The sequence below is a fragment of the Apodemus sylvaticus genome, chromosome 13 (assembly GCF_947179515.1).
Source record: "Apodemus sylvaticus chromosome 13, mApoSyl1.1, whole genome shotgun sequence".
Lineage (NCBI taxonomy): Eukaryota > Metazoa > Chordata > Mammalia > Rodentia > Muridae > Apodemus > Apodemus sylvaticus.
The window spans coordinates 81,494,210-81,566,298 of record NC_067484.1 but is presented as its reverse complement, the minus strand read 5'-3'; positions in this window follow the sequence as shown (position 1 = coordinate 81,566,298).

Sequence of the window (72,089 nt, the reverse complement as noted above, 5' to 3'; positions counted from 1 at the left end):
CAAGTAATATTCAATGATTCTGGAAAAGGAAAAATAGTAAGAGTAGACCACAGCTTGGGGTTGGGGGTGGAAAGGTCTACACAGGGGGCTCTCGACAGAGGTCAATGGTTAAGAGCACTGGCTACTCAAGAGAGCCCGGGTTCCAGGCAGCCATATAGTGGTATACAACCATCTACAATTCCAGTTCTGAGAGATAAAATGCCCTCTGCTGACCTTCACAGGCGCCAGGTACACCGGTGGTGCACACCCATGCAGGCGGGCAAAATACTCATACATTTAAAATAAAATAAATGAAGCTTAAGAAAAGAAAAAAGGAAACTTACAAAAAGTATGAGAGAGCTAAGCCGTGACAAACTCCCAAGATTCCCTGCAGCTGAGTGGACTTTCTGCAAACCTAAGGTGAAACTTGTGTTGCAGTGGAGGCCACAGGATGTTGGAGATATTAGAAGCATGCTCAGGAAAGCTGCAGGTATTGGGGCAGCCCAAAGGCAGAGCCCATGAGCATGACTTACAGAGGCACCTCACCAAGCTCACTGGAGCTCAGATGATGCCACCCTACAGCACCACAGCACCCTATGCCACCCTACAGCGCCCTATACCACCCTACAGCACCTATACCACCCCACACCACCCTACACCACCCTACAGCACCTACACCACCCTACAGCACCTACACCACCCTACAGCACCTACACCACCCTATACCACCCTACAGCACCTACACTACCCTACAGCACCTACACCACCCTATACCACCCTACAGCACCCTACACCACCCTATGTCACCCTATACCACCCTACAGCACCCTATACCACCCTACAGCACCTACACTACCCTACAGCACCTACACCACCCCCACACCACCCTATACCACCATACACCACCCTACAGCACCTACACCACCCTATACCACCCTACAGCACCCTACAGCACCCTACAGCACCCTATGCCACCTACAGTACCCTATAGTACCTACAGCACCCTACACTACCCTACAGCACCCTACATCAACCTACACCACCCTATGCCACCCTGCACTACCCTACACCACCCCATACCACCCTACACAACCCTACACCACCCTATACCACCTACAGCACCCTACACCACCCTACAGCACCTACACCACCCTACACCACCCTACACCACCCTACACCACCCTACACCACCCTATACCACCCTATACCACCCTACAGCACCTACACCACCCTACAGCACCCTACAGCACCCTATACCACCCTACAGCACCCTACACCACCTACAGCACCCTACACCAACCTACAGCACCCTATAAAAGGATAGAAAATAATACAGCCTAACTCTAATGACCCCAAGAAGTCAGAAGTTTAAAATGCTATCTCACTTTGTTAGAAACTAGGTAAAAGGTCACATTCCAGAGCCCGCCCTTTGTTTAGACCTAGCAGAAAGCCCTTGAATAGGTGATCCTGGCCCCATAAGGTAACTGGAAATGGGCTAAGCTTATCTTGCTTCTGTAAACTGCTTACACCATTACCCCTATGCAGGAGGAGTTCACGCAGCTATAGACATTCAAGAAAATAGGAAACTAATCGGAGCGCGGGCTCCGATAATTTAAACTGATTGGCTCACATTTCGCGGGCTCTCCATGCTAAGAAATGATTGGTTTGTGATTCGCGGGCTTTGTCGTAAACTTATAAAAGCTGTCGCAATTCGGCACTCGTGGTCCACAGTCCTCTAACCCTGCGCGGTGTACAGCTGTGGAACCCAGAATTCTGGAATAAAGAAACCCTCACGTTATTGCATCGAGACCATTTCTCGCAAATGATTTGGGTATTGCCTTCTGGGACGTGGGGTGCTGGGGCACCCTCGGTTTTGGGGGGTCTTACACCTACAGCACCCTACACCAACCTACAGCACCCTACACCACCCTACAGCACCCTATTGCACCCTACGCCACCCTACAGCACCCTATACCACCCTACACCACCCTACAGCACCCTACACCACCCCACAGCACCCTACACTACCTACAGCACCCTACACCACCCTATATCACCCTGCACTACCTACACCACCCTACACTATTCTATACCATCCTACAGCACCCTTCACCATCCTACAGTACCCTACACCATCCTACACAACCCTATACCCTGGATGCCAGATATGGAGCTCTCAGAGTTAATGTTTTTTTTCTGCTAGATTTTGGTTGTGCTTTGGTCCAGTCTTTTCTTGAGGAGGGGGGTGCTAGAGGAGGGGTGTGGACTGTGTGTCACTGTATTAGAAATGTGTAACTTGCTTTAGTATTTTACCAAGTGTGAGGGCTATTTTTGGTTGTCAACTTGACTACATCTAAAATGAACTACAATCCAGAAACAGAGGGTACACCTGTGAGAGATTATTTTTGCTTGGTTTGAAGTGGGTGAATCTATTTCTAGTCTGAACTTTTGAAGTAGGAGGACACAATCTTTTGATCCAGATCTTGAGACTGGAAGATACAACTTTAACTTGGGCTACGTCTTCTGCTGGAAGCCTATAGGAGGGTATGGAAGAAGGAGCCCTCCCAGCAAGTACCTCCCTCCACTGGCATTAGAGCCAACTTCCTTGGATTCCAGTGTCTACTGAAGACCACTGAGACATCCAGACTATGGACTGAAGAACTTGTGGATTGCTGGCCATTCTGTTCATAGTCCACCATTGTTGGATTAGTTGGACTTTAGCCTGTACATGATTCTATTAAGTTATGTATATTCATTCTATAAGTTCTGCTACTCTAGAGAACCCTGACTAATACACCAGAGCTCACAGTTAAGAATTTACTTGAGTCTCAGAGGAGAGTGGGGATTTTGAGCAGTGTTGGCACTGTTGACAGTCTTTGAGGAATCTTGAAGTTAGACTAATGTGTTTTGTATCACAAGAATGCCATGAGCCTTTGGTGTCCCGGAATGTTATGGCTCGAATCTGAACCACGACCCATTTCCCCAGCAGGTGGTGACTTTGGGAGGCTGTGGAACTGTCAGAAGTAGGTTACTAACACAGCTCTTCAAAGGCTGTTAGCCTAGCTCCTGCTTCTGATGACTCTCTGATGTGGCTCTGCTGGTCTGAGAGAAGTCTCCATTACCTTTCCAGCTCTGCTGGACAGAGCCACCTGACACTGATCTAAAGTGGCTCCCCTCCTTGAAAAAGGATCTTCTTCCAACCCGTCATCCATTCATCACAGGCCGTGTTCACTTATTCAGTCTTATTTTTTTTCCAGCAAGGTTTGCCAGTTTTAGTATCTAAGTCTTATATTTCTTTAAACTTATTCCTATTTCTTGTTATCGGGGAGCTAAGAAAACAGTGTGCCAATGTCTGTCCCTTTGTCACAGTGAGTACTATGTGCTTTAGAAGGGACTCTTCCTGACTCCCCCACCTTACACCTCTTCCTTATGTTTTCCTAAAGTGCAGCACGGAGCTTCCTCTGATGTTCCCTCATCTGCCTGAAGAGAGAGAGCCTCCAAAAATGAACACAATTGTCATGAGTCTCTTCTTAGGAATCAAATCACTCAGGAAAGATGAACTGCATAGGCTGTGCTATGAACCACATCGACACGGATTTTTTTCCCCACACCTTACCATTGCTTTTCCTTCCAACAGCCATGAGCGTTTTCTTCAAATAAGCTACTCCCATGTTGCCTCCATCCTGCCCCATTCTCCCAAATGGAGAAGTTATTTCACTTCTTGGTCCCAGGGAACTTTAGGGAAACACCTCATGGTCCCTCTTGCAGGTAATTAATTTGTGCATTTACCCTCTCAGACTACTATACATTTACTTCTGTCTTAATTCCTTTTCTTTTGCTGTGAAGAAACACTCTGACTAATGAAGCTTATAAAAGAAAGGATTTAATTGGGGCTTGTCCACAGTCTGGGGGGGGGGGGTGAGTCCATTGCCCTCTTGGGGAAGGAACACAGCAGTAGCAGATGTGGCACTGGGACAGGCACTGAGAACTTACACCTTCTTAAGTTAGAGGAAGGATGAGAGACAGGTTTTGGCATGGGATTTGAAACCTCAAAGTCCACCCCGTGACACACCTCCAATTTTTCCTTCAATAAGGTCACATACCCTAATCCTTTCCAAACGACTCCACCAACTACTGACAAGCATTCAAGTATGTAAGCCAATGCGGGCCATTCTCATTCAAACCACCACATTCCACTTCCTGGCCCCCACTTCTATGGCTTGAAGATATAAGGAAAAAGTCCACCTTCAGAAGCCCATAGTCCTTCAATCCCAGCTCTGTTTAAACGTCCAAAGTCTCTGAGACTCAACACAGTCTCATAATTCTTAACCCCCTATAAAGTCAAAAAGCAAATTACATACTTCCAACACAAAATGGCACAAATATACATTATTATTCCAAAAGGGGAAAAGGAGGCATAATGAGGAAATACTGAAGCAAAGCAAGACTAAACCCTAACAAGGCAAATTCTGAGGCCTGTATCTCTCTGGCAGATATGAAAGGACCTCTGCCCTTTTAGCTTTGCTGACTACAAAACAGTATTTTTTCTCGGGTTGGTTTCACCCTAACTTAGTGTTTCCCTTGCTGTAAAGAAAAACTCTAACTATGGCAATTGTTATAAAACAAAACATTTAACTGGGGCTGTCTTACAGTCACAGAAGTTTAGTTTATTATCATCATGATGGGAAGCACGGCAGCATGCAGGCAGATATGGTGCTGGAGAGGTCAAGGGTTCTTCTACATCTTGGTCTGAAGGTAGCAGAAGGAGACTGTTTTTTTTTCACACTGGGTCTAACACATAAGACCTCAAAGACCCGCCCCCACCTGACACACTTTCTCTATCGAGGCCACACCTCCTCCAGTGAGGCCACACCTCCTCCAATGAGGCCACACCTCCTAAGAGTGCCATTCACTGTGGCAAGCATTCAAACACATGAGTCTATGGGAGCCCTATTCAAACCACCACAGCCCCACCCATGGCTGGAGCTCCCTCAGCAGCTCTCCTGTGGCTCTGGAATCTCCAGCACCTTGTGGTCTTCAAGGCAAGCCAGGCTTCATTTTCACACAATGGTCTTTCCAGGACTCCATACCACACACATGGCTTTCCTCATCTGCAAAGGAAAATCCCATAATCCCTTGGTACCTACATCCTCTGGACTCTTGATTCCAGAGCCACAAGGAAAAAGCTGACAAGTTCTGTTTGCTAAGGATGGAGTCCGACCCCATCCTAGAATTATGTTTGCCTAAGACTTCCTTTGCTGTTGTTCTTTAGGAGCAAATAATGCCTTAGACTTGCTTTTCAATACATTGCAGGGTTAGCAGGGTGGGGCATCACTCTGAGGGCACCACTCCCTTTATTCCATTTCTCCTTATGGCTTTTGGCACAAACCAAGGAACCAACACTAAATTTCCTGATGCTCTTTTTCTCCTCAAACTGTACATTTTGCATGTCTTTTTTTTTTTTTTGCATCCTTTGCTTTTTAAACTGTAGACCTGCTCAAGAGTATAACTATGATAATAACTGTGAGGCTCAGCCAATGGCTGTTGTGAAATCTCTGCCAATGATGTTAGTCCAAAACACTTCAATTCAGCCTCCTGCAGATTCTTAGAACAAGAGCGACAAAAACCAGCCACATTCTTTGCCAAGATCGTCAAAATGGTCTCTAGGCCAATTGCTAATATTGTTCGCCTCTGAAACTTCTTGAGCTGGGCATCCATTGTCCATACTGCTCTCAGCATTACCGTCTTCTATGCTACTACTAGGATGGCCCACTAAGCACTGCATGAGTATTCAACGATTTTTCTAATCCAAAGTCCCACTGTCTTCACTTCTCCAATAAGGCATGGTTAGACCTGTTACAGCAATTCCCCAGTCCCTGGTACTACAGCTTCATAGAATCAATTGTTGAGCTTCCAAAGAGCATTCTCTCTCTTACAATATAAGTATAATTGCTTTCTTAATTTTATTTTTGGATTGCAAGCTGTGGTGGTTTGAATAGGTATGGCCTCCATAGATTCATGTGTTTCAATGTTTGGCTCATAATAGTGACACTATTAGGAAGAGTGGCCTTGTTGGAAGGAGTATGTCATTGTGGGGATGGGTGTTGAGGTCTCCTGTAGGCTTAGATTTTGTTTTTGTTTTTGTTTTTTTGTTGTTTTTTGGTTTTATTTTTTGGGTTTTTTTTTTTTTTGGTTGAGACAGGGTTTCTCTGTATAGCCCTGGCTGTCCTGGAACACACTCTGTAGACCAGGCTGGCCTTGAACTCAGAAATCTGTCTGCCTCTGCCTCCCAAGTGCTGGGATTAAAGGCATGCACCACTACCACACGGCCTTAGATTTTTTTAAAATCTACTTTAATAAGGGTTCAAAATGTTTCAACCTCCCTTCTAGCCCAACACCCACCAGAGGTGGAAAAGAAAGGTTAATAGGACAAAGGCTGGTGTAGACCTGTTTAGAAATAGTTCTTTGGGGTGATTTCAGTCTTCCTTGTCAGGATATCAGCAGTCCAATCCTCTAGCAAAATACCAACATGAATCAGGATCTGCAGTCCAGTCCACTTGGAAACCACTACTCACAAATCAGCAATGGCAGTTTGATCCAGAAGAAACTGTGAGGTTCTACCCAAGTCAGCAGAAGCAACAAGAAGCCTCCAGAATATCATGAGAAGTTCTTTGGCGAGTCATGAAAAGTGAAGATCAACAATGTAAGGTGAACCAATACAAAAAGGTCATCAGTGAAGACTCGTGAGGCAGAGCAGGAGCAGCCAGTGCCAGAGCCTGCCCCCACCGTTGTCTGTGGAATCATATTTAAATTCTTTCTAAGCATCGTGTATACTCTCACATGTCTGCTTCATCAAAACATCATATGACATAATTGAGTTTCTAAAGAAAACAGATTTCCATTTCAGTCTCCTATGCTCAAGCTGCACCTACTGTGGCACACAGTCTACTCCTGCTGCCTGCAGATCAAGACGTGGAACTCACAGCTTCCTCTCCAGCACCATGCCTGTCTGGATACTGCCAATGTTCCACCATGATACTGAACTAGACTATAGTGTGCACTTCTGCTCTACCAGCCTTTGCCCCAGGAAGTGACAATGCTACTGGCCCTGTCCCAGCTTCCCTTGAATCTGCAGATAAAAGACACAGACATATAGTTGTTCATTTTCAAATTGCTTTCTTGGCACAATTACTGGGCACTGCTGTCTTCCACCTGGAAGAATGTTCCCTTACCAATTTCTTTCTGTTTCTCCCACCTGCCCTAAACTTCAGTTGCTAAACTCCCCTGACCCCATAGGAGCAGCCTGCATGGCCACCCCATTTTGAGATCTCACATAGTTGCCTGGTTCCCCCCTCTCCAAAGCATGGTGAACTTCTCCTTCCTTGCATCTGCCTTTCTCCCCCAGGGACCCAGAAGTCCTGTCCATCCCTTCTACCCAGCAATTGGCCCCTGACTTTCTTTTCTGACAGATCAAGAACAAAATGGGGAACAGGACCTTAGCATCTGAACCACTCCCTACGTAAATCTCTGAAACTGTAAGCCAGCCTCAATAAATGTTTTCTTTTGTAAGTGTTACCATGGTTGTGGTGTCTCTTCACAGCAATAAAGCCCTAACTAAGGCAGAAGTATATAGGGGTGCAGTTGGTTTTTGTATGTCAGTCTTATATTCTGTAACCTTGTGGCACTTATTTACAAATTTTGGTGTTTAGGGAATTTCTGAGTATTTTCTCATTGGTTAAATAAAATTAACCTTTTATTAACATGGGTCTGTTGTGTGGGTTTCATTATGACATTTTCACATATAAAAAGTTAATCATATCCGCCAATGTTCTTGAGTATTTCTCTGTGCATATATCTGTGGCATATGAGCACATTTGTGTGAATGTGTGCATCTGTATACTTGTGTGCATGTAAAGGTCAGCATTTCGTGTCTTCTTTGAGAGTCTCTACATTATTATTTTTGGAGAAAGGGTCTCTAACTAAACCTGGAGCCCATAAATTCATTTAGGTTGGCCAGTCTATAGCTGTGGGAAACTGTCTTTCTCTCTCCACCACCCTATTGCTGAGGTTCAAGATGAGCAGCACCATGTCTGGCTTTTAAGTAGGTTGTTTTGGTCGTGAATCTATTGCTATGGAGAGACACCATGGCCAAGGCAATTCTTTTTTTTATTTATTTTTATTTTTATTTATTTATTTATTTATCTTTTTTAGCGTTAAGTTGGGGCTCGCTTACAGTTTCAAAGGTTTAGTTTTTATCATCATGGCAAGGAGCATGGCAGATGTTGGCAGGTGCTGGAGCAGTAGCTGAGAGCTCTACATCCTGATCCCAGGCAGAGAGGCAGAGAGACTGAGCCTGACATGTTTGTTTTTTTTCCTGATTTTTCGAGACAGGGTTTCTCTGTGTAGCCCTGGCTGTCATGGAATTCACTCTGACCAGGCTGGCCTTGAACTCAGAAATCTGCCTGCCTCTGCCTCCCAAGTGTTGGGATCAAAGGTGTATGCCACCACCGCCCCGGCCTGGCATGGGTTTTTAAAACCTCAAAGCCCACCCCCAGTGATATACTTCCTCCAACAAGGCCACACCTCCCAATCCTTCTAATCCCTTCAAACACCACTCCTTGTTGACTATACATTCGAATACATGAGATCTATTGGGACCATTCTTATTTGAACCAGCACATGGGTGCTAGGAATCAAAATTCATCTCCTCATGCCCTTGTAGCAGTATGGGGGTGGTTCTGATGATAAGGCCCTGTTCCTTACTTAGTTCTTGATCTGTCAGTAAAGATGCCATGGGCCAATTGCTGGGTGGAAGGAATAGGCAGGACTTCTCAGCTTCTGCAGGCAAGCTAACAGATGCAGGGGCTTTCGAGATGCTTTGGAGAGACAAAAGCATGTGATATCTCAGGAGAAGCAACTCCAGGCAGGAGAATGAGGATGTTGAGCTGGGTCTGAAGGTAACTGAACAACTAAAGTTGAGGACAGATTTACGATGCTCAGCTAAGAGTATTGGGGAGTGCACACAGCCATGGGAGATTAATAATGGCCAGCAATTGAACCAATAAGGCAAATTGAAATTAAATACTGTGTGCCTGTGTCTTCTTCCTTGAATCCACTATTCTCTGGGTGGGAGCTGGTAGTGTGGTCTGTTTCCTGAGTTTAGGCAGGATAGCAACGTAGCACAACATAGCAGAGTCTTTATTCACTGACTCATCTTTCTGGTCCAACAGGAATTTTCTGTATCCTAGTCATAAGGTAGTGTGTGTGTTTAGTGTGGAGAACTGCAAGTTGTTCTCTGACCTCCACCTGCTTGCCCCATGCAAATAAATAAAATACTTTAAAGAAGCATGCCAGTGCTAATGTATCTGAGAACCTCTACACTAATATTGACCACATACTGTTTTGTTGCATTTCTATTGCTATTACAAATCATCCCACATCCACCATAACTAGCAAAGAGAAAAGGTGGAGGATGGCTCACGGCACTGAAGGTCTTGGCATGTTCTTTGCTTTTGGTTCTGTGGTGAGGCAATATACACCATGAGGTGAAAGGACAATATAAAGCCAATTTGTCTCCATTTAACGACCAGGGTCTAATAAAACAAAACAAAACAAAACAAAACAAAACCAAAAAGCAAAACCAAAAACAAAATGTAAGTCACCATCTTCAGTAATAGACCATAAGTCCTGGAAACTAGGTCATAAGACACCAGCTCTAGGAACAGACAAGATCATAAATCCTCCTCGCAAAGAACAGACTGGGATAACCACAAAAATGGGAAAATACCTGAGAATGGGCCACTTGCGCTAGGCAGCTCTATTTCATCACGATTGAACGTTCATGACATAGGAATGTAGACCACTGATCACCTGTGATTCCCTAAAACCCACCAATGAAATTTTAGATTACCTAATCCTTCTGGAGTTCCCTCCCCCCCCCTTCCCTATAAGAAGGTCTATGTGCCTTTGTCTGGGGTCACCATTTTAGAGAGTGGTTGACTCCTGCATGCTGGATGTTACTGCAGAATAAATGCTCATTGTTTTTGCACACTACCTGAGTCTGGGGTCTGCCTTCACTGATTCTTGGATTCTTACAGAGGATGTATTGCATAATGGTACAAGCTGCTCTCCACACCCTAGGAGGAAAAAAAAACACGGTAGTGGGCCTCTGTTCTTTCCTTTAAGGACACAAGCCTTCCCATAAAGCCTTTTGTCCTAGCAATTCCATCCAAAGCCGACAATGCCCAGCTGGGATCAAGACTTTAACACACAGTCCTTTGGAGAACATTTCAGTCCAAGCTACAGCACACATGGAACAGATTCTAGAATCTCAAGCCATCACACTTGCTTGGGTCTGATGACCCCATCCAAGTGAGTGAACTGTTCTAGGTGGTTTCGCTCGTTTAGTGACACAATCCTCTTTGGATCAGTCAGATGTTTCTTTTGAGTTTTCTGTGGGTTCTCAGGGCTTTGCAATGCAATGTTCTCTTAATCTGGGGAACAGATTTGGGTAATCTGTAGCCTCGGAGTCAGAGGCTGTGGATGGATAAGTCTGTGAGGCCAGAGACTCTGATCCCCCACTGGTGGGAGTGCCTGTGCACATTTATTCTCTTCTGCCCTGTGACCAGAGAAGCAACTGGTTGCAGAGAAGCCTCCAGGAGTTCCTCCGCCCAAGTGCTCCCCGCTGGGTGCTAATTGCAAGCACAGGGCACTGATGCTAGCTCTGCCCCCCAGGAGCCCAAAACTTCCCTCAGATCCTCTTCAACCCCAGGTAAATCACCCCAACTGTACCCCAGTTAACAAAGGACTTTTCAGAGATTGGAAAAATAACAACTTATTATGAACAGAGGCTGCTGGAAGGTGGGCTGAGTAACATTGTCTGGAGATGTGTCACTTTCTCTGGGTTCTATGACACATTTGCATTTAAATAGCTTCCTGATCTCTTTGTCTGAACTTCACAAGAGCACTGCCTTCAAAGAGCTGACTAACTGGGTGGCCCTGCTCAGTTTTGACTTTGTCTGTTGTCTTAGTCTGGACATCCTAGTTCAGGAGACACGCAAAAATGCAAGGCTTAAATTAGCTTTCTTTTTGTTCTTTTTGGTTAAAACTCATGCAGCTCCTGGGACTGCTATTCTTCCTGTCCTACCTCTGAGCGTCTCTCCATGGGAACAGACCTTCCATGGGAACAGTCCTTGCCTTGTGGAATTCTTCTGCGGCAGGGCTGGAAACAGGTCACAGTCAGTCCTGGACCAGTTAAAGGTTGCTGGGATTGGTTCATGCCTCCCTCAACAGCTGGTTCTTACATTTTCAGACATTTTACAAGCCTCCTCCTCAACAGTCACTGTTACAAAGTAAATGATTGAGACTGTGAGTAACAAGTTACATTCAAAAGAACAATAATGTCCAAAGCTCACTATTGTCACTATGAGGTCATTCCCATTAATGTGTCTCTGATGTGATGGTGTTTGATGGTATTCAGTGAGCTTGTGCCTCAAATAAGTTACAGCAGCAGAGTTTATCTATAAGACAGTAACTGCCTTTTCACTGTAGGTAGTTAAGGAGAAAATAGAGTCATTTCTGCACGGCTAGTTTTACATTTATTTTTAGCTCAACATAATCAATTTGCTAAAGTGACATATTTGGAGATAACATGTTTTAACCCCTTCTGATAGTATCTGAAAAACTCTTCCTACAGAGGACTGCCCCACACTTGAAGTGGGCTGCTAGTCCCAAAGGACTTCAAGATGCTTTTATCAATGCCACCTGAAGAGCCAAACAAGACCATCTGAATGAAGAATCTTGTAAAAGGGTCCACTGTTGCCTTGAATCTTCTCTCTCTATGGCTCTAAGTAAAATTCTAAAGGGACCTTGCTATAGGTTAGACGCTGAAAGTTCCCAAAGATCCATACACCAAAGGCTCAGTTGCCGGGTGGTGCTCCGGGGAGCGGTGGGCTTTTAGAAGGTGGAATCTCAGGGGAGGTTTTCAGGTCACTGGAGGCGTGCCTTAAAGGGAAGTGGGGGGCATCCTGGCTATAACATAAATGATCTTCTAAGTTTGTTCCCACCACTGTGGGAGTTCTTCAAACTCTTGAGGCTCCATATGTGGGTCTACTTGACTTTAGACTCGAGATTTCAGAACTGTAAGCCAAAACCAAAGTTTTTCTCCACGTAGGTGAATTTCATTATATTGACCAAAGGCTGACCAACAGTGATTACCCCCCTCTCTTCTTTTGGTGTAAAAGAGAAAAAAAATACATTTAATAAATGTAGAAACATACTATATATTTTTATTTATGTATATTATATAAACATATTTATATATTTTATGTATATATATCATTTTATGTATATAAAATGTATTTATATATTTATTTTAAAATATATTTAAGTATTATATATACATACATACACACATATACACACACATACACACACATACACACACACACACATACACACATATACACAGACACACACACACACACACACACACACACACACACACACGCCCAGACATCCCCCTGCCAGGGTTCTACATCTCTGTTGTGACTACTTCACAGGTTTATCTCTACGAGGAAAGGAACGCAGTGCTGCTGCCGTGGGCCAGTCGAAGACTGACTGCCATCTTCCTCCTGGGGCCATGAAGCTGCCTTTGTCCAGACACATCATCTGACTGGAGGCTTTCAGACAAGCAGGGAATGACATCCACTGATGACAGCCTTGGGTCCCTCCATCAACAGATGACTCTCTTGCTAGAGTCTAATGACTGCTAAACTTGAGAGGACTTGCATAGTATTGAGAAAAAATGTTATGTGTATGGAAATGAATCAAATGTTGTTTGCGACCAATATTTATACCCCCAAAAAGCTCTGTACAGATTTGCTTTGAAGGTTGAACGACCTTTTCACAGGACTCAAATAACTTATATTTATATTTTGATTCACAACGATTGTGAAATTACAGTTATGAAGTAGCAACAGAAATAATTGTATGGTTGGGGATCGCCACACAGTAAAGGGTCACAGCATTAGGAAGGCTGAGAAGCACTGAAATCCTTACCGCGTCCGTACTGCCTGCTACGGGCACTGCCAACTCCCCCTCTGTCTCTCAGAGCCCTGTTGCTGTACCCGATGGACCATTTACTTCTTAGAATGAGCTTCCCAGATAGAGGGGAGAGTGTCTTTGCTCATGTTAGCTAGTTATGAAAACAAAAGGGAACATGTGGTTGTTCTGAGTTGGCCAAGATAAAGCATCCTTTCTGTCAGAAAGGCAGACATCAAAATAGTCAGATGCTAAGTACCCCCACTCTTCCATTCTGTGGTCTCCCATCCTTGTGTCCTGTAGAAGCTACCTGACCTGCTGGGCCCTCAATTGTTACTGGACTTAGTTTAGGGTCATAGTCTGTGCACAGCAAGCCAGGTTTGGTCACCTGTCCTCAATAAATCCTTTAAAACAACTGAAATGTAGTGAAAATCAGCAGCAGAAAAAAAAAAGATTTATTCAATGTGGCTGTGTTGAAAAGACAGACAAAGAGACCCTGCCCTGTCCTAGCAAAGGTTGCTATTGTGGTGATGAAGCACCGTGACCAAAGCGAGTCGGGGAGCAAACGGTTTGTTTGACCTATGCTCATTCGTCACAGTTCATCACTGAAGGATATCAGGACAGGAACTCACGCAGGGCAGGACCCTGGAGGCAGGAGCTGATGCAGAGACCATGGAGGGGTGCTGTTTCCTGACTTGTTCCCTATGACTTACTCAGCCTGCTTTCTTGTAGAACACAAAACCCTCCCCTTCAGGCATGGCATCACCCACAGCGGACTGGGCCTCCCCCATCAGTAACTAATTAAGAAAATGCCCTACAGGCCTGTCTACAGCCCAATCTTATGGAGACATTTTCTTAACTAAGGGTTCCTTCTCTCAGGTGACTCTAGCTTGTATAAAATTGACTAAAACCTATCCAGCACAGCCCCTTGTGTCCTGAAGTGAGGTTAGGATGTAAGGAGAGGGCCAGAGTGCAACATACCTAAGCATCCTGGGACAAGTTGTGGTTCCCACTACTAATCCCCATTGTCTCCCCTTCAGGAGATCTAGAAAGACAGCCTCCTCTCAGGAGAAAAGTTCCCCCTCTGGCTGATCCAGGCTTCAAGCTTTCATTTCTCTTCGTGTGAGATTCCTGCAGGAAATACCAGTTTCTTGAGGTCTGTCCCTTGTTTCAGTAGACTGATAGCCAGAGCAAGGGACACTGTCTCTCTGGAATGTCTCCATTGCTGCCAAGCCAGTAACACTCTGAGCCTGATCTTTTCCAGGATTCCCCTGAGGCCATCCTTTTCTCCAGTTTCTTCTTTCTTTAAAAATTAAATGTCATCTTTACATGCATGGCATCTGTGCACACACGCGTGTGCAGACACTCATGCAGACATACATAAATAAGAAAAGTGTGTCTTATAAAGAACCCAAGAGGGAAGGCTGAGATGGTTCACTGCGTAAAGGCCTTTGCTGCCAAGCCTGACAGACAATATAAGTTGGATCCCAGAACCCACAAGGTGGGAAGAGAAAACGAACTCATGAAGTTATTCTCTGACCTCCACACACATGAAAGTGCAACCCCCCACATACATACAAACATACATAATGCACATATAAATCAATGCTTAAGAAAAGATAATGTACATAGATACTCAAATACTGCAGGGAGAAAGCAGGCCTCCCAGGAGTGCTGACACGCCTGTGAGCACAGGTAAGACGACCACTTCTGCTCCAAGGGACACTCCCAGAGCCTTCAGCACACAGGAACTGAGGAGCAGCCTGGGACAGTATACTTCCGGTTTCCATCTGTGCTGGGAGCTGATCCTGTGCCACAGCTCTCCATACCCAAATACAGTTGTGAGAGAGCTGGTCTCCCAGGAGTGCTGACACACCTGTGAGCACAGGTAAGACCACCACTTCTGCTCAAATTCCTGGCAGGGAGACCCACCCAGAACCATCAGGACACAGGAACCAAGGAACAGCAGGGGACAGGATCCTTTCAGTTTCCATCTGCACCCCAGAGCTGACCCTGTGCCACAGCTCTCCATATCCAAATTCCTCCTGGAGAGAAATGGTCTCCCAGGAGTACCGACACACAGTCTTGCAGGAGGAACAAGCCACAATCACGGACAGCAAGACCAGCTAACCAGAGATAACCAGATGGCCAGAGGCAAGGGCAAGAACATAAGCAACAGAAACCAAGGTTACTTGGCATCATCGGAACCCAGTTCTCCCACCACAGTGAGTCCTGGTTACTCCAACACACCAGAAATGCAAGACTTTGATTTAAAATCACATCTCATGATGATGATAGAGGACTTTAAGAAGGGTGCAAATAACTCCCTTAAAGAAATACGGGAGAACACAGGTAAATAGGTAGAAGACCTTAAAGCAGAAACACAAAAATCCCTTAAATAATTGCAGGGAAACACAACCAAACAGGTGAAGGAATTGAACAAATCCATCCAGGATCTAAAAATAGAAATAGAAACAATAAAGAAATCACAAAGGGAGACAACCCTAAGATAGAAAACCTAGGAAAGATATCAGGAGTCATGGATTCAAGAGTCAACAACAGAATACTAGAGATAGAAGAGGGAATCTTAGGTGCAGAAGACACCATAGAAAACATTGACACAAGAGTCAAATAAAATGAAAAATGCAAAAAGCTCCTAACTAAAAACATCCAGGAAATCCAGGACACAATGAGAAGACCAAACCTAAGGATAGTAGGTATAGAAGAGAGTGAAGATTCCAACTTAAAGGGCCAGTAAATATCTTCAACAAAATTATAGAAGAAAACTTCTCTAACCTAAGGAAAGAGATTCCCATAAACAAAAAAGAGGCCTACAGAACTCCAATAGATTGAACCAATAGATTGGACCAGAAAAGAAATTCCTCCAGTCACATAATAGTCAAAATACCAAATGCACTAAACAAAGAAAGAATATTAAAAGCAGTAAAAGAAAAAGGTCAAGTAACATATAAAGGCAGACCTATCAGAATAATTACACCAGAGACTGTGAGAGCTAGAAGATGTCATGCAGACCCTAAGAGAATGCAAATGCCAGACTAGGTTACTATACCCAGCAAAATTCTCAGTCACCATAGATGGAGAAATCAAGATATTCCATGACAAAACCAGATTTACACAACATCTTTCCACAAATCCAGCCCTACAAAGCTCAAAGCACACATTGCACCTCACACAATAATAGTGGGAGATTTCAACATCCCACTCTCATCAATGGAAATGGATCATGGAAACACAAACTAAACAGAGACACAGTGAAACTAACAGAAGTTATGAGAAATGGATTTAACAGTTATCTATGGAACATTTCATCCTAAAACAAAAGAATATACCTTCTTCTCAGCACCTCATGGTACCTTCTCCAAAATTGACCATATAATTCATCACGTAACAGACCTCAACAGATACAATAATCCCAGGAAGAAATAAAGAAAGAAACTAAAGACCTTTTAGAATTTAATGAAAATGAAGGCACAACACACCCAAACTTATGGGACACAATGAAAGCAGTGCTAAGAGGAAAACTCACAGCTCTGAGTCTAAAAAGAAACTGGAGAGAGAATATACTAGCAGTTTAAAAGCACATCTGAAAGCTCTGGAACAAAAAGAAGCAAATACACCCAAGAGGAGTAGATGGCAGGAAATAATCAAACTCAGGGCTGAAATCAACCAAGTAGAAACAAAAAGAGCTATATAAAGAATCAACCAAACCAGGAGCTGGTTCTTTGAGAAAATCAACAAGATAGATAAATCCTTAGCCAGACTAACCAGAGGGCACAGATACAGTTTCCAAATTAACAAAATCAGAAATGAAAAGGGAGATATAACAACAGAAAATGAGGAAATTCAAAATCCTACTATAAAAACCTATAGTCAACACAACTGGAAAATCTGGATGAAATGGACAATTTTATAGACAGATACCAAATACCAAAATTAGATCAGGATCAGATAAACCATCTAAACAGTCCCATAACCCCTAAAGAAATAGAAGCAATCATTAAAAGTCTCCCAACCAAAAAAAGAAAAAAAAAAAAAAAAAAAAAAGAAAAGAAAAAAAAAAAACAAACAAACACAGGACCAGATGGGTTTAGTGGAGAATTCTCTCAGACCTTCAAAGAAGACCTAATACTAATACTCTTCAAACTATTCCACAAGATAGAAACAGAAGGAACACTACCCAATTCATTCTATGAAGCCACAGTTACTTTGTGTATTCTCAGTTGGAGATGAAATGGTTTCTGTTTAATCAGGAACTTGTCAGAATTTCCTGTCATAGAGGACTTCATAAGAGTTTTTTTTTCTACTTCTATCATGTTGAATGTTCAAAATAGATTTTAAAAACTGGTTGAGTGCATATTACTTTTAGCTTCAGAAGATATCATGTATATTTATAAGAAACATTTAACTATTATAAATTATTTTGATGACTTAAAACAAGGAAAAGATAATCTAGTGGATGATATGAATGCTTTAGAAAGTATAGAAAACCTTTTTACACACATTTTGAATATACTTTCCCAGGGTCATGAACTCAAGAGCATTGAGGAAGAGGAGGAGAGGAGGAGAAGAGAAGGAGGGGAGGAGGAGGAGAAGGAAGAGGAGGAGGAGGAGGAGAGAAGGAGGAGAGGAGGAGGAGGAGGAGGAGGAGGAAGTAATGGCTTATTTCCATTACAAAAGGATTCTCTGCTTTAAGTGGATTTGCTGTGGGGTCCAAAATGCCTTCTGTTAAATTTTAGTTTGTTTATTTGATTTGCAAATATTCTATTTCTGAGAGAATTTACAGCCCAGACACTGTTTTAATCAGTTCATATACATTTCCTGTACACAACTCTCCACAAAACAACAAAATTGTTTAAAACAAATATTAGTAGCAATACCAGGCTGCAGAGCCTAGGTGATTCTGAATTCTGGGGAGCTTGTGGGCCTGTGAGGCTCCTACTGTGTCCTTAGCCCCTGGGAGAGTTCTCTGAGGTTCCAGCAAATAAAGAAGGATAGAAAGAGAACTAAGTGCTGAAATAGTGACCAAAGGAGGAGGGAGGGAAAGAGGGAGGGAGAGCCAGAGAGGACAAGAGAGGGAGGGAGGAGGAAGGGAAAAGCAGGGAAAAGGGGAGAACACTCCTCATATGTAGGAGGGACAAGGAAAGATGTCCTCATGATGGTCAGAGGACAGTGTTCTCTCTGGTGTCATGTGGGTTTCTGGGATCAGAATCAAGGTCAGGCTTGATAGGAAGCATCCTTATCACCCGAGTCATTGAACCTGCCCCTATTACAGTCATCACTTTCCTAAGTGTCATTTTATTGCTATTTATGTATATGTGTGTAAGGGGGGAAGGGGAGAGATGGGGGAGGGGGAGGGGGAAGATGGGAGGGGGGAGGGAGGAGCAATGCCTGCCATGGGTTGCAAGCGCCTGAGGAGGCTGGAAGAGGATCCTTCAGATTCTTACCTTCTGAGCCATCTCTCCAGTACAGCTCCCTGCCCTGTCATTAGAGTCACAAGGAACCCACTGCTTTACAAAGATCGGGTGTCATGGCTCTTTTCCCCCCTTTGATGGAGCCCTTAGCTGGTGAACCAAACATTGATAATTACCTACTTCATTAGCCACAAGCTTCCGTCTAGCCTTCATTAAGTGAGTCAGTAGCTAAGCCCATGTGCTCAGCGACAATCCTTGTTTATAAAAGCTTTCTAAGATAGAGACCGAAAAAAATATTTTCCCACTATACTTCAAAGAGGCTGGAAGCAGCATGCCTCATAAAAACACGAAACGCTGGGCTTCTGCTCCAAGGGTGGGGCGCTTGGAAAATTTCTGTTTGAGACAAAGCTCTCAGCTTCAAGCTGCCTCTAGGTCTCACCGCTCAGCCTTAGATGAAGGGTGTCTGCCTCCAAGATTACCATTGCAGAGGAAGTTTCAGAAGCCACAGTCTGCACACTGCGCCCCTGGGGACATGCTCAGAGCTCCAGTTCTCACATTTGGAGCAGAACCCTCCCCACCTCCACACCCGTCTCAGATCAGCACCTCTGCACCCCAGTTACAGCAATCCCTTTCTATTCTTCCCTTTGAGTCAAAGGCCAGCCCCAGCTCTACCCTGCATTCCCTAGGCGCTGGTGCTGCTTGCTGGCCTGCTCCTCAGCTAACCCAGACTACAAGTGGCTGTCACTCCTGCCCCCAGATGCACACCTTGAGAGCTAACTGCCCTTAAATGCCCCCTTCCAGGGCTGACTAGCCCTACGAGTTGCTCCCTCTATGGGTCATCTGTCTATGCCACCCTAAAACAAAATATAAGGAGGGACAGAGGGAAGGAGGGGGCACGGAGAAGCCTGGAATCTACTCAGGAGCAAACTGATCTACCTCCTTTCCCTACCCAAGGGTCATTGCTGAGACCACAGGAGAGGTGGCTCAGTGGTTAAGAGCATATGCTGACCTTACAGAGGTCTTGGCTTCATTCCCTAGGAGGACTGAGACCATGGAGAGAAAGTAGGACACTAGGGAGGAAATGGGACCCTGGAAAGGAAGTGGGATCAACAAGGAGGAAATGGAATCCACAGGGAGGAAGTGGGATCCACAAAGAGGAAGTGGGATCCACAAAGAGGAAGTGGGATCCACAGGGAGGAAGTGGGATCCACAAAGAGGAAGTGGGACCCTGAGGAGCAAGTGGGATCCACAAAGAGGAAGTGGAACCCTGGGAAGGAAGTGGGACCCACAGGGAGGAAGTGGGACCTGATGAATCAGCCTGCCTCCATCTTGGGCTTAAAGGCTATCTTATAGTAAAGACAAACTAGGTCCATTCCTGTTAATAATTAAACTTCTGATTCTCAAGGATTGGGCTATGCCCCACCTGTAACCTTAACTACAAATGGTTCTGTACTGCCTGTTCCAGGAAACAGAATCATGTCTTTGTTTCAGAAAGTTATTATAATCATTTTGCAACCTTACCTTTGTTTCAAATGGTTGTTATGGTTACTTGTTATGATTACCTTGTTATGACAACCTGGCAATCATGTCTTTGTTTTAGGAGGTGGTTATTATTAACTTGTCATTATGTTCTGTTGCTCTAACCCCAACTATTTTGCCCTCCAAATGCCCCCCATTCGGAAACCTCCTACCCCTGAGCTATAAAAATCTTGTTTTCCTCATGTCCAAGGCTGTGTCTTCCTCATGTCCAGGGCTGGCCTCTTGAGTCCTGCCTTAGGAGGAGGCAGCCCGTGTACACAAATAATAATTCTTGCTTTAATCAATTGCTTGCTTTGATTAATTTGGTCATGATGATTTGGGTCAGTGGTCTTTCTCCTTGTGTCTTCAGGGTTAACAGATCCTGAGGAGAAAGTGGGATCCACAGGAAGAGAGATGATCATGCCCACCCCCTCTCTGGTGAAGATTGAATGTAGGGCCTTTCACATGCTAAGCAAGTCCTCTACCCATAACTACAACCCCACTGCCTTTTATTACCCTCATAAAATTAATAATCTTATTATGTGATCCATCCTCATGTCTTTATTTAACCCTAATTATCTCCTCCAAAATTTCAAGTCCAATTGCAATCATCATGCAAATTTATGGGTTCCACTGCTGACATATGAACTTTGGGGAGCTATACCTAGACCATGACTGTACCTGTCACCCCTGGGAGTTGTTAAGGAAGCCATTGATGGTTGTTAGTCAGAGGCCACCAGGAATACTGAGAGAGATCAACATTGTGGGGATTCATGGGTGACTTAGCAAGCATCAGAATTCTCCGGATGGGGGCTGAGAGGTGGGGACTGGCCCTGTGACAAGGCAGGAGTTGTACACAGTGAAGAGCCAAGTCACTGTCATTAGCAGAAAAGAGGCTACTCTTCAGGTGTGAACAGCATTCTTCTTTGTGTCAGTCCTCAGACACGGGCCTATTTTTATCTTCATCTGCCATGGTTGTAGAGTGGCCTTGTCTGATGCAGAGAGTCTGTGAAATTATTGTTCTACAGGAGACTGCTGAGGGTCACCGTGGGTGTCCAGCCAGCTCCTGGCTCCAGGCTAGAATGGTCCGTGTCAGCTCTTGATAGCACGTGCACTTTCAGCTCACAGTCTGGCACGGAGCTCCTCAAGCTGTGACTCACAAGGCTGGCCAACGCGGTCTCACGGGCAGTCCTCGGTTTAAGCGTCCTCTACTTGCAGGCTTGGTTAGTGGCCACTTAGAGAGAGATTGTGTGAGAGTGTGTGTGTGTGTGTGTGTGTGTGTGCGTGTGCGCGCGTGCACGCGCCTGTGTGTGGAAGATGTTCATGAAAGTTCAGGTACATATGTGAGGGTGTGTACACATGTGACACATGCTCGTTTTGTCCACACTGAGTCCCAGGAATCCCCCAGTCTCCTCCCCAGCTCTGGGACTGTGAGGTTTAACACCACGCCCTGGGTGTTGGGAATCAAACTCAGGTCCCTGTGTCTGAGGGCAAGCACATTTGTGGAGCTGTTTCCAGAGCCCCTGGCTTCCGAATTCTTGTTTCTTCGTTGAACCTTCTCCCAATCCCATCGTTCCCTCCGTCTCCCTCCCTCCCTCCCTCCCTCTCACAGTTATCTTAGAGGGCTTCAGGGAGGGAGCTCTGCTGAAGTCTGATCCTGCTCTCAGCTCTGCTGACTTCTCAGAGAACTGCTCCTCCATGAGGTCCTCCTGTCCCCAGGAAGAGACGGCCGATTCTCGTGTTCTATACTTCCCTTCCCTGATGAGATGGAGGAACTGTGCGGACCCAGGCTGGTCAACATGATGAACCTTCCAGTTCCTCGTTAACTAAGAACAGCGTTCGTCAGAAGGCATTCTGCCTTATCGTCTGGGCTGGCGGCCGAGGCTGTGGCGTCCTGGTGGAGTTGCATGGATCCATTTGCTTTCCAAGGCAGATTTCCCGTGGTTAAAACGACTTTGTTCCTTTCTGTCTGGCTCACTAGACACATTTGCTTCCTGCAGACTGTCCAGGTAGCAAGCGGACGATTGAATGAGGGCCACGCTTCTCATCTGTGGGGGTCGGCATTTTTAATTAGCTCACTGACAGCAGCCCTCTCCTTTAAAGTATGCATTATTAATGGCCACAGGGAGGAGACATCCGTTTCACGCAATGACGAGCCTACACTCTGCCTCAGCAATTGGCTTCACTCAGTTGTACTCTGTGGAGAAATAATGGCAAGATTGCAGAGGAATCATCATTAGGTCTCTGTCCTGGGGAGCTCAGGCTACCCCATCACATCCCTGATAATGTGAATAAAATAGCTCTTCTTGGACCTTCAGGAAGGAAGATGCCACTGAGGTAGAAAATATCTGGTTTTAGTTCTACACATACACACAAGCACACAGGCGTTCACACATATACTCACACACATATATACACTCGCACACAGGCACACACACACACCAGGACTCACATGCATACCCCCACACAAGCTCTCACACATAGTCACACACACTCACACATATACACACACTCACATACACTCTCACAAAAACACACACATATACACACATACACTTACACACAGACACATACACACACTCACACATGCACTCACACTCACACTCAGAAACACACATACCCATGTACTCACACACTTACACATACATACATATATGCATACCTGCAAACATACATTCATATACACATGCACTCTCACACAAATATATACTCACATGTACACATACACACACATATATACACTTGCATATGTACACACACACATACACACACACATATATATACTCACATTTATGGGATTGTGGCTGACTGGTTTGGAGGAGACAGAGACAGGTGCTAGAGAGGTACCAAATCCATCCATGACACTTTAAAAATATCCTGTCCTGCTTTGGTATTTGTTCTGCTTTCATTATGCCTTGATGTGAGGGAGCCGCTGCCCCACCATCCCACTGTAATGGGCTGAACAGTCCCAACCCTCAGCAAGAGGAGTCTCCATGTCTTGCTTCATTCCTTGAACAGATGCTGTGAATGGCTTGCGTTCCACTGAGGTACGCGTGTACAGTAAGAATAAAGACTCCAAAGTTCATATTATGGCCCTGAAAATAAAAGACAACCATTGTTCCAAGAACCAAGGGCGTCATCAAAAGCTCTGCTAACTGATGACTCGAGCTATCCTGTGCTTCTGTTTGGAAGCAATCACATGCTCCCTGATAGTATAGTTTCATCATATGCCTGTTAAGAGAAAAATCTGGTTAGACAGAAGGTGTACTGGGTAAGAGCACTTACTGCACAAACAAGAGGACCTATGTTTTATATAAAACCCTGATGTGAATGCCCCACCCCATAGCCCCAGCACTGAGGAGAGGGGCAGAGACTGGAGACTTTCTGGGGCTCTTTAGCTAGACAGCCTAGTTGAATAATTGAAAGCTTCAACTTCAGTGACAGACTCTGTCTCAAAAAATGTGATGGAGGGTAAAGACATCTTTCATGTGCGCTCACTGGTGAGCACCCGCCTATACACATCACACAGGCGCCACACACACAGAGCCTTACTCTACCAGGCATTTTGCCTGGCACAGGAACACAAGGCTGTAATCCCAGAAGTCCTTAGAGGGCTGAGGCACAAGGATGATTCAGATGAGACCAGCCTGATCTGGTGAGTTCTCGGCCAGGCTGCAGTGAGGCCCTCAGACAGGCAGACAGACAGACAGACAGACATCAGGCTCCTGTGTGTATTGCCATAGTTTCTGAGTTGCAGGTAGGTCAGGACTTGACACTGGAAGTAAACGTAGCCTCTGAGCATGGTAAGTAGCCATTCTCACTCACTAATCACGTAAGCACATGACTTGGGTTTTTAGGGCAAGCCTGTGTGCCAGATAAGTGACACTTTGCTTCACAACTCTCACACTATTTTAAACTGCAAGGAAAGGTGAGACAGACTGATGATGTACCACATAGTTAGGGAATGATGATGTCTCTGGGATGACTCTGCTCACAATCTGTCGAATGACTCTTGATAAACATCAACAGGTCTGGCATCAACGAAGAGCAAACGAAACTACAGCAGTGGAGCAGAGCATAGTTTACTCTGATGTTTCCTGTGATGAGTTTACTGTGATGAGTTTACTGTGATTACTTATAAGAGTATGGGTGAACGGTTATGTATAACAGCATGATAACTCAAAGGTAGTTGTGCAATAAAAAGCTCACCCCAGCATGGGTGGTATCTTAGGCAAGCTGCATTCCTATCTCTCTCTGCATGATTTGGAGATACCTCAACAGTCCAGAAAGTTTCTTCTTCCCAGCAGTCCTTGGGACCAATAGGCTTTGTGAATCTTCTACATTTCAGGAACTTGCTGAGACTTGTAAGTTGTTTATGTCTTTGGACAAAACAGCATTTTCTCCAGGATGGGATATTTATATTCAGTAGATATTGCCACACAACAGGGTCTCCTCCTCCAGGAGCTTTCTCTGGCCACCACATGAACTTTACTATGACACTTACTTGCTGTGAGGCGTTGAAGATCACAAGATTAAGATTTGTTCCTCACCTATTCTTAGACCTAGTTCCAAGCATCCTCTGTATAAATTTCTCAAACACACTCAAAGCCAGGTCACATCAACATATATGCAAGCAAAACATTCATCACATGGAAAAATACATAAATCATCTTTTAAAAATAAAGAAATCTTTAGTAGAGAGTAATTGATTAAATTTAGTCTCCAGAGTTACCTTTGATATACCTCTTAGCTTGCTGTCCCATCCAGTCTACAGGGTCTCTCTTTAGTGGGAAGCAGACATGACAGTTGTAGGGTCAGGCTCTTACCATTTTTGTCTGCCCAAGAAGTAGAAACGTTGGCAGTATGTAATCAGCAAGTCCTATGGCATTTTGCCTAGAGAGAGGGAAGGAAGGCAGGACACTGTGGAACTGCACTCTGGGTCTGAAGCAGTCATTCAGGCCAACAGTGAGTTGGAGAAGTCATGGTTCAACAAAAGCTCAGCTATTCTGCTCTGACAAAGAACTTCTGAGAAGACAGCATTAGAAATCTCTACAACACAGAAGACCATATCTGAAAGTGGGAAGGTGTGATGGTTTGATTATGCTTGGCCCGGGGAGTGGCACTCTTAGGAGGTGTGGCCTTGTTGGAGGAAGTATGTCATTGTGGGTGTGGGCTTTAAGACCCTCATTCTAGCTCCTTGGCAGCAAGTATTCTGTTTGCCTTTAGAACAAAATGTAGAACTCAGCTTCATGTATACCACGCCTGCCTGGACATAGCCATGCTCCTGCCTTGATACTGGACTGAACCCCTGAACCTGTAAGCCAGCCCCAACTCAATGATGTCCTTCTAAGAGTTGCCTTGGTCATGGTGTCTGTTCACAGCAGTAAAACCTAAGACAGAAGACGAGGCCTATAACACTAGACAACACTGCTATAAAAATAATATGGGGACATAAAGTGTCATATCAGTAAAGGTTATTTTGCAGGATAAGAGATGGAGTCTACTTTGTTGTAATTCTATCTCTCTCCCTCCCTGTCCCACTCTTCCCTCCCTCTTTCCTCTTCCTCGATTGTCTGACAGGTCTACTATCTCCTATAATGACTGGGATTAGGAAAAGTAGTTTTTAGGACAATGACATAAGAGGAGAAAGACAGAAGATGGCACACTGTGCAAGCCATCACAATGACAAGAGTCACCACAGGAAGCAGCACCGGTGAAGAGCCAGCTGGAAACTTGTGAAGTTTTACTGTGAGAAAATATTGTACAATTTCTAAGTCGTGATGAAACCTTGGATAGTGAGGAATCCATCAGTCTCTTGGGTGCTAAGATCATATCGAGCTCACGCCCAGCATGAAGCCCTTGATGGTTCCTTCTGAGCCAAGGGTTTCCCATGAGCCTTCTGCCTGGTATTCTCCCTCCCTCCCTTCCTGTCTCTGCTCATAGACTCATGAGGCCACTGTGTAGAGGACAGCAGTGATCCCCTGGGTGCTGCTGTTTGCTGTATTTTCCCATCAGAACACGGTACTCATGACAGCAGGGACCAGACCTGTTTGCCACCGTCAGGTCTTGGACGACAGCTGTGGGAGGTGCATGAAGCACCCATCCAAGGCAGAAACAAGTCAATGAATGAGTGAGGCCAGTTAAAGTCTGAGTGATGGGACAAACATTATTTTTGGGTGTTGTATACAGAAATCCAGGTTTTTCTCCTCAAGAACACCTGGGGGTAAAGGATATGCTAGCCACTCAAAGCGAGGATATTGGCCCCAAGTATCAATGTATTCTCTTTCCAGTGACCTTTTCCAGACCAGCAGAAAAGGGCTTAAAGAAATCAGTCCTGGAGAACATAGTCTGCTGCCCGTAAATTCAACTTTTGCCAAAAGTTATTCAGAACTCCTTGTAGAAATGTCTGATTTCCTGTATGGGTTGAAAGTGCACAAGAGGAGCTAGAGACACCTCATCACACTGAAAACAAAGTTCACTCCTGTGACTAGACCCATGATGAGAGGAATTCCCCAGAAGGCCGCTGGAAGAGGCTCCCAATGCCAGAGACGAGACCATCTGAATAACGACAGCTATTTTGAAATGCATCAAATACATTAAAATCTATGAGCTCATATTGATTCGTTTTAAAAAAATCCAAAACAAAACAAATTTTAATTGGTCACCTTGGGAGGTTGCTAGACACAACGTTATTATTCTGGAAATTGATGAAAAGGAGGGAAATGAAGTGTTTGTCCTGCTTTCCTTTATTGCCTGTGTCAAGATACCCAACCAGGAGGGAATGCTGCACTACAGAAAGCCACTCAAGCTAACAAATGAAGAAGCAAAAAGCAAAGCCACCATTTTGAGAATCTCACTGGGATGAAGGGTCTGAGTAGCAGTGATTAATGGTTGCTAACCAATAAGTAAAAGTCGATGGAAGATACTAAAATGGGCCGACTGTGTGAACCTCCCAAGGGACAGTGTTAGCACCAATAGAAGTGAACATCTGGGCTCCCGTCACTTGGACTGATGTATTGCAAGCACAGAAAGTCACTTGGGAAATAATTCTGCATGTGTAAACATGTACCCACTCAGGGATATGCATAAATGTATGAAAACATGCATATACATGCCCATAGACATGCACACAGGAACACATGTATAGATACATATAGATATATACATGTGTACACATGTACAATTACACTTACATATGCAAACACATGCATATGCACATACACTCATATACACATTTGTATACACATGCACAAATGTATATACACATGCACATATACACATACACACATACCCATATGTACACACATATATGCATATACATACATAGAAACAAATATACACATTTAAACACATACAGTATGATATACATATGTGCATATGTGTACATATAAATACATACACATGTGCACACATAAACATGCACATGGACATACATGCATACACACTCAAACACACATGCACATGTGGACATACACATGCATTCACATACACATTCATTCATATACATCTACATGCACACACAGCTATGCACCCCACGTCTGAATCTAAAAATGTCTCTCACTAACTTCAGGAATTCAGGAGCTACCCAGGATGGGTGGACAGCTTAATAGCTAAGAAATTTGGGGAAGCAATAATCCAAATTTGGAGAAGTAGAAACTTTTTGCTGAACAAATGAGTCTATTTCTTTACCTACATGACTGAAAACCAAGGAAGATGGGAGGTCCAAGCAATGGCTGAGGGGTTAAGAACATTTGCCACACAGCATGAAGACCAGTTTGGACACAGTACCTACACAGTGCCTACACAGTACCTATGTCAGTACCTATGTCGGTAGCAGGGTGTGAGCCCACACAAGTCTGTATTCTCAGCACTGAGATCTGAGGGAGGGCGGATCTGTGGGACTTCCTGGCAGATGGCCTAGACAAACACACACACACACACACACACACACGCATACAAACACACACACATACACACACAAACACACACATATACACACAAACACACACACAAACACACACACATATACACACACAAACACATACAAACACACACACAAACACACAAACACACACACACACACACACAGCTTTTGCCTCAAAGAACAAGACTCAGAGGGAGAAAAGAAGCACCCAGTGCCCTCCCTGCTCTCTGCAGGTGCACAGGCTGTTCACTCCCACACACTTGTGCACATATGCCACAAACACCCACGCCTGGCTCACATGTGTACGCACACACAGGAGAGGGAAGCCAGGTGTAGTAGTGCATAATCCCTATTCTCCGGAGGCTGAGGCAGAAGTTTCCGGAGTTTCAGGCCAGCCTCGGCTCCACAGTGAGCTCTAGGCAGCAGCAGCTCCTAGCTTGTCTCCAGTAACCCAGAGCAACCACAGCGAGAAGAGGGGCAGAGACGGCTCCATCGAAGGAGAGCCAAAACATACGAGCTATGTGCGGCGTGGCTCTGTCTGCACCGGGCTTGACTCGTTGCAAAAACACATTTGAGAAATCAGATAGACATGAAGACACCCCAAGGGTTAGATACTACTAACAAGCATTTTTGGCCAGGCGTGGTGGCGCACGCCTGTAATCCCAGCACTCTGGGAGGCAGAGGCAGGTGGATTTCTGAGTTCGAGGCCAGCCTGGTCTACAGAGTGAGTTCCAGGACAGCCAGGGCTATACAGAGAAACCCTGTCTTGAAAAAAACAGATCCAAAAACAAAACAAAACAAAACAAAAACAAAAACACACCAAAAAAAACACACAAAAAAAAAACCCAACAAAAAAGAATTTTTTGTTTTTGTTGAATGTGATGGTTTTGGGGTTTTACTATCCCATTACTGTGTTTAGAGTTGTGCACTGGATTCTCTGATTGTAAAATTGCACAATGTCTGGGATTTGCTTTAAAAGACCTACCAAAAAATACAAGGGTACAATATCTGAAAGGATGTTGGAGGGCGGGGTTTTAAGGCCGGGGACACTTGGAACAGTAAACTGCTTTCTTGTAAGTAATAACAGAGTTCCATCCCTAGAGCTCACATGAATAGGGAGAGTATCGTGGTGTGTCGTGGTGTGCTTGGAATCCAGCACTGGGGAGGCAGAGACAGGTTCCTGGGGTGTGTTGGCCAGGCAGACTACCTCCTGGGAGAGCCTCGTGCCAGGGAGAGACCCTGTCTGAAAAAGAAAATGGGGTGGCTAGCTCCTGAAGCTGTTCTCTGGCTTCCATTCACACACTCACACACACACACACACACACACACACACACACACGGACAAACGGACACACACACGGACACACACAGACAGACAGACACACACACACAGACATACACAGGCACACACACGGACACACACAGGCACACACACGGACACACACACACATGGACACACAGACACACACACACAGACACACAGACACACACACATGGACACACAGACACACACACAGACACACACACACAGACACACACACATGGACACACAGACACACACACAGACACACACACACAGACACACACACACAGACACACACACACAGACACACACACATGGACACACAGACACAGACACACACACACAGACACACAGACACACACACACAGACACACACACACACACAGACACACACACACGGACAAACAGACACACACACGGACACACACAGACAGACGGACACACACACACAGACATACACAGGCACACACACGGACACACACAGGCACACACACGGACACACACACACATGGACACACAGACACACACACACAGACACACAGACACACACACATGGACACATAGACACACACACAGACACACACACACAGACACACACACATGGACACACAGACACAGACACACACACACAGACACACACACACAGACACACACACATGGACACACAGACACAGACACACACACACAGACACACAGACACACACACACAGACACACACACACACAGACACACACACAGACACACAGACACAGACACGGACACACACTGACACAGACACACACACAGACACACGGACACACACAGACACAGACACACACACACACATGGATACACACAGACACAGACACATGGACATACACACACACACACGGACACACACAGACACAGACACACACACAGACACACAGACACACACATGGACACACAGACACAGACACATGGACATACACAGACACACACACACACACACACACATGGACACACAGACACAGACACACACAAACACACACACACACACACACATGGAGACAGGCTCGGACACAGAATTATGCACCTGGGCTACACACACAGCTACATGCATACTGAACCACACCCATATAACCACAAACACAAATATGGGAAGACACACATACACACAGAGGAACACATACACATGGACATGCACACACAGCCACAAACATAAATATTGGCATACACACATGATGCAAGCACACATGGGCATACACACAGATATACACACATATATGTGCACACGCACACATAACACATGCACATACGTAAGGCACACACACACATACACATGCACACATACATACAAAACGCATGCACATACATGGGTTGCACACATACACGCACACACGGGAGCGTGCGGAAGCTGCTATGGCCTGTGGTGGTTTTACAGCTTCCCACCCGTCTGAGACAGGGACTTTACTTTGGCTGCTTTCCTTTGCCAGTTGAGCACAGTCCAGTACAATAACAAGTTGGCCATGGAAGATGTAAGTCCAAATAGCTGATTGAATTCAGCAGACATAAAATTACACACAGTAGGGAATGAACCCAGGGCTTTATGAATGCGAAATCAACGTTCTCCCGCTGAGCTCCATCCCAGCCTCTTACTACTTCTTATTTGGAGATAGGGTCACACTGAGTTACCTAAGCAGCCTTGCATTACTCAGGCCTTGAGCCTGTGATCCTATCTCTCTGCCTCTCCTGCAGCTGGAATCCAAGCCTCCACCCCCGGGCCTGGGTAGCAAGCATATTTTAATGAGTAGAATCAGAACAGACATACCATAGAGGAAAGCAAAAGAATTTTTCAAAGCACACAATGTTTGTCGACTGGAATTAGCGTGAGCGTGAGACGCCACCCTGTCATCCCACAATCGCAGGGGAGGCCGAGTGAGGCGGCAAGTCCCGTATCAAATGTCTCTGCACAGCCTCGACCAAAGACATTCTTATCAATATTTAAGGTTTCCAGTGCTGCAGATAAGCTTCCTCTTGCCAATTATCTGATCCGGTTAGAGCAGGAACTGCCGGCAGTAGAGCCGGTGCCCTGGACTGCTCTGCTTCCAGACTCTCGGGCAGAGACCAGCCTCCCAGAGACTTGTCAGTGGGACAGTGAAAGAGACCTCTGCACGAGTGCTTCCAGCACACGGGGAATATTCAGTTTTAACATCTCGCCAACCCCAAAATAACACTTTCTACCTCAAAATTCATCTTCGGTTTTTGATTGATGATCTCTAGTTCTATATGTAGCCTACAAATTGCATCTAAATTATTTATATATTTTGGACGGATATGTGAAGGAAAACATATTTCAGAACCATGGATTTCCTGTGCATACATTACCTCTTCCTTATATGTTGGGACAGGGCCTTACCATATAGCTCTAGATGGCCTGGAATTGCGGTGTAGACATGCTGGTTTTGAACTCACAGATCTCTGCCTTTCTCTAGCTCCCGAGTCCTGAGATTAAAGGCGTGTGCCATGATGCCCGGCTACCTTTTGATCTTTAAAAAAATTATGTGTGTGTGTGTGTGTGTGTGTGTGTGTGTGTGTGTGTAGGTCAGAGAACAACTTTCGGGAGCCAGTTTTCTCCAACCATGTGGATCCCAAACATCAAATTCAGGTCATTCGTCTTGATTGTGGGCACCTTGACCTGCGAAGTCACCTTTAGGTTCATACATTAATCTCTTGATGAAATAAAATAAAAGCCCATAGGTATTCATATGTCCCTGACTATGGAATGCCAACCATGCTTTTGATACTTACATCAAGCTGTGTCATAAAAATCGGTAGAAATGAAAACTTTTTAGGTTTATCTTTTAATTTTTGTTTTATGCCTTTCTTTTATAGTTTTAAGATCATTACACATGGGGTGAGGGAGTATGACAGCTCTGTTTGTACTTGCTTTGAAGCATGAGGAAGTGAACAAGGAAGAATAAAAATAGAAAACAACAACAACAACAACAACAACAACAACAAACCCAAACCAGTCTGGGCTGGCACATGCCCTAAATTTCAGCAATGGCGAGGAGACAGGCAGGTCTCTGTGAATTCTAGAGCAGCCTGGCCTACACAGTGAATTCCAGGACAGCCAGAATTATACAGTGAGACCCCGTTTCAAAAAACAAAAAACAAAAAACAAAAACCACAGGCCCAGCAATGTGTGCTGTGACTTCAGCGCTGGGGAGACAGAGGCAGGTGTGTCTCTGGGACCTGACAGTAATCCACCCTAGGGATATTGTGAGTGTACATGGTGAGCCCCAGGTCAGTCAGAGACTTTCTCAACAATCCAGATGCTGCCTGGAGGTTGTCATCTGGTTCTCCATGTCTGTGTGCACACACCCATAGACATATGCACACACACACACACACAGAGATATACACACCTCCATGCACAAACACACACAGTTCATACACACACACACACACACACAGTTCACACACACACATACACACGCACATTCCTCATGGTAACAGACAACTCAGCGAGAATGGATGATGAATTCACATCTTTAAACACTGGATCAAACTGATTTCTCATCTTTCGGAAGCATGAGTCGGTCGGTGCCACAGTTTTTCCCTGACAGAATTATTTCCCCAACAGCTGCCGGACCTCAGCATGTGACGAGGCATTATTATGCTCCATTTCCACATCACACATAAAAGGAGAAGATTCTCCTTTAATGCATTTGCCTTTATGTAATCCACAAGCTCTTTATCCCTCACCGAACGCACAATTAGCTTATGTGATTGTTTTAGCAACGAGACTCTCCCCGTTAAAGTCACAGGGCACTGTCTACACCATCGCTTTTCAACCTGCGGGTCTTCACCCCTTTGGGGGGGGGGTCACATATCCTGCCTATGAGGCATTTACATTACTGTTCATAACAGTGACAAAATTACAGTTATGAAATAGCAACAAAAATACTTTTATTGCTGGGATCACCACAACACGAGGAACTGTATTGAAGGGTCCCGGCATTGGGAAGGTTGAGAACCAGGGGTCTGCAACCTGTCACAATCTCCTTAATCCAGTGCCTGTTGAAGAGAGCGCACCCATCATTGCCCCTCTGTTATCAGAACACACTCTCCTCCCCAGAATGTATGCTCCAAACTACACTTGCACCAGTTTAGCCTTCCAGGTTCGTGTAGCTCCCTGCCGGTTGTGCTAACTGGAAATAATACCAAAACCCCTTCCTATTGCCACACAATGGGAAGCATGCCTGCTGTGATCTACCTCGGCAAAGCTCAGCATTCTTTAAGTTGCAACAAAAACTCCTTATTGGATGTGTTTGTTCTTTGGGTTGCTTTTCCTATGGATACACAGTTTCTGAGCCCATCAGGTTATGTCATTGAAATAATACAGGGATAGAAATATTCTGCTGTTGCCTCCCATGTTTGCCTAATAATTTGCTAATTTAAAAACAAGTAAGATGGCTAGGGATGTAACTCAGTCGGCAGAGTGCTTGTTCAGCAAGTATAGAGCTCTGAGTTCAAGCCTCAGCATCACAAAAAATGGCTATAGTGACACATGCTTTTAATCTCAGGACTCATGAAGTGGGATCAAGAGGATCAGAAATTTGAGGCCATCCTCAGCTACACAGCTTGACTACACAGCCTGGGTTACCTGAGACCCTGTTTCAACAACAGCAATATAAATAAGACTTAACAAAACAAAATAAAAATTAAAAACAGGTTATAAAAAATACTTTCATTTCTCGATTCTTACATGCTTTTGGATTTTGGTCATCAACCAAGCTTAAAGCCACACATGTCATAACACACAATAAACAGGTTGCACTATACATTGTCATATGGGCTCAACCAGTGAACATTGTCTTTGCCTCAACCAAAGAAAAGTGGTCTCTGTCTACTGACCACACCCTTGGATATTAGGGCAAGGTCAATTTGCTGTGGAAATTTCTTGGTGTTTCCTCATTTTTTCATTTCCCCAAGCACGGAAGACTGTGGGTCGAATGGATCCAAGGATGACACATTTCCTATTAGTCTGTATTAGTCGCCACAGTGTTAGCAGTGCACAGCATCCAAGGATTCTCTCGGTTGCCATGGGCTAAGAGTGTAGACAAGTCTCTGCGTGTTTTCTGCTCACGAGGCTGCTGCAAAGGCATCAGAGGGGCTGCACAGCCACCTGGAAGACCAGCTTGGGAAGAATGTGTTTCTAAACTCACTCTGCAACCTGGAAAAATTCAGGACTGACCCAGCTCCTGATGACCACTCTCTTCCTACTTTACAATGTAGCTGAGTCAGGAGAGTCAGCTAAACAAACAAACAAATAAGCAACAAAACAAAACAAAACAAACAAACAAAAAAAAACAGTGCATGCCACAAGTCACCTCACACACTTGGTGGGTACTGGTGAACTTTCTTCCTGGCTTGCGGACAACCATTTTTTATGTTCTCAGGTGGCAGTGAGATAAAGACATTCTTCTTTTCCTTCTAAGGCAGAGTTGCTAGGTCGCCCAGGTTAGTCTTAAATTCCCTGCTCCCAAAGGTCCCTCCAGTTTCAGCCTCCTTAACAGAAGAGGCTGGACACTGCCACACCAAAACTGCCTCTTCCTAGAAAGTTGTCCACCAGCCTTCTCAGTTCAGGGATCACACTTACCCCTCCTTTGACCTTAATTATCTCTGAAAAGCCACATTTCCAGGCACAACAGGGGGTTAGAATATAAGAACATAAGAATTTTGGAGAAATGCGGTTCAGTCACTGATGTTAAACCAACCTTGAATTCTTGAGGTACATTCTTCTTAGTCATGATGTGTTTTAGAATCCAATAAAATTCTTGAGCATATATAAGTTTTCAAAGGGGAATAAGGGGGTTGGGAGATGATTCTGTGGCCAAATTGTTTGTCATGCAAGCATAAAGACTGGAGTTTAGCTCTTCAGAATCCACATAAAACGTTAGGTAGGTTTGACGGTCCACTTGCAATTTTTACCTCTGGGGTAAAGAGAGGATTCCCAGAGCAGGCCTAGCAAGATTAGCCATATCAGTGAGCTCTGGGTTTGACTGAGAGGCCCTGAGTTAGTGACTAAACTAGAAGAGCCCCCATCTACGATGATTCCTATTATCCTTGGACCTCCAAATGCATGAGCACACACGTGTAAACATGTACACATACACATATATACCATGTAAACGTGAACATGGAAAAGAAGGTGGAAAAGGAAGGACCCTTCCCTCCACCCATCCACAGCTGTGACCATATTGACACATGTAGATCGATTGCATTCTAATCCTACATGGGTTGTGGGTCTTCTGCAGCTTCTTCTTGGCTTTGCTATGGTATGACAATAGCTTTCACTAACTAGCCCTGGCTTCCCTAAAGGGATAGCACTGTCTAAGAAGCACAGCCTCCCATCTCAGTCTTTGCTCAGGATAGCCCATCCAGTGCGTGAAATGTAATGTGCAGCCCACAGGAGTGAGAAACTCAGCACACAGAAGACCCATGCCATGACCATGATGGACTTCACCCCGGAGTCCTCTAAGTTCCAAGAAGGATTTTGGAAGATCAAAGATGATATGGGAGTTTTAATTCAGGGCTCATTATTATTGGACTGGTAGACACCTAGTTGCGTGGAGACACCAGTGTCTTTGGAGTGTTCAGTCTGTGGGCTGATTGCCACTGTCATCTTCAGCATTTTGAAATGTTGTGTTGCTGAGTCCAGCATGGCCTTGGTAGGGACAGAAGAACGTGTTTCCTGCCCCAGGAAAAGAACCAGAGGGCAGTCATGAGCTTCCAGGCAAGATAGCTGTGGGGAAGGGCTTGTTTGTGCAATAATGTATTTGGCTTTCCTCCTTTGAGGAATGTCCTTCCTGGAAAAGTTAATGACTCCATGATAATCAGATAACCCTGAGTCCTAGAGGTCAAGGTGTGGCTAATGTCTCAGTAAAATGGCAAACACTGAAACCTTCAGGACAGTCCTTAAGGCTGTGGAAAAGGACTCTAAAAACATGAGTTCAAAAGTATATAACTTCTCAAAAAACAAGGATGCAATATGAATTATATGAGGGGCTTCATATAATTCATGAATCAAAAGGAACAGAGGCAGCTGCACTGTGAGCCAGCTTGTCAGAAAGATACTAAGGAAGGAGATAAAGAGATGTAGGGAGTGGTGATTGAAGGAGATCACACCTAGCTAAGGTTTTGTTTTGTTTTTTGTTTTTTTGTTTTTTTTTTAAATAAGTACAAAGGCAGAGAAATTCAGAGCAAGGTGTGGTAGAAATGGTAATTTCAGGCGGCGGAGGCTCACGCCTGTAATCCCAGCACCTGGGAGGCAGAGGCAGGCTGGATTTCTGAGTTCGAGGCCAGCCTGGTCTACAGAGTAAGTTCCAGGACAGCCGGGGGATACACAGGGAAACCCTGTCTCGGAAAAACCAAAAAAAAAAAAAAAAAAAAAAAAGGAAGAAGAAAAAGAAATGGTAATTTGAGGATCGGTCCCACCCAGCTGTGACCTCATAGGAATCCTGTTTTGAAACTAAGGCAGTCTATCCAGAACTACATTCAAATACTGCAAAAGTAAAATTTCCCTGGTCTCTCTGCCATTGCTGCATCTTCCTTCCCCACTACAGCTCATCTACGGAGTTCGTCCTCTACGCTGAGCTGCCACTATCAGGAGGAGGCACCATATTGGTGCAGAAGGAGTCTGATGAGAATGCAGGGGATGACCTGTGTCTGCTGCTGTCAGCAACACTCAGCCATGCACTGCCGTGATGATCATATTGTTACTGCTACTATGATGGCATTTCATACGCATGCGTTGTTAGACTTTGCTCGTATCCATTCTTTCCCATTGTCCTCCTGTATCAGCTACTTGTCTTGCTTCATGAGCAAATACCTGACAAGTAGCAACTTAAAGGAGGGGTGGTATTAGAGGCTAGAGAGATGGCTCAGTGGTTGAGAGCACTGTCTATTCCAGAGGACCTGGGTTCAATTCCCAGCACCCAAAAGACCACTCAGAACCATCTGTAACTCTAATTCCAGGAGAATCTGATGCCCTCTTCTGGCTTCCACAGGTACTGCATGCACATGGTGCACAGGCCCACCTGGCAGGCAAAACAACCATATACATAAGATAAAAATATATGAATCTTTTTTAATAGGAGGAAGGGATTTTCAGGCTCATAGCTGAGGAATATGACACACAGTGGTGGGCTCCAAGACTGTGCCACAGCAGCTGGCACACACTGCAGGAGATTGAGAAACTGGACAAAAACAAGAAACAGTGCCTTGATGTAAACTTCAAGACTCTGCGTCCCACAGGGACCCTCACCTTCCAGCCAGGTCCCACTGACTGAGGTTTCACAACCATCCCAAACAGCTTCCCATCTGGGGACCAAGGGAAGCACAACTGGTCATTCTCAGACCATAGTACCTCCTGTCCCCCTTCTCTTTCTGTCCTTTATATACACACAAAGACATAGCTGAATGTAAGAGGAAGAGTAATTATCTTTCCTCTATTATCATCTACTGTTTTCTTCCTTGCCTTTCTTTAGATCCTTGTTCTCTGTAATCCTTGACCTTCATGTCGCGTCCTAGATAGCTTGATGTCAACTTGGCACAAGCTATAGTCATTGGAAGAGGGAACCTCAATTGAGAAATTGGCCCCACCAGACCGGCCTGTGGGCAAGCCCGTTGTGCATTTTCTTGATTGATGATGGATGTGGGAGGGCTCAGCTCACGGGAGACAAGCCATTCCTGGGCAAGTGGTTCTGGCGCTTTAAGAAAGCAGGCTGAGCAAGCTACACAGAGTAAGCCGGTGAGCATCGCTCCTGCATTGGCTCTGCGCCAGGTCCTGCCTCCACGGTCCTGCCTGGACTCCAGGTTCCTAGCCTGACTTGCCTTAATAGTAGACTATGATCTGCAGGTAAAATAAGCCTTTCTCCCCTAGTTGCTTTTAGTGGTGGTGTTTATCACAGCAATAGAAACCCCAAGACATCTATGTACGTATGTATGTATATGTGCCTATGTGTATGTTCAAGTAGGAGAGAGAAAATATTTATTTTTTGGCTTTAACCTGATAACCTCCAGTTCCAGTTACTGCAGATGATATGATTTTATTCTTTTTAATGGTTGGATAAAGCCATGTCTCTATGCCATGTTTTTAAATCCAGTCACCTGTTATCGTATCATATTTTCAAAGTATACTATGATCTCAAATGGGATGTTTTATAAGCTGGATAATTAGTTGCTGTCACCATGCACCTGCCTCCTAACAACAGTCCCAACAGGTGGCTCATGGGAAGGCGCTGAGAAACTGAGTTTCCTGGCATGAAACTCCATGCCCTCCCTCACGCCAGCGTTAAAGCCTGTTGAGTATTGTAATGAAGAGTCATGTCAACAGATACCACGAAGATGTCCTAGGATAATTAAATCGTTAGTGTTTATTGCTCTGGATGCTGATTATTTTTAGTGCTTGAGAGTGTGGTAGTTGTCTATTTGCACAAGAAACAGCAAAGTGCCTTTTCGTCTCTTTCCATTCTTTTTTTTTTTTCAAGAGAACAAGACTTTATTTAAGTTTAGGGGCTGGGAAGAGGAGATGGCTCAGTGCTTAAGAGCCCCTGGTTGCACCCGCAAGGCAGCTCACGTCCAGTTCCAGGGGACCGATTCCTTCACCTGGATTCAGAGAGCACATCCATGGAGTAAAAAATGAAGGGAACTCTGACCAAACAGCACTGGTGCCTGGAGACTCTAGATAGGCTTTTCTGCCCTTGGCCTGTGTGCCAGCCAATCAGGGAGACCAACCTGGCGTAGACACCACACTCAAAGAAGCCCAAGAGCACCTAGCTAACAATTGTTTACAACAATTTCAAGGCTAATCCATTTTACCGAGAATTATAATAGCATAGTAGCACAGGAATGGTGCTGGAAGTATTTCAAGTGGGGACTAAGCCTTTAGTGTCCCTGCACACTACCAGCAGCACACTTCAGCTTCCTGGAGATGGAGGCCCACACCCTTGGTGTGCTAATAGCCAGTTCGAGCTAACAGCCTGTTAAAACCAAACCGAGCCCTCCCCCAATCTAATTGCATAGTGTCTATTACAGAAATTGATCAGGATCTGTGAGTGGTTCCCACAGGAGCTGTTTTGGATATTTCTACTAAAGCTGAAGACCTATCATCCCTTAGATATATTTCTATCTTCTCTGGTCCCTCTCAGGAGAGAGTCTCCCTCAGGCCTTCAAGCTGTGGCTATTCAAGGGTTCCAATTCTTCTCCAACTTCCCCTCCCTTCCTCACCCCTGTACATCCCACTGCTACCACCATCTGTGACAACTTCTGCTGTTGTCCTAGGTCTTTTGGTTTTTTTTGTTTGTTTTGTTTTGTTTTTTTGTTTTTGTTTTTGAAGTGCTGAAGATTGAAGCCAGGGCTTGTGGATGCTAAGCAAGCTTTCTTGCCATGCAGGTATATCCTCAGCCCTCTTACGGACTTTTAAAACCCGTCTGACTTGCAGATCTTAGCGTCTTTAGATGGAGTTCTGTGCTGAAATGACATTGGGCATTGGGTCCTAAGAACACTCACACCACGTCTCTTCATTTTCCCCTCACTCAGGATTCATCCCAGGAACCCATTTGTAAGCAATGATAGCAAAACTATGATAAAGAACTATTATTAAATTTAATTTGGTGCTCCAGATCCATAAACTTTTCTGTTTTCCTAACTCACCAGAAGACTAAACAAGGCCTTTGTCACTCTCACCTCCAGGGGAGAGAGGCAGGCCACAGGGGTAAATGGAGGGTCTGCTTTCAGAGTAGACACTTGAGGCAAAAATGACTAACCAGCCAGCCTCAGCTTCCACAGTGTGCAGGGTTACCGTCAGTTCTGAGTATGAGAGAAGCAGAAGACAGAAGGGCGGTTGGACAGCCCAGGAATTAAGGCTCCAAGAACACAAGGAACAGCCTGTAGCAATCAGCACCTCAGAGGAAAGTCATCCTAGGCTGCCTAGAGTCAGAGGCGGAAGGGAGGAGTCCTCCTCAGAGGAAAGGATAGTGTGTGGTGGCCAGACGGTGACACTGAGGCGGGACAACCACGGTAACAACCAACCCCGAAGCTCCCGCGCAGTGTCCAACTTCTGACAGTGTGATGTGTTGTCATCCACAGATGGGTGAGGCTACACTCCAGCTATCCTGGGACACGTGTGCCCCATTGACCATGGATTGAATGCAGCTGAGAGACAAAGGCTGGGTGGTGTGGAAAGAGAAGTGTGGACAGGGGATATTGAATGTTCTGTTCATTTAGAAACTCCTGCAAGACAAGGGTATTGTTTTCTACATTTATAAATTACTGTATGTGTGCTTGGACGCAAGTGAGAGTGTGTGTGTGTGTGTGTGTTTGTGTGTGTCTGTGTGTGTCTGTGTGTGTTGTGTGTCTGTGTGTGTGTCTGTGTGTGTGTTTGTGTGTGTGTTGTGTGTCTGTGTGTGTGTTTTCTGTGTCTGTGTGTTGTGTGTGTGTCTGTGTGTTTGTGTGTGTGTGTGTGTGTGTATGTGTGTGTGTGTGTGTGTGTGTGTGTGTGTGTAAAGGTCAGAGGACAAGCTGTGGTGGTCAGTTCTCGCTTTCCACCACATGGGCTCTCAGAATCAAACTCAGGTCGTCTGGCAGCTGGCATCTTTATGCACCGCGCCATTTTGCTGGCCTTCTTTATCTCTGTTTAATTCCCGTTCTGGCAGATGGTAGTGTGTACATACTCGCAATTTAATTTGTGATTTCTACTTAAAGACTGGTGTGGACACGTGTGAGTCAGCCCAGGGTGTGATACCTAGATTGTAGAAATATTTGGAAATGTCTATTTTGTGGGATTTGTGTCACGTCTGGGAATGAGGAAAGCAGGATACAGAGTGGGGCAGGCTCAGGGGCTCAGCCTCTCACAGCAGGAGGGAGCTGTCACAGCTCAGTGTCAGGGGACACAGAGGCTGCCTGAGCTCAGGCCAGCACACAGAGGATTCCAGCACTCTCACACTCACAGCAGTCTGAGAAGAGCTCCCAAATCTGAGCGTGAGGAAGCTGACTCCATGTGGGATTTGGGACAGAGATAAGGGCTGGTCAGGCAGAACATGTAAAACCCGATTTACATTTTTAAAATCCCATTTTAAAAAAGACAAAAGCAAGCCAGGCTCTTTGCTCTGCGTCCACCCTGCAGACACCGAGGATCAGAGGCTCATTCCCACCTGCCCTTCAGTTAATCTGTGTCATCATTAGCTCTTCAGAGTCAGGCCCTGGGAATACTGGGGTCTGGCAGGGTTATGTTCTGAAATCATTTATAACCAGACTGAAATGAATCCAAATAAATACATTTTTTCCTCTGAAAGGTGAAGGCTGTCTGATTTGAAGTTGGTGGCTAACTTCATTTCTAAGGATGTCACCGACATTTGAGAGTAACTTTCTACACCGGAACTGGTGAAAGGTCAGGGTTTTACCGATTTTCGTTTTCCTTTATCAAACGACCTGCCGCAAAATTAACAAATCAAAATTTGTCTGGGACAAGCGGCAGCCTCTGTAAGTTTCAGTACATGAACTAATAAAATCCACATTCTGAAGCCAAAGAGAATGGCATGTGTTTATAATTTTACAACTGGCTGAGCGCTATTTTAATTAATGTGGTGAACTTGTGAATTCGGTCAATTTAATTATAGAGGAAATAACTGCATTTGGTTTATTGCCTATTTGGTGCGATTAAAATTTACTGGAGAAAAAAAATCATGCATGAGCAGTATTTTAACATTTTTCTAAATGCCTGGGTGACATTTGGTGCACAAAAAAATGAACTCTTATTTCCTACCTCGTGTTGAATTATATTTTGTGATCACAAGCTGAGCTGGATTTGGTCAGAAGCAGCCTTCAGTAAATCAGCTGCTGTTGCTGTAATTCTCCAGAATGAAAAGATGAAAAGATTGTTTATTAAGCCAAGCCCTTCCAAAGAAGTCATCTGCTGTGACTTTATTGCATGCTTTCATTACACCTTAATGGCCTCTCTGTCATAAGCATGTCAGTCCTCCTTGTAGTGTTTCATATTAATATGTGTTTTTTTAAAGATTTATTTATTATAGATAGCGTTACACTGTAGCTGTTTTTCAGACACACCAGACTAGGGCATCTGATCTCATTACAGATGGTTGTGAACCACTGTGTGGTTGCTGGAATTTGAATTCAGGACCTCCGGAGGAGCAGTCAGCGCTCTTAACTGCTGAGCCATGTCTCCAGCAAGACTAGCTGGCCAGCAAGCTCTCCAAGTCCTTCTGTCTCTGCTCCCCCAGCACTAAGCAAGCCACAGCCCCCCTAGCTTCTTATGTGGGTGCTTGTCATCAGAACCCAAACACTTTGCCAACTCAATCATCTCCTTAACAACAATAAATCCATCAAAAATCCTTGAGCATTTTGGTGGTTTGAATGAGAAATGGCCCCAGCTTGGTCCCGAGTTGATGGTGCTGTGTGAGAAGGTTACCTTTAGGAGGTAAAACCTTACTTGAGGAAATACATCACTGGAGCAGCTTCTGTAAGTTTATGGTCTCGTCCTATGCCTTTCCTTTTGCTTCTTGAGTGTGGATAAAAACGTGGTCAGTCAACCTTCAGTTAGCTTCCTGCTCCCGTTACCTCGCTTTCTCTGCCAGGTCTTCTGTGCCATGACAGACACAATCCCTCTGGAAATGTAAGGAAGAACAACTTTTTTTTTTTTTTTTTTTTTTTTTTTATGTTCAGGGTATTTTATCACAGCAACAGAAAGTAAGTAATACGTGCTTACTCTCCATGGCAGGGTTATTCTGAATGAACAGTAAAGACCGTGGCCCTGGCTTTATAAGCCAACAGTGCAATGTTGGAGGCCAACAGCACAAGCTCATAGCAGTGGGACATTTCACTGAGCTGAACACTGAAAACTGCAAACCAAAATACATTTTTTCTACTTGTAAGTTGATTACCTGAGGTGTTTTCTTATAGTAATAGATAATTTTACCCACATTATTGGCACAGTCACAAAGCAGTTTTGTCTTTATCTTACTTCATCGAGGTGATGAAGTCCTTCCTTTGTCTGTATGTTTATGTGTGTGTGTATGTGTGTGTGTGTGTGTATATGTGTGTATAATTTGCTTATATGCTGTGGTAGTTTAAATAAGAAATGTCTCCCCCCCATTGGCTCATATATTTGAATGATTAGTCTCTGGGAAGTGGTACTATTTGAGAGGATTAGAAAGATTAGGAGAAGTGGCCTTGGAGGAAGGATGGGTTTTGAGGTTTCAAAAGCCCATGCCAAGCCAAGTCTGTCTGTCTGTCTGTCTGTCTGTCTCCCTCCTTCCCTCTCTCCCTATTGATTAGGATGAAGAACTCTCAGCTATTTCTCCAGCACCATGCCTGCTTGTGTACTGCCGTGTTCTCCACCATAATGGTAATGGATTAAACATCTGTAACTGTAGCAGATCTCCAACTGAATGCTTTCTTTTATAAGAATTGCCTTGCTCATGGTCATGGTAATTTTCTAAATGTAATATTTAAAATTTCCCTTTCCCTATTTTTTGGGGGGTTTTTTGGATTTGTTTTTTGTTTGTTTGTTTGTTTGTTTGTTTTTGAGACAGGGTTTCTCTGTATTGCCCTGGCTGTCCTGGAACCCACTCTGTAGACCAGGCTGGCCTCAAACTCAGAAATCTGCCTACGTCTGCCTCCCAGAGTGCTGGGCCCCTTCCCTATTCTTACAAAGTCTAGAATCTCCTGACTAGGAAATGATGCTACACACAGTTTGCAGGCCTTCCAGTCTCAATAAACATAAGAATCTCCCACAGACATGCATAGAGGCCTATCTCCCAGGAAACTCTGGATTTTGTTAAGCTGACAACATTGATCATCATAGTGTGGGTTTCAGCAATAGATAACCAATCTGAATGCCTATCATGGTATGTAGACTTTCTAATCGCTTCTGTGGTGTGTTTATTCCTCTTTCACTACTGTGACTAAAAATACTTGTGAAAGCAGCATTAAAGGAGGACAGACGGCCTGGTCGGATGTTTTAGGGAGGGTAAAGACACTTGCCGCCAGGCCTGACAACCTGAGCTCAATCCCTGAGACCCACCTTGGAGAAAGAGAGAACCAACTCCACCAATTTGTCCTCTGACCACCACACACATGTAGCGTGCTAGTGTATACACACATACATATACATACACATGTGTGCATGAAAATAAATAAAAGTAAAGAAGGAAGGCTGAGATCTGTGGTGGTTTGAATGAAAACTGCCCCCAGAGGCTCATACGGGGTGGCACCATTAGAGGGTGTGGCCTTCTTGGAGTAGGTGTGGCCTTGTTGGAGAAAACATGTTACTGGGGGTGAGCTTCAAGGTTTCAGCTGCTCAAGCCAGCCCCAGTGTGTGGGGGCGGTTCTGATGCTAAGGTCCTGCTTCCAGTTGGTTCTTTATCTGTCAGGAAAGAAAGCCATTGGCCAAGTGTTGGGTGGAAGGCACAGGTAGGTCTCCGGGTCCCTGGAGGAAATGGGAGATGCAAGGGAGGAGAAAGAGTTTCCCATACTTTGGAGAGAGAAGGACCAGACAACCATGTGAGGGGTTTTTTGGAGGGGGGCAGTGGGCTGTGGCTGCTCCTATAGGCTAGTGGTCAGAGATATTTAGCAGGGACTAGATTACTGACCAATTAAAGTTAGGGCAGGTGGAGGAACAGAGCTAAGACTAATAAGGGCAGGGCACATCTTCCAGGCGGGAGAGAGTAACACCCAGAGATTGTGCCAAGAAGGCAAGTTGAATATGAACAGCTGTGTGTGTGTCTTTTATCTGTGGACTCAACGGTAATTAGATGGGATTTGGTCACACAGTCCCTTCCCAGAGCTTAGGTAGGGAAGTGAAAAGCTATACTCAACACCAGTACATCTCTCTCTTCCTGCGGCCTGGCAATCTGGATGCAGACTTCTCAGATGCTTCTCCAACACCATGTCTGCCGGCATGCTGCCATGTCTCCCACCATGAAAGCCAGCCCCAGTGAAATGTTTTCCTTTGTAAGAATTGCCATGGTCATGATATCGCTTCCGAAAAATAAAACCCTAACTAAGACAGGAGCTAAGTATTTAAAACAGGAGCCCGTAAGGGGACAGTTCATACTCAGCCATGGCAAGCCAGTATACCTACAGAGAAGGTTCCAACCCCGTGATGGACAAAGATAGGAAGAGGTCTGTTTGGCCACCTCTTCTCAGGAGCATGCTCTCTGGGGAGATGCTCTACCTTCTTCCCAGCCCCTCCCCCACCGAGGCTCCACGCCTGGCTTGTGGGATATCAGGCCCCCAGGACCTCTTTTTTAACATTTTGACAGACACAGAGTTCCATGATGCAGTGTGCCGGAGCAAGCCATTTGGTTCACACAGCCTTCTGTGGATTCAATTAGCAAAGCTGTGCTGAAGCCTATTTGCTTAGTAAATAGAGCACCTGCTACCGCTGTGGATTCAGAAGTATGGGGGAGCTGACCCACTGCAGAGTCATAACAGGTAGTAATAACTCCTGGTTATTATTTTACTCCCTGAGTGATCCAAAAGCCAGGAGTTAACTCTCAGGCTTTTTGACCAGGTGCTTTTAGCTTAAATCACTGTTAGCCAGCAGTGGGTCACCAGCTCCTGAGGACAGGTCAGCCTTCTCCAGCTACTTCTCTGTCCAAAACATTTAGTGAAGTTACAGAAGAAAATGGGGGAGTAAATCTTATTTTCCTCTTATGAATGCTGTATGGTTGTTTTCCTTGGACAGTTTTTTCTTTCTTTCTTTTTTTTTTTATTCGATATAATTTATTTACATTTCAAATGATTTCCCTTTTCTAGCCACCCCCCACTCCCCGAAAGTCCCATAAGCCCCCTTCTCTTCCCCTGTCCTCCCACCCACCCCTTCCCACTTCCCCGTTCTGGTTTTGCCGAATACTGTTTCACTGAGTCTTTCCAGAACCAGGGACCACTCCTCCTTTCTTCTTGTATCTCATTTGATGTGTGGATTATGTTTTGGGTATTCCCCTTGGACAGTTTTTAAATGGACTCAACCACGTTCTGGAAGGTTTTCCCTTCTTCCCTCAGCTGCAAGAATGCTTCGCTGTCAAAGCAAAGCCCAGCTTTTATCAGAATCTGCCAATGTTAGGGGCAGAAAGAGCAAGATGGCTGGAAAACATTCATACCGGCTTCACACAAAGGAAGTGAATCCTGGTGAGCAAACTGGGACACCGCCCTGTCAGACACTGAAGAGGGAAGACCTTCTTTAAGGGTGGTGAATTTAGGATCAATGCCTACAAATCTCAGGGGATTTTTGAATTTCAACGAGTCCTTCTTTTCTTTCTGATCTCAAAACAGCAGAGAGCCAACCCAAGTGGGAAAACTACAGCCACATGCAGAAAGCCCTGGGTTCCACCCTAGTACTCTCCACTCCCCAAACTTGGCACGGACACTCAGGAGGTGGGAGTTCAAGGCTAACCTCAGCTACATTGCAGACGTTTGTAATGTTTCTATTGGGAAAATGCCAATGGGTGTGTGTAGAACTTCAATAGCCTTTGAAGAACTTGTGAAAGCTGGTATGTCTGTTGCTGTAGGCATGTCTGGGGAGAAGGGGTGCAGTGCTGCTCCCATCTGGGCCCCGCTCCAGTCACATGACCAGTGCCTTGCTCTGTGGCTCTCATCCACCCATGGCCTTCTCTGAAGTTGACCACAGCTCAGCATCTGGGCCTGGCCTCTGCCTACAGTGCCTCGCTGACAGGCATGGAGCCTGTGTGGTGCTTGCTCTCAATGCCCTGTGACCATCTCAGCCACAGATGTCCTTGCAGCACATACACTTCTCTGGGACTGAAGAGAAATCTCTGATATTGTTGTGGGAGAAGGACTTTGCATGGCTCTTTTTTATCATCATTTCAAGCACTGGCTAAGCTTGTGTTTCTCCTCCTCCGTTCAGAGAATGTCTGAGACACATCCCTTATCCGACAGCTGAGAGCCACAGCTTGGGTCAAGGCCTTGAAGGCAAAGTTATTTCCCTTGGGCCAGATGGGAGTTTTAGGAAAGCGACGCCCCTCCCTCACCCCTCTATTCCATGAGGTCCTTGTGGATTTATTTTCAGAGATGGAAAGTAGGAAGCAAACTCTGATTTTCACCCCCTGCTGGATGCCACTTTTCTTTTTTTAAGGCAAAGGATGCACCGTTTATTATTTGAGAAAGTTTCATCAAAGGAAAGTTATTATAAGAAACAATAGAACCATCCAGAACGCAGTCTGTGAGAATGCTGGGACCAGGTAATGAAACCTAACAGTCGCTTCTGCATTTGAGAGGGGTGGGGGTGGGGGTGGGGAAGAAAGCCACAGTGGCTGTCATCTTCACCAAAGAGGATATTGAAGGTGTTTTATAATTAGCTCCCACTCCTCTGACAAAAGGAATGAAAGAGCTAGAATATCTCAATTCCTCCTTCAGAGCACCAGAAAGCAGCGCTACAGAGGCAGCCACCCCCAGGAGCGCGTGCCAGCTCCCAGATTCTCCACCCTCCATCACCCCAGAACGGGCTGAGATTTCCCCTTCAAATGTAATCTTTCTGTTATTGCTTTTTGACAAACTATAACAACTCCGCTACTGTCACACGGTAGCAGGTAGGGGAACTCAGGACACAGGTGAAAGGCCGCAGGATTTGCTTAATGTCCTGAACACATAGGACTCTTGGGACCTGGGGGAGGTGACAGGACCGATTTACCTTCTCATCACGGGCTATTCTTTTCCTTACCACGGTGCACCTACCTCAGTGTGCTCCCCAGAGACCTCAGTGCTTGCTTGTTTCCATAGCATCCATCTGTCACGACTGTTTGGGGGAAGCTGGGTGTTTCTAGGATTGAAGCAGAACTTGGAGCCTGGCTCCCAGCCAGATGGTAGCAATCATCAGGACATGGGAATTCCCTTATTGTCCTGTCTCAGGGTTCACGGTGTGGGGCAGGAGCAATCTAAGAGATTGGTGTCCTCATTCCTGTTACTAATAACTAAAAAACAGGTAATTTCTGAAATCATAACACATATTTCACACATAATCATAACATACAGATATTTCAAAACCAAGAAGGAAACAGTGGGTTCCTTGTTTCTGAGGTGGGCCTGGAGGAACAGACGGGATTCTTTCTCCTTTGTCTGGGCTGCGTTCTCGGCAAAGTACCCGGTAACAGGCAATCTTTGATGGAGGAATTGAATGCAGGGAATAGATCTTCGGGTGATGAGAAAACAGGATTTAAATAAGGTTCGAGGTGAAAGGTAGACATGTAAGGCTCAGGAAGCTACCATGCCAGGGCCCATGAGACAAGAGGAACAGAGTGTGCACCTAGGTCCCTAAATCACAGATACTGCAACAGTTGGACCGATCAAGAACCTTAGAAAAGGGCAGAGCCAGGACTGAGACAGCCCCAGCTGAGGTTCAAAGTCTCAGCCTGAAGGGGCGGAGCACTGTGCACATCCTTTCTCTCTCAGCGTTTCCACCAGGTTCCCACACTCATTAGAGATATCTGGGGAAAGACACTGTTAGACAAACTGCCACCGGAAGACGTGGAATAAATTGGCGGCATGAACAGCCAGCTGGGACTCCTTACTGGTCTAGTTCACACTTAGAAAGAGTTAAGACAGCCAGGCAGTGGTGGTGCACATCTTTAATCTCAGCACTTGGGAGGCAGAGGCAGGCGGATTTCTGAGTTTGAGGGCAGCCTGGTCTACAAAGTGAGTTCCAGGACAGCCAGAGCTACACAGAGAAACCCTGTCTCAGACCAAAAAGTCCGAGGCCTACTCATTGCAGACCCAGTCCTAGCTCTCTTGCTCCTGGAAAGAAGATGGAGAATGTGACCAGATGTGGAGATGCAAGGAGATCTCAGGAAGCATTTGGGGCTCCACTAGCTTAGAAGGCACACTGCAGGTCTGCTTGGGTGTGGCTCCCAAGGATATGTAAGTGCCAACGAGTGAGGTTGTCTTAGAAGGTAGCAAAAATCTAAACTCTCACATTCCATTAGGAAACCTGGGCTAGCGATGGTCTGTGATAAAGTTAGGGAGGAGAAAACAGGCCGAGGCTCCAGGGGTAGAAGGTGTTTTTCAGCCATATGACATGCTTGCCTTAGACAGGTTACATGGATTTGGACTGCTAGGGCTTTGTACTAGAATAAAATTGTCTTATTTTTTACTGGCTGAAGAAGGTAAGCGTACCATTGTGAGATGAGGTAACCCAATGGTTAGAACCCAATGGTTAGAACCCAATGGGCTAGAAGTCCAAGGCCATGGTCCTATCCTGGCCAGTGATAGTTTTCTTCTTTCTCCTGTCTCATGGAATTGCAATTGGGGCCCTGTGGCACCTGGCCTAGAAGTCCAAGGCCATGGTCCTATCCTGGCCAGTGATAGTTTTCTTCTTTCTCCTGTCTCATGGAATTGCAATTGGGGCCCTGTGGCACCTGGTAATTAGCCCGGTTTCCCCAAAGTGCTCAAGTAATGTGACTGACCTTACAGGGCAGAAGATCCCCTCGTGACCTGGAACAGGGCCACCCATCTCCAAGGACCCTAAGGTGCTTCCTTCACCGGCTGAACCAAGAAGATGGGGAAATGGGTGACTGGATTCCTCTCCTCTGTTTTTTACAGATGGACAAGAAAAGCAGCCCAGAGCACATCCAGACCAAAGGTGGCAAATTGCTTTCCTAGACTGTAGGTCTTCATCCCAAGAAACCCTCCTCACAAATCACAATGTGTCCAGACAGCCCAGAGGCAAAAGAGATCAGAAGAAAATACATCGTCCGGCAAAATTTATAGTCTTCAGAGTTGTCTATGAGAGCCCTGGGGTATGGCGTGTATTCTGCTCAGTTCAGTAGCACACTTGCCATGGTGAGAATAATGTGTTTTGTTATGTGAGGGCAGAGAGAGAGACCTCAGTGAGACAGGGAAATATACCGTGCAGTCCCTGCTGTCTGAGACAGAAATGGAGGAACAGATGGGCTTCTTTCTCCTTTGTTTGGGCTTCATTCTTGTCAAAGAGGTCTGTTTGCCAAGCACCCAGCTCCCCGAAGGCTGTACGGTTGCTAGGTGAGGTGAGAGAGTAATCAAAGGGCCTGCAGGAATGGGTAGACGAGTCTAACCATCATGGCCTCTGTGAGCTGTAAAGGAACTGGAAGGACTTCCCTCAGCTGAGCTGACAGTGAGAGGCAGAGACAACCGAGAGAGTCTACTCACTGCGTTATAATAGAGCATGGGGCAAAATGGTGTCACACAGGAGGTGTGGCAGGAGGGGGCTGGTGAGAGGAAGCTGGAGTCCAGGACCAAGAGCTGGAGATCAAACGGCGACAATGGGGCAATCGGGGTCCCCTCTTGGGGTTCCTAATCTCATGAATAAAAGAATTTAAAATAATGTTACAAATTATTCTGACCCAAGATCCATGGTTTCACTGGATCATAATTGTGTAGCAGACTAGCTTTCTTTTACCAGGCATGATTTCCCTCGTGTTGAGTGGGTCTTAAGACTCCATTAGGGAGCTGTTGGTTACCACCAAGATGTGTGTTCCACTTCTGGGAACATCTCAGAAGGGGAGGCAGAAAGATTGTAATGGCCAGAGGAACAGGAATCTGCTGCGAGATTCCCTCTTTAGAAATGTCAGAAAACCTGCACCCAGAAAGTCTCAACAACATCGCTGCCTAAACAAAACCCAAACAGCACTAACGTGGAGGGGGAAATCTCATGAAGCCCCAAGTTTGTCTTGTAGACAAAGGACTACAGGCAACTAAGGAATGCTGAGAGTGGGAGAAACTGTCTTCCCCAGGGAACGATCAGCCCTGAAAAACACACATTAAAGTAATGTTACATGGATTGAGCATGTTGTATTTATATATTAATGAATGTGTGTGTGTGTGTAGTTAAAGAAAAGGAGGCAAGATTTGCCTTAAGTCATTCTAAAGTAAAATGCCTTATGCCTATTTGAGAAAGAGGGTTAGGAGGACATGGGAAGGGTTGGAAAAAGGAAAGGAAAGAGGGAAAATTATGTAATTATATTTTATTCTTAAAAATGAAAACTAAAACAATCGAAGAATAGACTCCAATGAAAACTCAATGATAGTTTTATTAGAGTTAAAAACCAAAACAAAGAAGGAAAGAAACAAACAACAACAACCAGGAAAAGGCAATCTGTAAATCTCAGCAGCTGCTCAGAGGAAGGAACCAGAAGAGAGAAGGAAAGCGTCATGCTGCTCCTTGGACAGCGAGTAGATCCGCCACATATTGGCAGGCTTACATGGTTGGGGAAGAGCGCTTTAGAGAAAGACTAAGGAAGTACAATGTATCAGAAAAAGCAACTTAGGGGCTGGAGAGCTGGCTCAGTGGTTAAGAACACTGACTGCTCTCCCGAAGGTCCTGAGTTCAAATCCTAGCAACCACATGATAGCTTACAACCATCTGGAATGCCCTCCTCTGGAGTGTCTGAAGATAGCTACAGTGTACTTACACATAATAAATAAATAAATCTTTAAAAAAAAAAAAAAAGAAAGAAAGAAAAGAAAAGAAAAAGCAACTTAGCTCAGAGGTTAGAGCACTTGTTGCTTTCGAAGAGGACCTGGGTTTGATTTCCACATTATAACCATCTATAAACTCCAATTCCAGGGGAGCTGATACTTTTTTCTCACTTCCACAAACAACAGACATGCACATGATGTGCAAACATGTAGGCAAAACAGTGATACATCTAAAATGTATTAAAATTAAAATAAATAAAATAATAAATCTTTTTTTTAAAAAGGCATACTTGCCGGGCAGTGGTGGTGCACACCTGTAACCCCAGCACTCTGGGAGGCAGAGGCAGGCAGATTTCTGAGTTCGAGGCCAGCCTGGTCTACAGAGTGAGTTCCAGGACAGGGCTATACAGAGAAACCCTGTCTCGGAAAAAAAACCAAATCCACCCACTCTCCCCCAAATAACAAGTAAAAAAGGCATACTTAGCTTCTGGCTAGCATCTGAGAGTGTTACTGATCTGCGGTCATTCAGAGATTCACCGATCTGACCATAAATAAATTTTAGTAAATAAGAAGCGTTATTAAGTTCTGACTTTATTAAATTCATGGATACTGGTCAGATCCAAACCTAGACTCCTGCTCTGAGCAAGACCCCAAATTACATTGGTCAGGAGCCTATGACAGTAAAATCCACAAGGCTGCATACTTCCTGCCTTGGTCCAATCAGGGGCAAACACACATCCGGATGTACTTCCTGCCTACTGAATCTCCTGCCCATGTGTGATCAAGCAGACCTCCTGTTCAGTTAGCGCAACCAAGCTTATGTAAGGAAGGGAAAATACCTGGCTTGTTATCTTACGTGAACAGCAACAGCCTTTAACATTCCAGAAAGTTATCTGTCCTTGGTCAAACGGGTCTTACAGATTAGAGCCATTTTTGTTTTATAGATCTCTTAAGCACAGTAATTTAAACTTAACTTTAGCAATCACAGAAAGAAAGAAAGAAACAAACAAACAAACAAAGAAACAAAGAAACAAAGAAAGAACAAACAAACAAACAAACAAACAAAGAAAAATTGGACAGCTCACAAACTTTCAGGCTTATAGAGACTGCCGTAGAGGTGGGAATTATGGGAAGGAAAAGTACAGTTTTCTCATTCAAGGAATAATTATCCCACCTGTCTCTTTAGCATGGCTTAAATCACCTTCTTACCGATGGTCCCTTGGCCAGATGATTGATCAAGCCTGACTAGAATGTTGGGCCGAGGTTTTATTCTCTTGACCAGATGTTTTCCATCAATGAGCCTTTGTTTCTACTGAAAAAAGTGCTGGGCAGGCATGAGCACATTTCCTTCTCTTTTCTTGAGTTAGTTTACCCTAACCACCCTGTCAGGGGAAGCGGTGGGAGAAGAGGATAATTTTGTGAGTCAGGTGAACTTCTTACTCCATGAGGGACTCGGGTGGGGTTCTCATCTGAGGGTGATGGGCAGAGTTGGGGGCTGAGTATTTTTGTGAGAGGCTTGCAGCCTGTAGCCTAGTGAAAGGGCAGAGATAGGACCATGAAGTATGCTCTGGAGAATTAGTGGTTCTGATGCTCTAGGTTAGCATGTCTAGAAGGCCTCTTTCATCAGCTGCGAGATACTGAGTTAGAGTTGTTAGAAAACTAAGCTACTTCATGTGCCATCGGTAATTAACTTCACTGAATTTGAGGGCCTCAGGGAAATGATTCATTTGACAAAACCAGCAAGTGAATGGTGATTCGCAGTCATTCTCTGTGAAGCAGAAGGGTGGAGAATCTTGTTTTGTGGCTTAGAATAGGAGGACCAAGAAAGAAGGTAAAACCCAACTCTATGATGTCTACCAGCCTCTCCACCCCTGCCGGGTCACTGTTGTAGGTCTGATGAGGACTGTTAGTATTCTGTCTATGCTCCACCCCACACTTACCTGGTAAGAGCCAGGTATGCCCCTTCCCATAGACCTGGCCCACTATAAAAGGGGCTACTTGCCCCTCCTCTCTCCCTCTCATCGCTCTTGCCTCTTGGCACTCCTATCTCTCTGCCTCTCTTGGGCTCTCCTCCCCTCCCCCTCTCTCCATGTGGTCAAGGCCGGCCTCCACTCCTCTTCTCTTCTCTCTCTCTCTCTCTCTCTCTCTTTCTCTCTCTCTCTCTGCCTCCACTATAGCATTAACTCCCATCCTCTGCCCTGAATAAACTCTATTCTATACCATGTCTGTGTGTGTGTGGTCCTTCAGGGGGAAGAAGTGCCTGGGCACAGCCCACCTAGGCACCCCCTTCCTCCATACCGCCATGCCACACTCTCTAAACCCCTCTCTCTCTTTTTATGCCCCTTTCATTGGTGCCGAAACCCAGAAACAAACCCATCAGAGACCCCCATGTAGTACCAGCTTCACACATGGAGAAAGGCTCACATCTGCTCCTGACACACAAGTACCACTGCAGGGCAAGCCTGTCTCTACAGGTACATGTCTCCAAACGGGGTTCTGGCACCGAGAATATATTTTGTAGCAGACAAATGCTAAAAACGCATTTCAATGTTCAAACATAAACACAGGGTTTAACAAAAGGATAAAGCATAATTTAAGTGTTTAGAGTATTTAATTCCAAGGGCGAGGAGGACATCCAGAGGAAGCTTCACTCAGGCTGGGGCTTCAGGATCTTAGTAGCTGAGGAGGCATCTGCTCAGGAGGAAGGCTGACTGAGGAGATGAGCCTCAGGGATTAGTCAAATGACTGCATATGCTAATGGGACAGGTTTCTCACTGACAGAAAGGGGGAAAGCAGTGCCAGCTTTGGGAGCTGAGAGAAACTGGAAGCATCTGAGTGCTGGAGAGAGGGAAGGAGGGAGGGGCTTTGGGAGGGAGGGGGAGGGAAGAGGAAGAGAAGGGGAGGGGAGAGGGGGAGAGGAAGGGGGAGAGAGATTGAGAAGGAGGGAGGGGAGGGGAGAGGGACAGAGAGGGTGGGGAAGGGGGAGAGAGAGGGAAGGAGGGGAGGGGGAGAGAGAGGGAGGGGAGAGGAAGGAACAGGGGGAGAGGGAGGGGCAGGGGAGAGGGAGGGGAGGAGCAGGGGGAGAAGGAGAGAAAGGGAGGGAGAGAGAGGGGGAAGGAAGGGAGGGGGGAGGAGAGAGAGAGGGAGGGAGATTGGGAGGGAGGGAGGAAGGGAGAAGGGAGAAAAGGGGAAGGGAGAGAGAGTGGGAGGGAGGGAGAGACAGGGAGGGGAAGAGAGAGAGGGAGGGGGAAAGGAGAGAGAGAGGGAGGGAGGGAGGGAGATTAGTGCATACAGAAAGGTGTACAGATTTTTTTACTTTTAGCTCTGGGAGCACATTTCCCACGGAGATATTGGCTTTCTGAGAGTAAAACCCAAAGTCATGGACCCACAGAGCACATTATTCCTAATGGTCTGAACCTTCATCTCACAGATTCTGGCCTCCGATAGAAATGGTTCCTGATAGGGCAGGGATAATGTCACAGGGCAACACAGGCAGAGCTTCCTTCATCCTGTATCCTTGCTAAAGCATTTTAGGTTTGACTAGAACTGGATTAATGGAAAATCTCATGGAAAAATTACCCAGATCTATTCTAGGAGCCTGAGGTCCAGATGCCCCCAAACTAATTTATCTTGGCTTTTGTTATACTGCTGGCTCAGACAAACTTCTCCCTGACTAACGGCTTATCTTAGCTTCTGTTAGTCTGCTTGCTTTAGGAAAACCTTCCCCTCCAGTTTCTGAGCAAAGTCTCAGGATGTGGCTTTTGCCTTTAAAAGCCTTGGGTCCCAAATCCCTGAGTGTAGTCCCAGCTGGCAGGGGTAAATCCACTCAGTGGGCTGTAAACTGCGCCTGAGTTGTTTTTCTCTGGCCAGGCAGGCTCCCAGTAATAGGAAGGAACACACACAAGGCTCCTGAGGATCTCAGCCAGTAAGGATGGAGAATACTCAAAGAACTGGAGGAGGTTAAAAGGACTTCGACCTGCAGGCTGAATCTGGGACAAATCAAGCTTAAAAATAAACTACAGATTAAATGTGCATGGTTGAAGTTATGATCATTACTTCATGTTTCAGGGGAACTAGGAGGGGTTTCAAAGGCGGCTGCGGAAGGAGAAACCTTATTGGCTTGGCTTTGCTGGAAGAGGTTTTTGTTTTGGGGGGGGGGGGAGCTAGTTTCGAGACAGGGTTTCTCTGTGTAGCTCTGGCTGTCCTGGAACTCACTCTGTACACCAGGCTGGCCTCGAACTCAGAAATTCGCCTGCCTCTGCCTCCCAAGTGCTGGGATTACAGGCATGCACCACCACTGCCCAGCTACTGCGGGAAGGGTTTAAGAGCGGGCCAAGCACACAGGGATTAGACCCTCCCTGTCTGATTGGATCTCTCAGTCACAGAGTAGGACTGTCAACAGTGAGAGACACAGTGAACATCTCAACTGAAAGAGTTAACTCAGAAACTTTGGAAAACTTGCTCCTCCCAGAAGGGAGAGGCTAAATTACATTCCTCAGACCTCAGGGAGGTCCCTGCAGTTAAGGGAGGCCCAGAGTTATTTCAGAGACTGTTAGCCACCTACCTCATCCCCCTAACAACCAATTAGTTTAAAGGTAACACTATTCTGCCAATCACATTGTGCCTAATGAGGGCTGTATAAAGGCCCGCATAGTCCTGCGCTCCTGGTCGTTCTCTCCCTGTGTGCAGGGCGACTCCAGCATGCTGGATTGAACAAAAATCCTCGTGCTTCTTGCATTACTCCACGTCTCAACGTGGTCCATTCAGGGGGTCTCTCCAGTAAGTTAAGGCTCCCCGGAGTCTTATACAAGCACATTGTCACCACCAGCAGCTGGAGGAAATGTTCTCAGAGACTCACTCTGGAAGAAGAGCCGGATGTGTGAGTTCAACAAAGAAAGCTATCTCAGGCTGAGCCAATGAGAAGCACAGTTGGAACTTTCTAAAATAGAAAGGAAGTTGCTCGAGGAAAGGAAAAATACTCACTGGGAAGCATGGGTGGGGGCATCTCTAAGAACAGTGCCCTAGTGGTGACTTGTATAATGTGACCTGCGGGAGCGTGAGGGGGCGGAGCATGCAGAGGATTCCCCCTCAACAATCAAGCCGGGAGACAGACCTAGGAAAAAGATTTATTGCCGGGGTGGGGGTGGGGAAGAAGAGGACCTGGAGGGTAGAGAGAGAGGAGGAGCTGGGACAGAGACGGACACAAAGGGAGAAAGAGAGAAAGGATAATGGACTAAACCTTTGACCTGTAAGTCAACACCAACTAAATGCTTTCCTACATAAGAGTTGCCACAGTCAGGGTCACGGCGTCTCCTCACAGCAATAGTAACCCTAAGAGAAACCCGCATGTCTTTTAGATCTAGTTATTAGTTAACTAACTGCAAGGATGAGAAAGGACTTTTCTAAAACGGACGGTCAGAGTATAAAGCAATAGGATTCCACGTGGCACTTTCTTAGCTCCGCCTCTTACACGTGTTCTCATTGCCCCGCTTCCCCAGCTGCCCTCTGTAAAGGATGAACACAGAGAGGGGGGCAGAGACAACCCCCTTTCCTGAGCATCATCAAAGCACGAGGAGCCTGCAGGCTGTGACAGGGCCTTCGCGTGAGCAGCAAGGGCCTTAGACAGAAAGGATGCAACACGTTTGGTTTGGATTTTTTTATGTTATTGTTGTTTTCTTGTTTTTTTTTTTCTTTTCCTTTTTAATGTGTATATGTTTCGTGTGTATGTAGGTTGTTGTTGTTGTTGTTGTTTTGTTTCAAACAGGAACAACACTAGGTAGCTCTGGCTGTCCTGGAACTCACTCTGTAGACCAGCTAGCTGGTGCTGAACTCACAGAGATCCACTTGCCACCACTTCCATCTTGTTTTGCCCTGTCTGGTCTTCTCAAATGTTTCTAAGCTGCCTCGATGCTGGGAACTCCTGAGTGCTGGGATTAAAAGAGTGAACTCCGGGGACTGATTTACGTAGGTCTGTGGCCAGAAATCAATTCCAACCCTGCTCCTCTGTCACAGTTCACTTTTTTTTAAAAGCATAGCATCTCACTGCCTAGAGCTCAACTGGCTGGGCTGAGTGGCTTGCCCGGCCCAGGGATCCTCCTGTCTCTACTTCCCAGCACTGGGATTGCAAATGTATGCCCCAATGCCTGGGTCTGGGACTCGAACTCAGATCCTCATACTCACCAGGCAAGCACCTTACAAACTGAACTGTGATCTTGGCCCCCCCAACACCTGTGTTTGTTTGTTTCCTTGGTTTGTTTGTTTTTGAGAAACAAAAGGTTAAAAAATTTTAAGAACACAAAAGTCATTTGGGGGGTATTTTATAGATATACCTAGAAAGAAAGAAAAAAACCAAGGGAAAACTATTAAGGAGAAAAGAATTTAGCAAAGGGACTTTAAAAATAACAAAGGTAATAGCTTTCCCACACATAACTATAACCAGCTAGCAAACATAACAGAATAAAAGATTCCACTTTAAAATGACACAAAGGGAAAACAAACCCACCAGCCGTAAGACTATTAAAGTGTGCAGAGTGAAGGAAAAATTTACTCTCAGCTGACAAGACTGAAAGGACTTTAAAGTAAGCGGAGACATGGTTTGTCCAAGATGGGAAAATCTGCCGTAAAAAGGCGCCAATTTGTTCTAATTTTACCTCAAAACATAATGGGATCCCACTGAAAATAGCATCAATTCAACACGCCAATAATGGGAATTTCAAAACCAAAAAATGAGAAAATGAGATGAAAAAAAATTATCAAAGAAATACCATTTCTCAAGCAAAACATTCAAGATTAAAACTGTTCAGTTCAGTGCCGGGAATGAAGAAGGGGGAAGGGCCGCCATGCCCAGGGGCATGAGAAAGAAATGAAGAAGAAAACTAACAAAAGAGCTCTCCTAAGGGAAGGCGGAGAGGGAAGGCTGTGCAGCAACCCAGTGCAGCACACAGACAAGCACCAAGTGTTTCCAGAATAGATTCTCTGAGTTAGAAGGCAGCGATGGGAAAAGCCCGCAAACATCTCAGCAAAAAGCACTTTATCCTCACGGTTCATATCTAGCTACAGTGGCATTTTCAATGGTGACGATGGTGGTGGTTGTTGGTCTTTCACTTTTTTCCTGTTTATCTGTGAATTTAAAACCTGATTTATTGTAGAAAAACTCAACTACTTGAAAGGTAGAGATGTCTTTTGAACTCTCGTGTCCCTAACACACAGCCTCAATGGTTATCAAATGTGGTAATTCCCGTTGCATCTTCATGCTGATCCCCATCCCAATCCTGTCCTGTGTGATGTACAATGCCTTCACTGCACCTGCCCTAAAACCAGACAGTGTCAAGCCAGCAAGATGGCCTGGTAGGTAAGTGCTTATGGTCAAGCCTAACACCTGAGTTCAATCCCTGGAACCCTCATGGTAAAGGGAGAATTGACTCCTACAAGCTGCTCTCTGATCTGCACACACACCGTGGCACATGTGGGCTTACACACATATACCACACACACACACACATACACACCACACACACACACACCTACAACACACACTAATAAATGTTTTTAAGTTTTTAAGTAGTGTCATCAGGCTCTAGTGTTCTATTTTCTAACTGTCTCATTAATGCCACAGATTTTTAACAGTGTACTCTGCATGAATCAGGGTCCGTAAATGCTCCATACCTTGCTGGCTATCTGAGGTCTTTTAATCTAGATTCATCTCTCTGCTATTTTCATTGCAAATTCTCTTCTTGGGAGTGCGCTGTCACTTGAGAAGCATTTGATGAAGAGAGAGGGTGTGTGGTCTACCACATTCCTGCTCTAGATTTCTTGGCAGGCTCTATGCCTCCGTCCGCTTAGTTTCCTGCACAGGGTACCATGTCTTGCACACTGGTGCAGTGTTTGGTCAAGCAGAGCACAGAATAAGGACTCCTCTTGGCAACCCTTTCTCAGAAGCTAATGACAATAGGCTTCACTAAAGCAAAGAGACTGACCAGTGACCTGTGGCCCAGCTCGTGAGCAAGGCAGGAGCTTTCCTCGGGTGATGGGGACACAAGGGCTTAGGTGACAGTGCAGCAGATGTGGGGGGTGAAGTCCAGGCCAGAACAGAATGGGAGAAAGTCCAAAGAGAGCCCTAAGCCAGACACTGAAGCTGACAACACAGGAGGCCAAGGCTTAAGGTGGAGTTGGTAATAACCAAATAGAAGACTAAGACATATATTTAAAAATAATAATTGATCAAGATGGGAAAGGCAAAGCATAGTTCACTTCTCATTCGTCCACGGACAACGTGTGTCAGCTGTAATGATAAAATACTGAGGGCTGGTGAGATGGCTCAGCGTTTAAGAGCACAGACTGTTCTTCTGAAGGTCCTGAGTCCAAATCCCAGCAACCACATGGTGGCTCACAACCATCTGTAATGAGATCTGATGCCCTCAACTGATGTGACTGAAGACAGCTACAGTGTACTTACATATACTAATAAGGAAATCTTTGGGCTGGAGCAAGCTGGGTTGGAGTGAGCAGAGGCCCTGAGTTCAATTCTCAGCAATCCCACGATAGCTCACAACCATCTGCACAGCTATACTGTACTCATATAAAATAAATAAATAAATAAATAAATAAATAAATCTTTTAAAATAAAATACTGAATACTGAGTTGGCTTAAAGGGGCAGTATAACTGTTCTGAGAAGATGGATGCAGAGGTTTGTGTAGTTGTGCGTGCTGGGAGGTGCAGGGCTGCAGAACCTAACACTTGTCCTTCGTAGTGGGAAATCATCCAGTGAAACCCACCCTCACAAGCCAGAAAGCTTAAGAAAAAGCGTGTCCTCCAGCTGAGTGTTGACCCCTAGATGTCCAGGTGCTCACCTCTGAACCCTGTGTATACGAGTACAATGACAAAAGAGATGTCTAGTTAAACTCAAACTGTTAAGAGAGGAGAAAGTTAGCCGGGCAGTGGTAGCGCACGCCTGTAATCCCAGCATTCTGGAAGGCAGAGGCAGGCAGATTTCTGAGTTCGAGGCCAGCCTGGTCTACAGAGTGAGTTCCAGGACAGCCAGGGCTATACAGAGAAACCCTGTCTCGAAAAAACCAAATCCAAAAAACAAAAAACATTAAAGAGAGAGAGAGAGAGAATTTCTTGGATTACCCCTAACTGTCCCTAGATGAACCCTATTGCATTTATGTGTGTGTCCTTGTGGGTGGAAGCAGCTGCCAATTTGGCTTTGATGAAGGGGAAGAACACTGCAAATATCTCAAAGGCAGAAGCAGTGATAGAACAGACTGAAAAGACTGGTGGGAAGTCTCTCTGCAGAAGAAGGCTTGGCCTGGGGCCTCAGGAAGACTAGCTCTGCTGGGCTGGCCAAGGTCCCTTGAGACTCAGACTTCATCTCCAGCAGAGTAACAAATAAATACATGTGTGTTACTTTAAGACACTAAATTTGTGATATTTTGTACAGCTGAAAGCTAATACAGAATAGAAATATGCAGTGCAGCAGCTGAAGTATGAGACTACGGATAATGCCAGAAGAGGGTGGTTAAGATCGGAGGTGAGTTTTATTGCAAGTGGTGCCACCTGATTTTTAAATATGCACATATATTATACTATGATTAAAAGTGAAAATACAACTTAAAAACATACCAACGCCAAGTGATTTTTAATAAGTAGGTTATGGCAGATTCCTAAGAACTAAGCAAACAGTTCTGGAGCGTGAAACACAGGGCCTTCCCTCCACAAGCTCTGTGAGGTGGGAGTGACTGCAATGGTAGCTGGACAGCAGCAGTGGAGCGCAAAAGTACAGGGTACACTTGCTACTGAGCAAAGATGGGTAAAGTGAGAGAAGTTCAAACAATGAGTGTGGAGTGCTAACATGTTTGCTGACTTGTTCTCTCTCTCTCTCTCTCTCTGTCTGTCTGTCTGTCTGTCTTTCTTACTTGTACTGTTTTTGTTTGTTTTTTGTTTCTCAAGACAAGGTTTCTCTGTTCTGGAACTCTGTAGACCAGGCTGACCTTGAACTCACAGAGATCTGCCTGCCTCTGTCTCCCAAGTGCTGGGATTAAAGGTGTGCCCTGCCTCTGCCCAGTGCATTTGTTTTTGAAGCCATAACGTATTAGCAAAAACAGAAGCTTAAGACACTCATCACCTTATGTTTCTGTAGGTCTCAGGGCTTACATGCTCCACACTCAAGGCACCCTACAGGGCCACATTCCTGCATGGATGTTCTAGGAGGAAATCTCTCTTCAGATCTGTGGTTGTTTGAAAAAACATGGCTATCGTTGGTTTACAGGACCATAGCACTATTAGGATGTATAGCTTTGCTAGAGGAGGTGTGGCTTTATTGGAGGAAGTGTGTCATGGTCACTTCCTGCTGCCTTCATAACCAGATGTAGAACTTTCAGCTATCTCTACAGCACATGTCTACATCCCACCATGCTTCCTACCATGGTGATAATGGACTAAATCTTTGAACTGTAAGCCAGCCCTAATGTTTTCTTTATAAGAGTTCTTGTAGTCAAGGTATTGCTTCACATCAATAGAAAACCTAACTATGACAAGGTCCCTTAGGTAGTTTGAAAATTCAGTCCCTTGTGTCTTGGGGAAATCTGTGTAGCTGGATGTCATCTGAGGGCTGTTGCTTCCAACATCATCCCCAAATAATAGCCTCTTTCCACCTCCAAAGCCAGCAGCCTCGGGTTCCATCTTGCTCATACACTTCTTTGATCCACAGTTCAGCCTTCAGCCTCTGCTTTAAATGGTTCTTCATTATATAGAACTCATTCCATACTGGAGTCTGTAATGTTATTTCCACAGAGAAGTTTCTGCTGATGTGTAAAGTAACATTTTTACAGGTCCCAGTACGTGCCTGCCATGTTGACATCACAATCAAATAAGTGTTATCACAGTAGTGCTAGTGAGGATAGTTTGTGATGGTTTAAGATTAGAAATCTATTACTATAATCTACCACATTATCAGATCAAAAAGAAAAATAAATGCAGTATCATTTCAATACATTCAATATATTCAACACCCTTCATGATAAATACTCAAATATCAGAATTGGAAGAGTTCCTTATTGTGGTATATGATGACCAAACATCTTTTCACTTTCAAAACTGTATTTCGTTCTTTAATTCTGTGGCGTCTGATCCGTGCACATATTAAGGCAGATGTCCTCGGTGTCCATAAAAGACTGAGATCCTTTGGAACTGGAGTTACAGTCAATTGTGAGCCACCATGTGGATGGTGGGAACAAGCTCAGGTCTTTTGCAAGAGCAACCAGCATTCTTAACCATTGTGATGGCTGTTCTTGGTTGTCAACTTGACTACATCTGGAATGAACTACAATCCAAAGAAGGGCGACACATTCCTGTAAGGAATTTTTGCTTAATTTAAAGTAGGAAGATCCGCTTCTAATCCAGATGTTTAAGATAGAAAGATGTTGAGGTTTTGTCTTCTTCTGTCTATTGTAATGCTAAGACCCCCTCTGGAGTCTGCATGCAGACCTGCTATCCTGCCCCCAAGTATTTCTGACTGGTAAACAGAGAAGCCAACAGCCAATAGTTGGGCAGAAGTGACATAGGTGGGGTTTAGTTTTCCAGGGCTTGGGGTCAGAGGAGAACCACAGGGGACAAGTGTGCAGAAGGAGGAAGGAGAAGCAGCCATGGGTTGAGTCTGGAGAGCATCGCCTTGAAGCCCAATTGAAGCTAAGAGCCCAGATAAAACACAGTAAGTAATAACTTGGGATTATTGATAGGAAAACAGACTCTAACAGCATGGAAGGGAGGCAGCTGCCCAGCTCTTGTGCTGCTCAAAGCTTGTGTAAATATAAAGGCTATGAGTGTGTCTTTCATCCGAGAACGAGAACTCGATAACCAAAGGCCAGGTAGAAACCCTGGGCCAGGATTTAAATACTTTCTACCACATATGGTGACTCAATGTCTGGAAAAACTTATTTTAAAACAATTTGAGATTTCTGAATGGAAAACTTACAGCATCCCTTTAAGATTAGGAGACGGAGAGAGAATTGGTTTCTTAGCCACGGTTGGGGACTAGGACAAATTACATGCTAAATTGGGGTGCATGATTCTGGGGGTTCATGGTAAAAGCTAGGACACAGCTGTGTGCCTCCAGGCTGACCCAGACAGCACTCTGGGTGGTGAGCTAGGCCTTCAGCCTGAGGTCTTCTCAAATGCTTCTGAGCTGCTTCTGTGTGCATGCTGGGAACTCCTGCTGGGAAATGAAGCAGGCTGCTCAGAGAGCAGAGAGCAAGACTGCACAGCTACCTCAGTCAAAAACCAGAATAGAGAACAGTGGAAATGTAAGAAGTCAACACTACTGTAAGCAGCTGGGTTCCACGGGAACACGGACTGCTTAGCCTAGCGGGTGGCACATATGTTAGCCTGAGAGTAGGCTTATACAGTAAATAGAAGGGAATTTAATAGAAGTTAAATATATAGGAAAGGTTATTAATTTATATAAAGAGAAAGGGATATAAGTATATTAATCCATAGAGATATTAATCTTCATAGAAGGAGAAATAAATGAAAACTGCTTTCATTGTTTTTAAGGATAGAAAGGAGACATAAATGGAAATTGCATTAAATGTTTGTAAGTGTGCATGGATGAATAAATAAATCCAGGCCTTTGGTCTCAATGTGTAGCAGACAAAGGCATGGACTCAGCTGACTTTCTTGTCTGAAGCCAACCTAGTCTAGAAACAAATCTGGGTCAGCTCAGGCTACACAGAGAAGCCCTATCTCAATAAATAATAATAATTGTTTTAAATGTTTTAAATTGTCTTAATTATCAAAATGAAGGTGGTATAACTTTGGTGGTTATAATGGTATTAGAAAACCTCTGTGAGAAAGGTCAAAGTAGAACAGGCCTAAATAAAAAAATAAAAAGTAAATAAATAAACAAATAAATAAAGGCTGCCAAATTGAATCAATCTATACTTTTGATGACTTCGGTTGTTGGATCAAGGACATGCTATTTTGGGAGAGAGGCTCTGTATTTGTGTTAACAGGAAAGGCAAAAAGGTTTTAGACTCCTTCCAAAATAGTATAGATCAGATATGATAAAGGAAGACCCCCCCCTGAAAAATATTGACTGCAGATAGGAAGGAAAATAAAACCAAGAAGACCAAACAGGTCAAGTAGTGTGATCTGTATCAACAGATCAGCCTTTACATGGGAACAGCCCTGAAACTGACTGAGACATAAAAATATCTCTAGCCCAAACCTGAGCTAAACATAGCCCCTAAATCTCGTTGGCTACAGAATCTGCCCCGTGCTTTCGTCTCGCCAGCAAGAACGACGCGGCACACTCAGGATCCTTCTGCAGCCAAGCTTTATTGACGCTTTTCGTGGAGGGAGACGCCGCGCCCAACATGGACGCTGTTTATATACCCCTTGGCGTGGCATGTACACACCTGATTGGCTGTTTACTCATGACCTCATTCGAGTGCCCCGGGACAGGCAGAGATTTGGTGCGAAAATACTCTTGCACATGCGCAGATAGCTTGTTCACTAAGAAAGCGGAGCTGGCACAGTGGAAGCCAGCACCATCTTGTAATGGCGGATACAGTCGCGGCTTTCCACAAGAATCCTCAAAATTCATCGTGCCATCCCTTCATACGTCATGAATGAAGATTTATTACAATTTGGTTATTGATCATACTAACTCACACAAAGGATAATTGTCTTTCACCTGATCAGACAAGGAGCAAAAATTCATCCTTAACACATCTGTGCACCTTGTACATTCCATAGAACTATCTTTATAGATAAAGGTTGTATTGATTATTTTTAGCTATTTACTATATGAACAACCATGAAAATACTTTATTGTAACTAACTACATTAGAATCTAATATGACCAGTGAGCCAAAGATGGAGCCTGGGCGAAGGTTGTGGTAGACTCGGGCACGGGAGGACCTGGGCAGCATGGGCGGCTGGGGATACAGCCATAAGCTCCGTCCAAGAGGGAAAGTCATAAACCAAGTACTAGCAAAGATGATTCAATATTTAGTATCATAGCCAGAAAAATTAAACAACTTCCAGAACCAGACAGGACTCTGCTTGAGTACGGATCAGCATATATTGGACTTAATGCTGCTTTTGGGGGCCTAATAGCAAACTATTTCGGTGAAATCTTGAACAAGGCATAAGCTCAAATAGCGTCTAGCTTACCAATGGCTGTGATTCCATTTTTGACAGCAAACCTGTCCTACCATAGTTTTGTAAGTTTACCTTTAAGTACAGGTGATTTGAACTGTGAAACCTGTACCAGGACACGGGGTGCACTAGATGGTTTTGTTCTGGGTGGTCCGTACCCTCTCCTTTTGGCTATACCCGTGAATGGGGGGGTCTTGCTGCCAGGTATGAATCAAGCCCCCTACCACAGAGGGGAAAAATCTTCAATTACTGGATTACAGTTTCTAAGCCTGTCATTAGAAAAATGTTATTTCCTACTTTACTTCAGACTGTGTTTGTAGCATATCTTGGATCTAGACAATACAAACTTCTCATAAAGGCCCTTCAGTTACCTGAACCTGACTTAGAAATTCATTGATTTGAAGCAAATATGTACAACAAAAATAAAATGCTGAAAAAAAAATCTAATATGACCATGGGTGTGACTATCTGGCTCCTAATTTGCATTACTTATTAAGGTTCATATAATTACAGAATGAAATTCCAACAGGACAGCCGTGACAAGATTCGCACTTGGCGATGCTGAAATGACCTGTTGTCCCAGCTCCCTGCCTGATCCTGCCTCAACTGACATTATTTCTAGAGACTTGCTTTGGGAACAGTTTTAGAAAGGGCTGCTAATCCTCTATGATCTTAGTTCATCCAGCCTTTCAGATGGTTCCAGTCAGGACCTTAGTAAAGCCCTGAACTTTCTCAGCACAGAGAGACTGGACAACAAATACCACAGCTAGCTTTTCTAAGGCTAACCATTTTTTCTAATTTTCTTGACCCTCCCCCAAAAGGGATTTCAGCAGGAATCAATTATAAGAAAATCATCGTCCCAACCTTTTAAATTGGGGTGCATGATTTGAGTCATTTTATAAATTAGAGATATGTTGTCATTTTAAGGGATACTTTACAAATAATCACAGTTTCAGACAGGGAGGAAACTAGAGAGCTTAGACTCAGGGATTTCTATTTTCCTCTTCTCTATCCTTCTTTCTTAGGTAAAGGGAAGGGGTTGAAAAGAAAAAAGGGGGATATGGTAGTATTATAAGAAATTATGACAATGTGGATGGATTATTAATTTACCCTTAAACAAAGCATTTTATAGCCACAATCTTACATTGGTAGAAATCTTTATATTTTGATGTAGAATTGAAGTTATATTTTTTTACATTAGTACAGAATTTATATATTGATACAGGTTTAAAGTTTATATTGGTATACATTTTTATATGTTGCTACAAATTTTAAAATTAATTTTGTTACTCTTAAATAGGTATTGTGTCTATGCAACTCATTTAAATATACAAAGCTTAGACTCAGTCTTTTCTTTTGTTTTTAATTCATTTATTTATTTACTATATCTAAGTACACTGTAGCTGTCTTCAGACACCCCACAAGAGGGCATCGGATCCCATTACAGACAGTTGTGAGCCACCTGTGGTTGCTGGGAATTGAACTCAGGACCTTTGGAAAAGTCATCAGTGCTCTTAACTGCTGAGCCACCTCTCCAGCCCTGACTCAGTCTTTCAATAGCTGCTATTACAAACTGTTTAGAATAATTAAGTAATGCAAGTTAAGAGCCAGATAGTCAAACTCATGGACATATTAGATTCTAATGTAGTTAGTAACAATGAAGTATTTTCAAGCTTGTTCATATAGCAAATAGCTAAAAATAATCAATGTTTAACAACTCAGTTATGCTATATATATTGGATAAATGACCTTCAAAAGTGTCAGAGATTGACAGAATACGGCTTTTAAAATCATGTCATTATTAAAAGATCTTTGGTTACAAGACAGATCTGCTCCTGACAATACCCCCATTCCACATCAAAGATATTGAACATCAATATCACCATGTGGGGTTGCTTCAATTGTGGCGAGCTGTTAAAATATGGTTGTGGCTAAATCCTGCTGGTGTTTTCTACTATCCACCCCAATACTTTATGTTCCCAAATAAAAGACCCACACACGGCCTTTATATTTGAATATACCTTGAGCAGCATATTTAAGGTCCCAAGCCTAGGAATCCTAAAATCCTGCCTCTGTCTTCTCCAACTATTGGCTGTTAGCGTCTTTTTTAACCAATCAGGAGCAACTGGGGACAGGTTCCATGAAGCTACATGCAAATGTTCCTGTGCAACCAGCGTTTGGGGGGAATATAATTAGCATTAGAGTGACACTGGATAAGAATGCCCTATTTTCATCCGCAGACAGATACTATACAAAATGGACAGATGCAGGATGGTTGACAGCAAAACTCTGCCAAGACAAGGTAAACTAGTCCTTCATAATTTCTGCTTCTCTTACTGTCTGTCAGATGTTTTGGGCCAGAAAGATGAAGATAGATGCTCCAACATAAGGAATATTGGGGACTATCCAATTGGCAATTAGCTGTCTCTACCAATTGTTTAAAATTTGAAAGCTACATTCCTGCATACTCAAATATATATTCATTCTTAAATCTCTAACAGGGTTGAAGATTAGTTATAGTCTCACAATTGAACTTAAGTTGTTTAGCATTAAAGAAGGCGGTCTAGATTTGAAAGGATAGTTTTCAGATGGTGTGATGGTTTGTACACACTTGGCCCAGGACATGGCACCATTAGGAAGTGTGGCCTTGTTAGAGTACATGTGTCACTGTGGGTGTGGGCTTTAATATACTCATCCTAGCTGCTTGGAAGTCAGTCTTCTCCTAGCAGCCTGCTAATGAAGATGCAAAACTCAACTCCCAGTTCCTCCAAGACCGTGCCTGCCTGGATGCTGCCATGTTCCCACTTTGATGATAACTGACTGAACCTTTTGACCTGTAAGCCAGACCCAATTAAACGTTGTCCTTATAAGAGTTGCCTTGGTCATGGTATCTGTTCACAGCAGTAAAACCCTAAGATGGTAATACAAGTTGAAATCAAATGTGATTTAGGTACAGAATTGTAACTCATTAAGTTAGGATAAACGATAAAATACCTTATCTAAGCTGCCAAATATAATGTATTGGATGTTATAAGTGTATATCACATCTTATAATTTGCTTATTTAATCAGTTTATACCTGAGAGAAGAGCCCTTTATTGAATTAAAAGGGAGGAATTGTTGAGGTTTTCTCTTTCATTGTCGATTACAATGCTAAGTACGGGCTCCTAAAACCTGGAATCTGCACATAGCCCTGTGACTATGCCCTGTTATTTCTAATTGTTGAATAAAGATGCCAACAGCTAATAACTGGGCAGAAGAGACATTGGGGGCTTAGTTTTCCTGGGCTTGGAGTCAGAGGAGTATCACAAGGGAGAAGTGTGCAGACTGGAGCTAAGAGCCCAGATGAACCATAGTAAGTAATAACTTGGGGTTATCGATAGGAAAACAGACTCTAACATCATGGAGGGTAGGCAGCTGCTCTTGTGCTACTTAAGGCTTACTGTAAATATCAAGGCTGTGAGTGTGTCTTTCAACCACATACTTAAATAATCAAGGTGGGGTAGAAACCTCTGGTCAGTATTTAAATACATTCTACAACAGCAAGACATGCCTTTAATCCAGACCTTAAAGTACGAAGGCACACCTTTAATCCAGATCATTTGAGCTGGGAAAACCCACCTCTAATCTGAGCCACACTTCTGAGGGTAGCCTATACAAGGGCATGAAAGAAGGAAGCTTTTGCTCTTTGTCTACTTCCTCTCACCTCTCATCTTTTTCTTTCTTTCTTTCTTTCTTTCTTTCTTTCTTTCTTTCTTTCTTTCTTTCTTTCTTTCTTTCTTTCTTCCTCCCTCCCTCCCTCCCCCCTCCCTCCCTCCCTCCCTCCCTCTCTCTCTCTCTTTCTTTCTTTCTTTCTTTCTTTCTTTCTTTCTTTCTTTCTTTCTTTCTTTCTTTCTTTCTATCATTTCTCATATGTATGTATCTATCTCTATCTATCTATCTATCTATCTATCTATCTATCTATCTATCTATATTCTATAAGTTCTGTTACTCTAGAGAACCCTGACTAACAAGACCACTGTGCCACCTCTTCAGCCCCAACAACCAAAAAATCTTAACCAAATCCCATTCTTCAGGGTATGGAGTCCAACCATCCTGTTAAATCTAACTAGATACCTAGCTGTTTGTCTTAGGGTTTTACTGCTGTGACGCCATGACCAAGGCAATTCTTGTTTTTTTTTTCCGAGACAGGGTTTCTCTGTATAGCCCTGGCTGTCCTGGAACTCACTCTGTAGACCAGGCTGGCCTCGAACTCAGAAATCTACCTGCCTCTGCCTCCCAAATTCTGGGATTAAAGGCATGCACCACCACAGCCTGGCTGACCAAGGCAATTCTTATAAGTACAACATTTAATTGGGTCTGGCTTACAGTTTCAGAGGTCCAGTCCATTATCATCAAGGCAGAAGCATAACAGTGTCCAGGCAGGCATGCTACAGGAGGATCTGAGAGTTCTACATCTTATTGGAAGGCTGCTCAGAGAACACTGGTGTCCAGGCAGCTAGGAGGACGCTGAGTACAGCACTCTGTGATTGTGACCTCACCCTGTGATTGTGGCCATTCTTTGTTTGTTTGCTTGTTTGTTTTTGTTTTTGTTTTTATGTTGTTTTGGATTTGGTTTTTTCGAGACAGGGTTTTTCTGTATAGCCCTGGCTGTCCTGGAAGTCACTCTGTAGACCAGGCTGGCCTTGAACTCAGAAATCCATCTGCCTCTGCCTCCCAGAGTGCTGGGATTACAGGCATGCACCATCGCCCGGCGATTGTGATCATTCTTGAAGTATCTGATCATGAAAACCCCTTCCTGGCTATTGCTCCAGGAACATGAAGAGGGTTTATTGAGTTTCCTCATGTCAATCAGCCTTAATCTTTTTCTTCAGGTGTCATTTTCTATGACTGGTTCTCCTGGCCCACAAAGACTGAGGTCTCCCTGTCCTGGTCTAGAGAATTACCCACATGTTCTATGAACCACATGTGGTCTCTGTGTCCCCTGGTAACTGTCCTCTGGGAAGCACATCCTTCTCAGTGTCCAGACTCCATAGAGAACATGTTCTTACCTGCCCATACTAGCAGCCGTTGCCAGCTCTTCATCCATCTTGGCTTTTTACAAATTAGTTTATATATATATGAAAAGTTTCTTCTTCTTGGTTTTCATTTTTCTTTATGTCAGTATTAGTATAGCCATTGTCATAAATAGTAGATAAGAATGGGAAATTGTCATCCATTCTGTTCTCTGTATGCCTTTCAATTTCATATATCACAAATACAAGGTGACTGAATCGTAAAATTCTAAAACGTTGCCTGGGAATATAATACCCCAAAGATTAAAATATTTCTCCTGGTTGATTTAAGAATAGTTATCAGTAGTATGTGTTTACCTTAGTATCTTTTTTTTTTTTTTTTGGTTTTTCGAGACAGGGTTTCTCTGTGTAGCCCTGGCTGTCCTGGAAGTCACTCTGTAGACCAGGCTGGCCTCGAGCTCAGAAATCCACCTGCCTCTGACTCCCAAGTGCTGGGATTAAAGGCATGCGCCACCACTGCCCTATTTTACCTTAGTATCCTTTCCTGTTTTGCTCATTAAATATAGATTCAACTTACAGAGGAAAGAGTTTATTTGCGTTCACAGTTCAAAGTACAGCCCATCATGGCAGAGTAGTCAAGGTATCAGGAGCTTGAAGCAGCTAGTCATATAACATTCAGAGTCAGAAGAGCTTCCTGAGGTGAGAACTAATTCAGTCTTATGAGGAAGACAGCAATCCCTCCAAGGACCCTGCACCTCAACCAAATGTCTGCTATGTTGGATACCAAGTTTCAAACTGAATTTTGGAGAGAACGAGTCTCTTCACAAACCATCATCTCCTCTCTCAAGGGGTCATCTGTGGAGGGTTAATGACCTAAAAGTCTCAAATAGGCTGAGAAACTCCAGACAGAAAATCAGACTGATAATAACAGCTTTTGCAGGGTGTTAGGACCCAGAAAGTTTCTGGTAAGAAGACTGACATACCAACCTCCAATGGTTCCTAGCACATTGAACAGATGGACTTTAACATTCCCAAAGTTCCCTTTTCTCTCTTACAACAGCAGCCCCAACCCCACCCCACCTCCTCTTTACCCTGTGTCACACTGCACAGTCTCCACTCCTGTGGAGAGACTCCTGCCCTTCACTATTCTGAACAAAGGACATTGCTCCATTGCTCCTGTAGAGCGCTCTCTCTCTCTCTCTCTCTCTCTCTCTCTCTCTCTCTCTCTCTCTCTCTCTCATTTCTATGTTGCCAATGTAAGAAT